Source organism: Haemaphysalis longicornis, unplaced genomic scaffold, assembly GCF_048455015.1.
Source record: "Haemaphysalis longicornis isolate Haplotype H1 unplaced genomic scaffold, Haemaphysalis longicornis Haplotype H1 scaffold_14, whole genome shotgun sequence".
Taxonomy (NCBI): Eukaryota; Metazoa; Arthropoda; class Arachnida; order Ixodida; family Ixodidae; genus Haemaphysalis; species Haemaphysalis longicornis.
This window is the reverse complement of record NW_027526245.1, coordinates 3,483,208-3,555,296: the sequence shown is the minus strand read 5'-3', so window position 1 is coordinate 3,555,296 and position 72,089 is coordinate 3,483,208. Positions and strand designations below refer to the sequence as shown.

Here is a 72,089-nt window from a genome sequence, read left to right as displayed (position 1 = left end):
GGCCAAGACATCCTCGATGAAGGACGTAAAGGTCTCCATGGGATGTTGCACGCGCTCATTGAGTTTTTTCTTGGCAGCTTCAGCGCGCGTGGAGGATGTGCCGAAAATTCGACGCAAGTCAGTGGTAAATTTGTCCCAATCGGTGAAATCTTCGCGATGATTAAAAAACCAAGTTTTAGCCACCTTGGTCAGACGGAAGGGCACCTCCGCTAGCTTGTAAGAGTCATCCCATCGATTGAAACCACTCACGCGGTTGTAGGAGTCGAGCCACTCTTCGACGTCGTCACCGCGGAGGCCAGCGAAAGATGGAGGATCGCGCTGGGGGCTGGTGATAGTAAAGGTAGGCTGGATCGGGGCTGCAGCGTTGCTGCCCGAGCGGCTGCTCTCGTGCTGCATGGTGCTGGTGGGCAGTAGCAAACGACGACCTGATCGTAGCTCCAGTGGTGCGGAAGCGAAAGGTAGACTGCGGGATCAAAGCACCTTCCACCACTTGAGAGGCTCTGGGAGTCGCCACGCGGGAGTCTTTATTCGTGCGGTCACAGCGCCAGGAAGGCCCAGCAAGAAAGGCGATGTCGATGACACTGCCGCCACCGAGAAGAAGATGATGCGATGATAATAGGATGCACACCCAGGAAAGGGCGATTGTCCACTTGCTAAAATATAACCTGTACAGCTTCTCACAATACCCACACATTAGTCGTTATATTCAACGTGTATTTACCTACTTTTGTTGCTGGTGTTTATTTCACGTTATGTATTGTCACGTTGCCAAAGAGGACGCAGTTTTCTTCAAGAAAAAATTCCCCCGCATTTCCCCGAGGGGGAGAATGTGAAAGTGCGAATGCACGGTTGTCGGCCCGCTTGCGGCGCTTGCGCTCGGCCCCCGCAGCCCACCGCCTCGCCGCCTTCTCTTCCATCTCTTCCATCGGGTTTGTAGTATCACGTGTACACCACGCAGTTATCAAGCCGCTATAACGCCGCTGAGTCGCCAACGCACGCCGCTGACGACGTAGTTTGAATGCGTTAAAGATATAAGGCGCGTCACTAACATTGATATCACCGTCGCGTCCGTGGCTTGGTCGGTAGAGCGTCGCGCTGCGGCCGCAAAGTCCTCGGATCGAAACCTGGCGCCGGATGCTGTTTCTTTTTTAAATATAGAGGAGCACTGCGGACGCCGCCGCCGCCGCCGACGCCGCCGCCGGCGGTGGATGGTTTGGGGTCGCTTATAAAGTGCATTCGCACTTAAAACAAGTTTTTTGGGGCGAACTTGTGCTCCCCTAACAACTCAAATAATACACGGGTGGCGAAGCAGCAGTCAGCAAAGTGACGTACGCAAGCGAGCGTCGGCGATCGAATGCCGCGGCGTCTGCTCTGCAGGCTTTTATCTTTCGGCGCAAGTGATTCTGGAACCGTCGATTCACATCCAGAACATTGTAGATCACAGAAGTCTATTCTGGGCTAGTGACGTCAGGTCGAAACAGTCTGCTTATCTGAATGCGAAGCCCGTGCGGCATAAAAGTAGAGAATGCAAGACGCGCTCTGCTTGGAACGCAGACAACGCAGCCGGGAGTGGCCCGGCAGTAAAAACAAACAATAAATAAACAAACCCATACATGGTTCGCGGCATTACCCCCCTCTAATAGTGCATCGACCCGATGCTAAAGTAAAAGACAGTCCGAACAAACAACAAAAAATCGGTCATCTTGCACAGCAAGATTTCAAGCGAACCACGTGGACGGCTTCGGGCCGCGTCCGTCGTCGTGATGTTCCGGAATCGCCATCAGGGATCACCTCGTAGGTAAGTTGGCCGACACGTCGTAGAATCTGGTAGGCTCCGAAATACCGTCGCAGAAGCTTCTCACTTAATCCGCGCCGACGGATGGGAGTCCATACCCACACACGATCACCAGGGTGGTACTCGGCGTCTCGGCGTCAGAGGTTGTACTGCCCGGCATCCACCAGCTGCTGGTCCGTTGTACGAACTCGAGCCAGCTGCCGGGCCTCCTCCGTAGGCTGAAGGTATCCTTGGACGTCGTCGTTGAGGTCGTCGTCTTCCACGTGAGGACGCATGGCGTCGAGCATCGTAGTCAGCCGTCTTCCGTAGAAAAGCTCGAACGGCGTCATCTGCGTAGTTTCCTGGATGGCCGTGGTGCACGCAAAGGTGACATACGGGAGCACTTCGCCCCATGTCTTATGTTCAACGTCGACGCACATAGCATATCCGCGATTGTCTTGTTCAGGCTTTCCGTTAGTCCGTTCGTTTGGGGGTCGTACGCCGTCGTTCTTAGGTGATCCGTGTTGCTGTAGCGTAATATCCCTTGCATCAGCTCCGCAGTAAAGGCCGTTCCGCGGTCCGCGATTAGGACTTCCGGGGCTCCATGTCGCAGCACCACTTGGCTTATGAAGAACTTTGCGACTTCTTGTGCAGTCCCCCTCGGAAGAGCGGCGGTCTCTGCGTAGCGCGTCATGTAGTCTGTCGCTACAACAATCCACTTGTTCTCTGATCGGGATGTAGGGAACGGGTCCAGAAGGTCCATTACAATCTGTTGGAAGGGCCTAGATGGGCCGGCGATCGGCTGCAGAAGTCCGGCGGGTATAGTCGGTGGCGTTTATCGTCGCTGCCAGTCACGGCAGCTCCGGACGTAGTGGGTGACGTCGGATGCAAGGTCAGTAGTACTTCATCTTGATTTTCCCAATTGTGCGAGCTGTGCCCAGATGTCCGGAAGACGGGTCGTTGGGGCACGTTTCCAAACTTTCGTCACGAAAATCTGCCGGGATGACAAGAAGATAATCCGCTCTCGTTCCGGGGCTAAAATTCTTCTTCACGAGGACGGAGTTTTTCAGGCCGAATGCATGTAAGTTGCGTTTGAAGGCCCTGGGCACGGCGACTTTGCATCCTTGGAGGTAGTCGATCATGATGCGTAGATCGCGGTCGGCATGCTGCTGGGCGGCCAGGTCGCTATCAGTCACGACTCCGAAGAACGCGCTATCTTCATCGGAGTGTGGTGGTGGTGGATCGACGGGGGCACGGGACAGGCAGTCGGCGTCGGAGTGTTTCCTGCCGGATTTATAGACTACTGTAACGTCGAATTCTTGCAGGCGCAAGCTCCACCTACCAAGGCGGCCAGAGGGGTCCTTCAAATTGGCGAGCCAACACAGCGCATGGTGGTCTGTCAAAGGCTTGAATGGTCTGCCATACACGTATGGGCGAAATTTTGAAGTGGCCCATATAATCGTGAGGCACTCTTTCTCAGAGGCTCAGTAGTTTCTTTCTTCCTTGGAAAGTCCACGGCTTGCATAGGCGATTACTTGCTCGCACCCGCTTTGCTTTTGTACGAGGACGGCACCCAAGCCTATATCACTGGCGTCCGTGTGCATTTCCGTTTAGGCGTTTTCGCCGAAATGCGCGAGTACAGGCGGGCTTTTCAGGCACTGTTTCTGCTTGCAGAAGGCTGTTTCTTGGGAATTTTCCCAGCTGAAAGGAGTGCTATCTTTCGTCAGGCGGGTGAGTGGCTCTGCAATGCGGGCGAAGTTTGCGACGAAGCGCCTGTAGTATGCGCATACTCCGAGAAATCTCCGCACGCCCTTCTTATATTTCGGTCTTGGGAACTTCGCTATTGCGGAACTTTTCGCCTGATCAGTCCGGATTCCCGTGGCGTTGACGACATGGCCCAAAAACTTGAGTTCCTCGTACGCGAAGCGGCACTTTTCAGGCTTCAGCGTTAACCCCGACGTACGGATGGCCTCGAGTACAGACTGAAACCGTGCAAGGTGTTTGTCGAACGTCCGTTAGAATACCACAACATCGTCGAGGTATACGAGGCAGATGTGCCACTTCAGGCCAGATAGCACCGTGTCCCTTACTCGTTGAAACGTTGCTGGCGCCGTGCACAACCCGAACGGCATCACCTTGAACTCGTATAGGCCGTCCGGGGTTATAAATGCAGTCTTCTCTCGGTCTCTCTCGTCCACTTCAATTTGCCAGTAGCCGGTCTTCCGATCCATCGATGAGAAGTACTTCGCGTAGCAGAGGTGGTCGAGGGCGTCGTCGATTCGGGGGAGGGGGTACACGTCCTTTTTGGTGATTTTGTTCAGTCACCGGTAGTCAACGCAAAACCTTAATGTGCCGTCTTTTTTCTTCCCGATTACGACCGTCGCAGCCCAGGGGCTTTTCGATGGATGTATAATGTCGTCGCTGAGCATGTCGTCGACTTGGGTCCGGATGGCTTCCCGCTCGTGTGAAGAGACGCGTTACGGCGACTGTCGGATAGGTCGGGCTCCATCTTCGGTTATTATTCGGTGCTTCGCTAGAGGTGTCTGACGTAGTTTTGAGTTCGACTGAAAACACTCTCTGTAGCGATACAGGAAATTCAATATATTTTTTCGTTCTTCTTGCGGTAACGCCGGATTCACGTCGAATGGATTTGGAAGCTTAAAGGTATTTTCGCGTGCGCGTTCAAAGTTGGCAACCGCGATCACTTCAGTTGCTTCTTGCGTTTCTTCGAGGAACGCAATTGCAGCGCCCATGTTTAAATGCTGGTATTCCTCGCTGTGAAATTAGTGACCAAAACTAGGGATTGGCGTTGCGTAAAGCGCGCAATGCCTCTTGCAACTGAAACACCCCGGCCGAGGAGCAGCGTTTGGTCACTCTAAGATAGCGTCGACGTCGGGAACAGCATCTTCACAGTAGACGGTGATCATCAAGCTTGCGCGGGGTGGCAGTGTGACATGATAATCGGTGATCCTTATAGCAGCACGGTGTTCGGGGTTCGGTTCCGGCGTCATGGAGTGATCGGAGGAAAAAGTTATGGACTTGCTCTGTAGATCAATTATTGCACCGTTGTCCGTCAAAAAGTACATTCCAAGAATTACGTCGCGGGAGCAGTTAGGCAAAATGACGAACGCCGACGGGTACGTTCTGCCGTCTATGGTGACGCGCTATGTGCACGTTCCACTTGGCGTTACGAGATGGCCTCCTGCTGTGCGAATGTGCGGACCGTCTCATCTTGTCGTAACCTTCTTCAGCGTAGACGCGAATGATCCGCTCATGACTGAGCAGTCCGCTCCCGTGTCTATGAGGGCGACTACTTCAAAGCCGTTGATGGACAGCTGAACGTCGGATGCTGCTTTCTTCGAGTTCCGGGTGCGTCGTGGCGTCGTATCTCGGCTTCTGCGTGTTGACGGTCGGGCATCGTGCGTCGTGGTCTTCGTTGTATTCTCATCGGCAGGTTCGGTCATGTCTGGTACGCGTCGAGTCGTTTTGCTGTTGTCGTGGTCGGGAGTCACTTCAGGGTTTGATTGGATCGTCGGGGTCGGGGCATGTCGTGAATCATGGTCTTCAGCGAGTCGCTGCGTCGTTGGAGGGTTTTCATTTTTCCGCCGTTGCGCAAATTTACCTCCCGACGTTGCTGCTTTTAGTTTCCCCTGCGTGGGCAGGGGGACCTTCCACGTGAGAAGTCAGCATTGCTACGGCGGCTCGGCGATTGGAATGGGTAGGGCGACGGCGAACGGTTGAAACCGGCTGTCGTCGCTCTCACGCACCTCGCCCAGGGAGAGGGCGAGGTGCGTCGACCAAGAAACCAAGCAGTCCGAGTGTCTTGTATGGGCAACGACGACAGATGTGATCGGCCTCTCCGCAGTGGTAGCACAGCGGACGATTATCGGCGGTTCGCCAAACGTCGGTCTTCCTCGGCGTCTGGTTTTGGGATGTAGACAGCGGCATGGTGGATGGCGGCGACAGTGGGGACGGCGGTACGGCGGAGCTTCTTGTTGACGGGTTGGAGCAGGGCGGGGTCGACGAACAGCCGCGGAGTAGGTCATCGCCTGTGGCTCGCTGGGTGCCTCGGAAGGCATAGAAGTGCCCAAAGCGTGTTGAACCTCTTCGCGGATGACGTCAGTCAGAGAAGGCACTTGAGGTTGCGGCGTCGTTGGAAAAAGCTTCCGAAGCTGCTCCCTGACCACTGCTCGGGTGGTCTCGCGCAGTGTGTCGGAGCTTGTAGCCCCAGCACCGATCGTCTCGGAAACTAGCGCGTTGACCGGGCGATCGTACTGCCTCAGTCGAACTTCCAGCGTCTTTTCCATCGCGGCTGCCTCAGACGCGAATTCGGCCACCGTCTTGGGAGGGTTGCAGACAAGGCAAGAAAAAAGCTCCTGCTTTACCCCTCGCATGAGAAACCTTAGTTTCTTTTCTTCTGTGATCTCCGGATCCGCACGTCGAAACAACCTCTTCATCTCCTGAACAAAGATTACTACCCCTTCGTTGGGGTGTTGCGTGCGCGTTTCTAGTAAAGTGTGGCTCGTTCATTTCGCATGACGGTGGCGAACGTTTTAAGGAACTCGCTCTTGAAGAGAGTCCAGTCAGTCAAAGAGCTTTCATGGTTCTCGAACCAAGTTCGAGCTGCATCCTCCAAATAGAAGAAGACATGCCGAAACGATTCTTCGTCATCCCACCGGTTAAAGATCCGAACAGGGTCCACTTTCTCCAACCAGTCCTCAGGACCTTCCGTGGGTGATCCACGAAATGATGGTGGTTCCCGGGGTTGCTGCAGAACTATAGGATTGGTCGATGCGTTGGTCATCGTGGATGCCTTGTTCATGGAAACGGTCTTGACATCTTCCGCCTTCAATTAATCTGGCAGTAGTCCAAACTCCGGCTCTAGGCCTTGCTGTCGGCGGCTGGAACGAGTTGGGCTTGCTTGACGACTTGAAGAGGGTTGAGGGTGCATGTACCCAGCACCTCCACCAGATGTCACGTTGACAAAGACGACGAAGTTGTCTTCAAGAAAAACAGGTTTATTGGAGCGAACGTGTGCTCCACTAACAACTCAAATAATACAAGAGCGGCGAAGCAGCAGTCAGCAAAGTGACGGACGCAAGCGAGCGTCGGAGATCGAATCCCGCGGCGTCTGCTCTGCAGGCTTTCATCTTTCGGCGCAAGTGTTTCTGGAACCGTCGATTCACATCCAGAACATTGGAGATCACAGAAGATTATTCTGGGCTAGTGACGTCATGTCGATACAGTGTGCTTATCTGAATGTGATAGCCTGTGCAGCATAAAAGTAAAGAATACAAGACGCGCTTTGCTTGGAACGCAAACACAGCCGGGCATGGCCCCGCAGTAAAAACAAACAATAAATAAACAAACTCATACATGGTTCGCGGAAGTATTACTGTTTTTGTTATAATTAAGTGTTCTCTACTTTCCTTACAAGGCTGTGCTATAAGTGTTGAGATCTCTGTTGTACGATGCCATGTGGAATTGTTGGTTGGTTATAATATGCTGTTTTTCTATTTTTCTAGTTTGCCCCCGATAACAATGCTAAATGGGTAATGTAGGTACTTGTAATAAATAAATTAAATAAATAAATGTAGTACGTATATATGTATGCATGTATGTGTACATGTAAGCATCTTTGTATATATATGTGCAGTATGTATGTATGTATGTATGTATGCATGTATAATATATGTGTGTGCGTATGTATGTATACGTGCATGTATGCATGTGTGTATGCATGTATGTATGTATGTTTGTACGTATGTACATAGGTATGTATACATGTTTGTGTTCTTATACAGGGTTATCAAAGTTATGCCGACAGGTTTTTTTAAAAATAGGCGCGCAGATGTACGCGAAGGCGATCTCTACAGTGAGGTTATGCGCCCAGGGGGACACTTAAACTGGAGGTAAATATTGATTTCGGAGGCTTAACTAACTAAAACTGATTAATGAACTTTTAAGTGGCTACATTAAGCAGGCCTGTTTGTATTGGAAAGTTAGACGCAATCGTGTTTCTACGCAGTTTCAATTGGAAGAATTATTCTAGCGCATTCGTAGTCCGAGATATCAAACGGTGAAGTTAAATTGGCGTTGGCATGATTACGCATGTAAGACAGTCTGCACCGGCGCAAAGCGCCTCCATTCTATGACGTGCTTGCTCTGTACGGTGTTTAGTTCGACAAAGGGTTGGAGGCACAGGAAAAAGTGATAACTGCCACCCATTCATTCTTGGCTGGCGTTATCGCGATCTGCAGTTCTCGGAACTGCTATCGAAACAGTGATGAAAAGGGAGGAGCTATGTGCCGGTCCTAACTACTAGCATGCGTAATCATGCGAACGCCAATTAAACTTCGCCGTTTGATATCTCGGACTACGAATGCGCTAGAAGAGTTCTGCCAATTGAAACTGCGTAGAAACCCGATTGCGTCTCACTTTCCAATACACACATACCTGGTTACTGCAGCCACTAAAAAGTTAATTAGTTTATTATAGTTAATTAACTTCCGTGTGTCTGATGTGCGAGTCAGCTGTGTACCGTCCAAGTGTGGCTTTATTACATGTAGTTTCTTGTCTGTTTGTTCACACCATTGTGTTTGCCATGTTCTACTCAGGTGTTGTCTTATGTGTGGCTTGAGGTCTGTATAGGGTAGCGCTGTAATGTCTACCGTGTTCCCGAGTGCAGCAGCAGAGGCAGTCACGTCTTCCAACTCGTTCCCAGCAATCCCAGCGTGTCCTGCGACACAGCAGAAGAGCAGCTCCTGCTTTGGCGGATACAGAGATATGACAGTGTTGAATACAGGATTAACTATGTGGTTTTTTGGGGGCTTGTGCGATGATAGTGCGCGAACAACACTCACGCAATCTGTATAGATATTGGAATTGGGAATTATATTTTCAAGAATTTGTCGTACAATGAGTAAAATTCCATGCGCTTCGTCTGAAAAACTTTTTACGTCCACGCTCATGGCTCTGGCTGCATTGACATTCGGACCATGTGCAGCGCAAGACGCCATAGGGGAGGTTTTAGAAGCCTCACTGTAAAATTCTGCACACGGGTATTTAAATTGCAAAGACAGAAAGCGCTGCAGTGTTGCAGCTCGTGGTACCCCCTTTTGTCAAGTTTCATAAAAGAGAGGTCGCAAGACACAGGACGAACTTTCTAAGGCGGTAAAATGTCTGAAAAGGATGATCTGTACACATTTAAAAACGAAGCGCTGAGACCCGAGGCTCGGTCTCTCACTCTAAGTGAAAAGGGCAGAGGAACGGATGGGCAATTTACAAACAGCAGAGATGTGGATGTATCGTCAAAGAGAGGATAAAAAGTATGGTTAGTCAGCGAAGAAATTTTAAAAGCATAAAGCATGTCCGTGTACGTCCGTTGGTTCTCACGGCACCACTTGTCACACGCGACATACAGACTCTCCACAGGGCTAGTGCGAAAAGCACCCGATGCAAGACGAAGCCCCAAGTGTAGCACTGGGTCAAGCATTCGCAACGCTGTTTGAGTCACCAACGTATACACCATATAGCCACAGTCCAAACGAGAACCTACCAAAGCAGTATAGAGCCGTAGCAGGAGTTCTTTGTCGGAACGATACGAATGGTGTGAGAGGACCTTAAGGATATTCATTGTTTTGAGACATGCATAAGTTCTTTTAAGTGGGGAATGAATGTGAGTTTGTGGTCAAACACAACACCTAAAAACGTGTGCTCCTTGTTCACAAGGAGCGACACGCCATTAGGAGTAATGTCTCGGTCCGGCTGGACCCCGCGCTTCCTGGAGAACACAACACAGAAGCTGTTTACGGGATTAATTTTAAAACCATTCTTGTCAGCCCAGCTGGAAGTTTGTTGACACCAAGTTGGACTTGACGTTCGCAGATGGACATGTTACACGATTTAAAGAATATCTGCAAGTCGTCTACATACATTGAATAAGAGATAGTAAGTGGGAGTGCCTTTCCAAGAGAGTTCATCTTTAGCATGAAGAGAGTGCAGCTCAACACGCCACCTAGCGTCGTGCCAATTTCTTGCACGTGAACCTTTGAGAGTGCAGTACCGACTCTCACTCGAAACTTTCTCTCCGACAAGTAACTAACAAGAGTGTTTAACATGTTACCAGAAACACCGAATGACTTCAGGTCACTAAGGATCCCGTAACCCCAAGCGGTGTCCTAGTCCTTCTCAAGGTCGAAAAGCACAGTTAAACAATACTGCTTATCCGCGTAGGCATCCTTGATGTACGAGTCAAGTGCGACGAGTTTATCGTTTGTCTATCGCCCCACCCTGAAGCCTGTCTGGCGGCTCTCAAGAAGACCATTGTACTCAATGAAGTACACCAGCCTGCCATTTATCATCTTCTTGAAGAGCTTGCACAGCCAGATCGTCAGGACTAAGGGATGGTAACTTGAGGGGGACTATGGGTCCTTCCCCTCTTTCAGGAAAGCTACAACTATAGCCTCCCTCCAAGAGTTTGGAATGTGCCGCGAAAGCCTTATCTCGTTATATAGGTGGAGGAGTGTGAGAAGAGTGTCTGAACGTAGGTGCTGTATCATTGTATATGTGATGTTGTCTGGGCCTGGAGCTGAGGGTTTACAAGTGCTCAGAGCTGCCCTCAGCTCATGAAGTGAACTCTCGGAGTTATAAGAGGATGCTGACTTGTTATCAAGTAAAGACTTCTTTTAGGCCGATAGTTTTTGTTTCATGAAATTTCTAGTGTAGTGTGCTGAACTGGACACGTGTTGGAAGTGTTGTGCGAGTGTGTCAGCCTGGTCTTTGAGTGTGTCCCCTGCTGTCCTCATTAGATGCAGTCTGTGTGTTCGTTGTCCCTTGAGTTTGCGTATACGTGTCCATACTTTCCGTGTGTCTGTGTAGAAGTTTATTGATGTTATGAATGTACGCCAACTCTCTCGTTTTGCCTCACGGCGCACACGTTTTCCTAATGCCTTGGCCCGTTTGAACAATAGGAGGTTTCCCGACGTGGGTTACCGACGGAGGATACCCCACGCCTTGTTCTGGGACTCTCGCGCCCGCCTTCAGTCCTCATTCCACCACGTCCTCCGCTGGTTGCCCAGGGCACTAAAGGCGTGGGGAATAGACTTTTCGGCGGCGTCGAGGACGTGCGTCATGAGAAGTTGGGTAGCTTCTTCAATTTGTAAGTGCACAGTGGATGTGTGGTGTAATTTGGATGTCTCTGTAAATGTATTCCAGTTGGCTCTTGCTTCATTGAACCTGGTCTGGGAAGATGGACTGCTTGGGCCTTTACCTATACATATTAGTGAAGTGGGGAAGTGGTCGCTGCCATATGGGTCAATGCCCACACCCCACTCGAGAAAAGGAAAGAGAACTGCGGAGCTAATAGCCAAGTCAAGATATGAGTATGTGTTGTGTCCTATGGGATGGTATTGTCACAGACTATGTTATGGCTGTCACGTGAGAGTAATTAAGCATGTTTACTGTTGAAAAGGCATGCACCAGAGGATGTTAGAAAGCTCTCTATGAGGCGACCTCGGGCCTCCGTACGAGAAGAGCCCCAAAAAGAATTGTGAGCATTAAGGTCGGCTGTGAAAATGCATGGTTCGGGATGCTGGTCAACTAGCGCCTCGAAGTCAGATCTCGAAAGTGCCAGATCAGGAGGAATATATATGGAGCATATCGTTATCAACCTATGAAATATTATTGTTCGAATTGATACAGCCTCATGGACAGTGTTCAGAGTGACAGGGTGGCATGCTCAGGATTTCCGGGAGAATATGGCGACACTGCCAGAAGAGTGTGCAGCCATCCCTGTCCTTTCTGAACACCATGTAACTATAAAGGAAATTTGTGTGATTGTAATTCAAATGTGTTTCCTGTCAACACACACTACACTTGGTTGATTCGCATGCAGGATCTCGTACAAATCGTCAGATTATTCAGAAGGCCTCTGCAGTTTCATTGAACAATATTTTCTCTTCCCATTAATAATTGTTCAGAGCTACTGGAGTGTGACTGTTTATGCAAGGTCTTTCGGGGCTTGCACTCTTGGAAGGGGTTTTCTGACCTTCTCTACTGACCTGGACGTCGCAGTCCTTCCTTTCGCTGCAATGAAAGCCGAAAGGGCTCGACGTCCATGTCGTCATCTGAAGGCAAGGGGGTGCGCGGCGGACCGGGCCCCTTGACTTGGTACCCTTTCGGGTGTTCTTTGCCTGCGCAGCCGGTGCCGAGAGCGTTGGGAGCCCCACAAATGGCACAAACAGTGAGGTGGGTGAGGGGGTCGCTGCGACGACCTCCGTCTCCATCTCCTCCGTGCACTTGCATGTGCTTCGGGCCGGTGGAGAGGAAGCAGTGGATGCAGTGGCATCCCCAACAGACGTGGTGGTCAGCACAGCGGCTGCTGGCTTCGACTGGCCTCTTTATTTCATCCTGTTGTCCCGCATTTTACGCGACACAAAGCGTGCAAGTATAGCAGGAATTTTCCCGGGTTTCGCAGGCAGCCATTGAAGGCCATCAATGCCTGTTTCCTTCACTTCTGGCAATTCAGGTTACCTGCGAACTCATTTAGTGTACTCAGCAAACTTTCGTTTGCGGCTTGCGGGATGCCATGAATTTCCAAATTCTGGCGCCGCATGTACTGCTCGAGATAATTGACTTGCCGCTGCAGGCTTTGCACCACCTGACCAGAGCTGTTTGTTTCCATCTTCTGTACCTTCTCTTTTAAGCTGTGAATATCCTGCGACTATCATAGCATTTCCTTCAGCACGTCATCGTACTGGTCCAAGAGGTGCTGAACCGGATGCTCCAATTCTTCGACCGTCTGCTTCACGATAATTATGTCATCAACTTTGCACCTAATTTCCGGTATTTCTGCGAGTTTTTTGTTAATTTCGGTCAACACAGACTCGAATTCAGCTTCTTGTTCCTGGGTTCGCCTGCTAGAAGCTTCGGGCCCTCGAGCTGCAGATACGTTGCAGGTTTTGCAATTCCAGGTTTTTTTAGCGGAATTGGCCTTAAAGGCCGCCATCGTTATGCCCGAACATGTACCGAAATGTTAGGAATAGTTACATTCCCGGCAAGTTGGTCATGCTTTTTTGTCAGAGATGTGTTCATTACAGGCCAAACACGGGTCACTGTCACTCATTTCGTTCATACCAGCAAGCACAGACCGGCTTTAGCAACAAGAGCAACATCAGCCGTGGTGGTGGCAAATGACTGAGACAGTAAGGACAGATACCAAACTACACCAACCTGCAATTAGTGATAGAATGGTTACTTGCAGGCCGCTATCTTTGCCACCATCGCCGCTGAGCAAATGCGTCCGCTCCAGCCGGTCTGCATCCTTTATCGGCGCTTCAATGAAGTCACGCCAGAACAGTGGTACGGTGAACGATAGAGTTTAATATAATTTAGAGGGGAAACTGGCGCTAGTGTCCAGGCGAACACGGCGGCGGCGCTTACGCTTCAATGGGAATGATGAGTAGCTCTGGAACCGGATTGCGTAGGATCTTAACGGCCCTATGGCTGCGCAAATTGTATTTTTTGACAAAAGAACTCTTATTGCGCGGTTCTCCGTTTGCAAATTACATGGCGAACAAGAAAGTTAGTGACCAAAAACTGCCTTTGTAGGAAATAAAACAGCGCGTTTAAACAAAAAGTAGACGCGGAGTCAAAGAGGTTTAGGAGACTACAGCAGGACGCGGACTTCTTTAAAAACTATTTGTAAAAGTTTTGGCGCTTGTAGTTTGTAATACTAAGAAAAGTATTGTGCTCATCAAAAAAAGAAACCGATTACCTTTGGAGAAGTTATTCTTGCCTGAATTAGAGACATTCATCAAGCTGCGTTCCTATCAGCCGCCGGTACTGCTGGTCTACGCTGTAGGAACCGGCGTTCACACGATAGGTGGGGCTGTTCCAACCGATTCGCAGCCGTCGTCAGCTTCGACAATACATCGCTCTGCCGAATGAGCAGCGCGGCCACTCCTAATTCGCAGACAACGTCGCCGTACAGAGCGCCGTCATTTGTGTTTTCGTGCTCGCTATGAAGCAATAAATTGATAAGCAGCCAATTGATAACCCATCCGATTTGCAACTCTGGGTTATAAAACAAATATACCCAGGGTGGCGTCAGTCCGGGTGCGACATTCGATTTAGTCCCCCCCCCCCTCCCCACCCCTTCCCTCCTATCAACTATGTCCAGGATTTGCTTTCCCGTAGGTAATGTTGACGCATACGATTCGCGGCACTAATTGTCTCCTTCCAGCGAGGCTGGTGACTCCGCGCGGAAGTTGTCCGTAGCCGGAAGACAGTGATCCGCGGATTCATTGAATTGAATGAACTTTATCAACAGAGCAAGCGCGATGTTAGGATGCCCGCCCGGTGAGAGGCGTCCTGAGTCCAGGATGCCATCGAGGTGACCTGCTCGCGTTGCCTGGTCGTTATGGCGGAGTCGGCCAGCGGCATCCATGCGGCCTCGCAGAAGCGAAAGGATAATAGTAATGGGAAGTATAGTAATCGACAATACCCGATAATAAATCGTTATAATAGGCTAAACAAGCGTTCATGACCCCTCAACTCTCTTGGAGCTTCAGAAGCTGCGGGTAAATGAAAACTTCGGGGTCCTCATGGGTGTCCGCTGCGGACAAAGAAGGCGTCTTTTGGAACCACCCATTGATTGGTGGACAGCTGCATCTTACCGGTACTCACCTACGGGGCAGAAACTTGGAGGCTCACTAAGAGGGTTTAACTTAAATTGAGAACGACTCAGCGGGCAATGGAGCGGAAAATGATAGGTGTAAAATTAAGGGACAAAAACAGAGCTGAGTGGGTCAGGGAACAAACGCGTGTTAAGGACAAATTAGTAGAGATGAAGAAGAAGAAATTGACGTGGGCAGGCCATGTAATGCGAAGGCAAGATAACCGCTGGTCATTAAGGGTAACAGAGTGGATCCCTAGAGAAGGCAAGCGTTGCAGGGGGCGGCAAAAAGTCAGATGGGCAGATGAAATCAAGAAGTTTGCTGGGATAAATTGGTCACAGTTGGCACAGGACCGGGGTTATTGGAGAATAATGAGAGAAGCCTTTTCCTGCAGTGGGCGTAGATAGGCTGGTGATGATGATTGATTGGTGGTGCTTAAATTGTTATCTACTGATTTACGGCTGCCACAAATAATAGTGCTTTGCTGGGAGGGTACCGCTTTTGTAAGCTTTTCCTATGAACTTGTGATCATCTTTTTTGGATGCTGTTTACATTACATGCTTTTATTTTCAATAAAGAAATAAATGAAAACATTTTGCTAGCGAAGGCGAGAACAAAATGTGGCTATGCGTTTATTCATGATTATGTTGAAGGAAGATTTTATAGCAATAACTTTGGGTCCAGTGGTTGAAAATTACTGGGTTTGGCCAAAATTACTTTTAGTACTTTTCAACGGTTTTAGTGGCATTGCCTTCATTCCCTGCACACTGGAGCATCTACAGAATACCGTACACTGAGTTTGTCAATATTGTGTGTATTTATGTAGATACTTGTAGTGGATACACGCAGTGCAGATATTGATGAGTGGATACATACCTGCATATAACATGGCTTTTTCTTCAAGTTTAGTCTTTTTCTTTTTTATGTTTGTACACAGGTTCCGTACATGTCCAATATTTCTCTTTTTATGTACCTGTGTACCTCATTTTGTTTTGTAACATTTATATGTATGTATCTATGAGTGTCTGTATCAATCAATCAATCAATCAATCTTTATTTTGTTCTTCGAGAGGAAGAAAGGGAGGACTGCGGAAATAAGCTGCCCACTAGCAGCTTGACAAAGCCCGCGCCCCCCGATACAGATTTGTGCAGCAGCAGTATAGTAATGAGGTGCACACATTTGGGCATAGAAAAAAGTAACAAGGGACAGTATATGACATAACACCCGATATCAATCGAAGTAGCGGAACAAAAGACCACAGAAGGCGGCAACGGCAAATAAGATACAGCATACAGAAACATGGCTGGCTACTACCGCAGAGCGCATGCGCTAGGCAATACTCCAATATCACTGCACTAAACAAAATAAAAGAATATGACCGATAATACGATAAAATACGATAATACGGTAAAATACGATAAAACTGCGATTGTAGTAAAAAATATTACAGATAATATTACAGAATATCACGCTTGACAGCCAACGTAACAGGTGGACAAACAGTTCGGAGTTGTGTGAAAATGCGATAAATACTGGAAAAACAAATAAGGGGAAAAATGTCTCAAATATGAACTGGTGTATTGCAAGAGCGCAGGAAACAGAACAGAATGCAAGCTATGGTGCTCAGAAATATAGCTAGCCGTTAAAGCAGAGCGCATGCTCTCTGCATTAAACGGAACAAGTTGCTATGTAGGCAGAAATCAATAGTGGCAGAAGATCAGACAGCCGATGTAACAGACAGGCATCAGATCCCAGTTGCATCGGATAAGAAATACGTGAAGAGGCTTCGAGTCGAGGAAGTTATAACACCAATATAAAGTGTAGATAGCTTATTTAAAAAGAATGCAATGTTACACGATTCAGACTGTGATCCATATGTCGTGCGGCAAAAGAGGGTAATCCATGGGTCATGTGTTGTCGTGTCATAAATGTAGCGGCGCTCTTCCAGTATAAATAATGCTCCATAATCAAGATTTCCGTTTCGAATAGCAGACCGGTAAGTGCAAGCGAGCCGGAAAGGATAAATCGAGGCAACTGGTAATATTTCAAACATCTTAAAATATTGGATTGTGTGAGCCCTAAATAGAACATTCGCTATTATACGGATAGCACGCTTTTGGCATACACTTAATTTGTTCATAGTAGCATTTGATGTTGTTGCCCATACCCTGTGGCCATAATTAATGGTAGATAAGAACAGTCCATTGTATATTATGCGTTTTACTGAACATGGTACGAAATGACGATCACTAGTACAGATTCTTGGGCAAGTTGGTGTGGCGATCTTGATGAATCCATAGCGCAAAAAGGACGAGGACAGAGAGAGAACACACAACACGGCGCTAACTTCCAACTAATTTTATTTCACACAAACGTACCAATATGTATCCCCAGCCTACCCGCAATCACTTCCCACCGTCACCGCCAATGCTGACGTGTTGGAGCCATGTGCAGAAACGTTGCTTCCTTATCCGACAAATTCAGTGACGGCATACTCACACAGGACAACCCCGCTTTACTATTCAAATCTGCCTCTACAATTTCTCTTACTTTTTGTTCCTTGTGTTTCGACCGTATCACACATTGCTCAAACCGTGGCACGCAGCCGCAGTCGTGGCAGTGAACAGACAAATGGCCATCCCTGTATTTGCTGACCTTCCGCCTGTGCTCGCCTAACCGGTCGTTAAGACAACGGCCGGTTTGGCCTATATAACGCTTTCCACACGAAAGGGGAACATCATACACCACACCGACTGCGCACTTAACACATGGTTTCCTATGTCCTTTTACACACCCAACCGGTGCTTTACGGAAGGGGTTAGTCAACTTGCAAATTTTGTTCAATTTGTTAGGTGCAGAAAAAACAACCTTTACGTTCACCCGATTTGCAATATTTTTGAGACGGTGAGACGTATTGTGCAGATATGGAGAATTACTGTTACTTTTTTCTTTTCACCCTCCTGTGACCTGCACTTCCCCTGTTTTAAATTCTTGAGGTTACTCTCAGCTACCGACAAAAGAATGGCCGCCGGATACCCAGCAACGATCAAGCGCTCCGTTTGCTCTTTGAAGCTACTCCCCATTGAATGGTGGCACGATTTTTCAAGAGAATTCTTAAAAGACAGGTTAATTATTCCTCTTTTTGTGAGCTTGGAGTGAGCCGAATGAAAAGGTAACAGGCCCTTGTCTGCCCTCGGGTGATATGCCCAACATACATGTCGCTCAGAGAGCGTCAGTTTAATATCAAGGAACTGTAGCACGTTGTTATCCGGAATCTCATGAGTTAACACCAAAGGACTAAAACACTCTCTAAATAGGGCTAAAAGCTTACAAACAGCCATCGGAAAATTGGCCACACTGCTGTCAAAGATTACTAAAAAATCATCAACGTATCTACAAACTTTAACAACATGAACATCATCTAAACGGCCTGCAAGACACCTGTCCAAGTGGGCAGTGATTGCGGGTATGCTGGGGATACATATTTGTACGTTTGTGTGACATAAAATTAGTTGGAAGTTAGCGCTGTGTTGTGTGTTCTCTCTCTGTCCTCGTCCTTTTTGCGCTATGGATTCATCAAGAAATGACGATGTCGATTTAATAATCCTGTAACTTTATTTATTTTCCTACAAATTCGTTCGATGTGCTGGTCCCAGCTTAGATGTTCAGTAAATATTACTCCAAGTGTTTTTATATGATTTACAATTTTAATTTCCTCGCTATCTATACTTGTATGTGTATCATTTATTATATATGCGTGTATGTATATCATTTATTAAGTTTCTTTTACAAAATATGAGCTATAGTGCGTTTTAATGCGTTCTTTTATGTTTGTATGTACTATCGACATGTTAAGGCGAGATTTATTTACTTAGGACTATTTCCTGTGCGTATGCCTTAAACTCCTGTTTCTGTTCTGCCACGGCAACCGTAAGGGGCAAACACCTCGTCAAGCTGCAGTTTTGCAGCCTTTTGTGTTTGTCCTCGCATTTCTATGTACGAAATGCTCAATAAAGTTGAAGTTGAGTTGAAGTTGAAATGCGAGCTCTGGAAAGTATTTGGTAAGCGCCGTTTCTGTTTTTGCGATAACCATTGACGCGCGTAAAGAGCCTACTAGCAGTCAAATCAACGTAATTTCTGCCAAGGGATTTCTATTAAATCAATTATCACAAGCCGAAACGGCAGCTGTAATTTAATGTCTGTATTTTCATGTACGCTTCAATATCACACCGCAGTGTTTGCTACCTTCACGGCTAAATGCGGAGACAATATTTTTTATAATGCTAGCGTGTTCACTTGTTTACTATTTGATACGCCGTTATGAGAGCCTCGTCTTCGCGATTTTACTAGCTGAAGTCAAAATTAGGTATCAATATGAGCAAGCACAACAACGCAACAGAAATATACCGCCCGCGCACGATGCGCATGCGCGGACCATGGTCTTCTGCTTAGCATGTACACAGGAGAAAAGTACACATGCCTGAAGTATAAAAGTAAAACTTACACTGCGTACACTATTAATGTCCCAAAACTTATCGTTTCACATTTCATAGGAGTTTGTTTGCCCAGTGAGGTGGGATTGTTCTCAAACCACTACGCGCGGCCCGAGCTCTGCACAGGCTATTGCGTCGCACGCGGCTCCTGTTACGCCGCACCAAACACCCTGAAACGAATCGAATGTCGTTTCGCAATCAGAAACATATGCATTTGTTTGTTTTTTAAGAATGTGGTTGTTTCTAGCGGGCTACGGGCTTTTAGGCCCGCACTGATGCTGGCGTGAATGTTGCTACGGGACCCGATCACTGTCTGGTCCGCGATTGCAGTTTTCCTTAGCGCCGGATAGTTCAAGAAGGCTTGAGAGTGGGCTAGTTGGTGTTTTAACATCTTGAAGTGAATGAGGTGCGCTGCCTGACACGAAAACGTAGAACTATGTGAATTACACAAAAACAGAAGACGTGAGGCGACCTCACCTCGTCCGTTTTTGTGTAATTCACCCAGTTCTACGTTTTCGTGTCAGGCACCTCACCTCATTCACTTCAAGATGCCGGATAGGTGTTTGCAAAGGGCGGTTGGTACTCTCGCTGTTCAACTCAGAAATTCTTTTGAAACGACGATGAAAACTGCTTCAAAAAGGGCGCGGAAACCTGCCTCGTTTCCGCAATGTATGTGTCGAATATGAAAAAAAAAATGGCTCCAATCCACGCTGTGGAGGTGGTTGGAAAGCAAAGCTGTGAACAACACCCACAACCATTGCCCATGCGACGTAACTTGAATTCACAACCGTGACTACAATGAGTGGCACAAGAGATTGTGCATGCCGTCACAGGAGTGGGGAGGGGTGTCACAAACGCAGAAGCGTCGGACACGTCCGGGCTAGAAGCGGCATGGCCTCGGTATGGTCTCTAGAAAATTTGCTAGTCTGCCGTCCGGCGTCCGCGAAGGCGGCTCCTCCGTGATGCGTGCAGCGGCGGCGCTGCAGGCAATCGGAGCACGGCCGGCCAGTGCCGGCGCAGTGGAGCAGTGCGGCGGACGGCGCTCCGCCGTGCTGCCTTTGTAGGTCTGGGCGGGTTCAGCCGATTTTAACTGTGCGTTTTTGTCCTCTCTTCGTTTGTGTCTCCACAACAAATTTGCCAAATAAATTGGTTCCTACGAATACGAATAGCTTTTTTTTTTTTTACGGAAGCATCGTTTTCGCGTATTGTGAACGATCGAGCCAAACCACGAAATCGCGTCGCTGCGCTCTATCCTCTATATTTTCTTCCGGGTAAAGGTTTTCAAACATACTAGGGTACATCGGAAACACTGTCGGCACGGCATCTTTTGCAAGATCGACACATTACGCGGAGTTTCGACTTGTTACTACTAAACCCATGAAAATATTTGTGTGGTGTGTGGGCGCTCCGCAAATTCTTTTGTGGCCCTTTGGAACTATCCTGACTTTTTTCTGTTTGCAAGTCAATTTAAACTTGAACGAGATCTGACCAATTCGAATCGTTCAGGCCCCATCGCACGTCTTCGCTGCCTCCTCATTTGGGAATATCTGTTAAATGTTATCGATGAATAAAAATATTAGGTGTGTACGCATGCATACGACGTTTTTTGGCACTTTCAGTTGACAGGCAGGAACTGGCGTAGTATCGAACCTTTTATTTCGCGCGCCTGTAAGTTTTGTGAATTCCACGATTTGGAAAATTCGCTAACTTGATTGAGGGGCATGCAAAACGTATTTTTAATAGAATCAAGCTGCCAAACAGTAACTGCGCTTGCAATATTCTTCATTGCACAGGACTTCCTTTTTTTGTTTTTCTGATCGCCGCATACTCCGGGTGAATGGCGAGACGCACGCGGAAAGCAACAAGGGAGAATTTTTGTGTTATGGCCAATCATTTCATTTGCGGCTGTTGGATATTAAGGATAACAGTTCCTGAAGTTTATTTAATCCAATGACTATATTCCTCGCTTTACCTGCCCTTCCCCCCCCCCCCCGAATCCTCACCGTCACCCACACAAAAGGGGGGCGGGGCTCGACCCGAAGTATTTAGGAACGGGTTTTTTTGGGAAAGCATTTCACTACAGCTTTTTTTCTCTGCTTCGTGAGATAGCCTGGCCCACTACATGCCGACCACCTCAAATGGATGACGTTCGGGGATAACCCAATAGTTTGCACAATTAATTAGACCAAACACTGCGTATGGCGCCGCCGGGCTTTCTTTGAACGTGACCTCATGGTCTCAACATTGTAGAAAATAATGGTTGCAGCGGCCGTAGCGAAACGGCTCCTCTCGTTGCTGCGGTTTCACACTTCGGTCTCACTCGCGAAGGCCAGCGGGGGCAAATAGGCGGGGGCAAAAAAATTTGGGCCGCGAAATTGAAGGGTCTTATAATTGTACTCTCGCAGCTTCAATTGTGAGCTGATGTACCTCGGGCAATATGATTTCACCGCTCTAACTGGCCAACTAACCCGACGCGCCCGCTCTCCGCTGCAGTAGCAGTAGCGCGCGGCACTGGCCGGCCGGCGGCCGCTCTCGCTCCGACCGCTCCGGCGCTCCGATTGCTCGCAGCGCCCTCTGCGCAGCGTTGTGCGTGCATCAGCGGCGCGGACACGCCTCCCCGTAGAGAGGCGCGGGGGCGGCTGACTAGCAAATATTTCTAGGGACCATAGCCTCGCGCCGCCGGCAGCCGGTCGCGGCGGCCATGCAGGCCATGCTTCGCCACTCGAGGTTAGCGTGCGTGAGAGAGGACGCCATGCCCGATACGGCATTGGGGAGGTCGAACGGTGTGAAAAAGATGCGTATAAGCGCGGGTAGCGAGCAGAACTCCCACTCATTCGCACTCGCGAGCACAATAAAAAGTGTCTGGAATCTGAACGGCTAGCAGGTGTTTTGTTACGCTGTGTTTGTGGCTTGTTGAACGGTGTAGGGGAAGTGTGATGGTTAAAATTTGTAGGGCCCCTTTTCTTGAGAAGTTCGTGTGGCGCCCGCCGCACGTGCTACCCGGAGGATTACTACCGTTTGCAGCCAGTGATTCATTGCTTTCACTGGGGAGGGAGAAGTTTTGGGGCCCAGAGGGAGAGGTCGACTAAGGCAGCTCTCCGTGCGCTAGGCGAGCAAACGCCTTACGAGGGAGCATTCTGTAGGGTCGACGGACGTCTGCTTTTTTTTAGGGGGAGGGGGGTGGAAGGGTGGAGGTATCACACCCACCGAAATGTTTTCTCAACTTTGGGTGAGGGGAGAGAGGGGAATGGCGGGTGGTACAACCTAGAGCCCGCTCCCACAACACTATACGCGAGGAAAAGAAAAGAGGGAGATGTAGCATGTTGATAAGTTGGTCGCCTCAAGGGTAGCGCTCCCTTTCGAGCTGCAGTTCGTCTTGACCAATTAGTGAGCGCAGGTGTCTCGGATGGAAGGGCAATTTTGCATAGCTTTAAATAAACTTTGACACATTACGGAAAGTTGAACACAAGAATGACAAGTGCGGCGTCATTACAATGCCGTTTGTTTATTTTTTTCAGGTCGGATGTCCGGTATGCGTGTGTATTTTTCGCCGTAGATTTAAAGCATTAGAGAGTTTTAGTATAGCGGGAGCTAGCGTTTAGCGCGCGCAAAATATTGTGCTTGCGCTCCGCAAACGTTTTCTACCAACCCCACTTTTAGTACTGCGCCACCAACGCTCCGGTAATAGCGTGGTCCGGCTGATGATGATCGTTGTGGACAGAAACGCTTTGTATCGGGTGGACACCGAAATGTCCAAGCCAGGTGAAAATGTTTACAAAACACGCATAAAAAAAAGAAAACGGCTGAATGCCCAAAGTCACTGAACCGTCCCCACCAGCGAGAATGCTCAATATCGTCGCTGGCGCCATCTAGGATATCAACAAATAACTATAATTTCGCAAGCCAACCAGCCCATACAAACGCCAAGGCGACTCAAGGTAAATGGCGTTATCACCCACACCGGCGGTGTTCGGTACGGCTTGGCAGAGCGATACAGCGAAGTACAGTCTAGTATTCTATGCGACCGCAGATGCCTGTCACTGTCAGCAACGCGAGATCGTCGGTGAAGGCGAGGCGCGCGCGCACAAAACCATTCCGGCCGGCAGCGGCCAGCGGGGGCAGGCCGTCTCGAGTAAACAGGTTTCGCGAGACCAGCGCCAACCGCGAGGAGCCCGCAACGCCGCAAAGTACCGCCGGCTAACTCGAGAAAATAGGCAGTTTTAGCATATCGTTACCGTGTTTGCGTTACCGTTTACCGTGTTACCAGAAGCACTGGCGACGGTGAAGCCTGTGCCGGTAAGTTACCGTTCGCGGTAACGCTCGCGCTGCGCAGTCGACTCCCGCAAACACGCTAAACGGTAACGTAAACTGGGTAACGATATGCTAAAACTGCCTAATTGCCTGCACCCGAAAAACGCAAACCCTCGTTCTGCGGACTGCGCATGCGCACTAGGGCGCGCGCAAGCAATAGCGCGTGCTAAACGCTAGCTCCCGCTATACTAAAACTCTCTATTATGCTATCCCTATGGTTTCCTGGGGAAATGTCAGAAGGCGCTGCAACGTCAGCGTTTGCGAGGCAAGTGCAAGCAAACAGCGCATCGACGACATGTGGACCTCACCGGTTGCAAATGGCTTACATTTTTTCGTAGAAGAGTGTTGTAGTAGATAACGTTTTTACCAAGATACCTTGTATTGTCCATGCAGGTGTTTTGTTCATTCAGCGTTTTTTTATTGTGTTATTCCCGTGTTCACACATATTTCGTATTTATGTAATTGCTATGCAATAAATTGACTGTGTTCAGAAAACAAAATGTCCCCGTATTACCGTTAAAACGTTTAAAGCGGAAAAAGACTAGATATTATTTCTAATGGGGTTCCTGAACACTCCCAAATGAAAAATGAAAATTCGGCCTGGGGGCTCATTAGAACTCAAAATTCAGTAATACATTCCTATGCAGCGCTTACATAAAGCTCAGAAAAACAGAAAAAATACCCCTAATGTAGGTCAACCGTACTCCCAACGCTCCCCCTGAAAACTCCCACTTTGAGGAAATAATATACTCCCAATGGTCCCCCTGAAAACTCCTCTTCTAGTGGCCGTAAAATGGAAATCCCATACGCTACTGAAGAAAGTGCGGAAGTAATGGGAGTAAGGCGATACTCCCATTGGAAGGAGTATGGAAATCTCCGACTTGGTACTGAGTTATGCGCAAGCCATTTACTCCCATTCCGGTTTATTTGTATTCCGTGTGTATGGGGTCTCCACATTTCGTTTTCCCGCCTTGCAAACCAGTCCTTAACATATCTTGGCCGTAGGACCACTTAATTCCGTGAGGTCGGGTTACCCAAGAGGTGCTGTCGAACAAGTTAGTCAAGCCGTGCGAAGGAAGCGCGCAATGGGCGCGAAGCTGAGCCTAAACAGGCCCAAAACAACCGTCGCTAAAACAGACAAAGCCAACGGAATGTTCCCGCTGCGTGAACAGCTCCGGCGCGCGGGAAACGCGGGAATTTATGTTGAGTTAAGGCCCCTAAAATTGCTAGGGTAGCGGCATTCTATTCTCTGACCCGCCGGCGTGAGCGTGTGGGGAACGCTGGGGAAATTCGCCGCGCCATCTACACTGTACTCCGTTAGTGAAAACCGGCCTTCCCTCCGCAGTCTCGTTGGGAGTTTCCTGTCCGGCACGCCACGAAAGAACTGTTCGCTGATAGAGGGAGAAAGGCTTGCTTTAAAAAAGAAGCCTTACTATTAAGATGTGAAAATAGACTGAGATGTAATTAAGCTTGGGCGAAAGGGGACTCATTATCGAGATGATGTCACAGCGCAGTACACGAGGACAGAATAATGGATTCAAGACAGGCGCTGAGAAGTTGAATGATGAAACCACCAGGGTAATATACTACATGGGACGAAAACAAAACCCCACATAAATGGCATAGAACTCTTGTGTTGGAAGCTCACATATACTGATGCTTGTTCTTGGCGAGTGATATTAAATCCTTGTTTAAGTGACCGCCTACTTGTCTTGTGTCTTTCTCTCTCACCTTCTCTTCTGGGCCATGGAATCGTGTCGGCGACAATTGATTACTGTAACACTCAACTGCGAGACCGTTACAGCCGTTTTGTCGATTTCCTTGGGAAATACATTTTTCTCATGCCAGTATGAGTGCTAGTATATGAAAATATGAAGACCGCAGGGGCATTTAATAGTGCACTTATGGTATGTGGGGCACGTGTGCCATATCAAACGCCCCACATGGACAGACGGGTTTGCTTGTTGAGTCCACACAGAAACGCCGAACCTTTCAAATGCTTCGAGCAGGTTTCAGTTACCCGGTGCGCGTGAAGTGGTAATATTACTGCATAAAAATGTATATTCGCTGCAAATATAAATTCATATTTGATCAGGCTGAGACATGCACGGGTTATAGTAGTTTAAATGTAGATTGATAGCTTTTAATTCTGCGCGAAATAATTGAAAACCAATACCTACCAATTCAAGGTCAAAGTATATGACCAGTGAAGCTTCTCTAAACATGCAACAGCGAGGTGGCACCGAATTCAGAAAAAGTTGACGAAACGCATTCTCAGGAAAGACACGTGCACTTACCCGCACCCTTCTATTTTGACTCTAATGACTGTGCAAAGTCTGAATCATATTGACTAATCTACTGTTGATACGTATCGAGTGTTGAGACGGGTATACCTCAGTTCAAGAACTGCGTGTGGCTTTGGAGGTGACTGCGTTCTCACGGTACATACACCAGGAGATTCGTTGTCCAACGCCCAGCGCTACAGAATGCCTCAATCTTCAGATACGCGACTTTTCGTTCGCATACATGAAATATACCTAGAACACTAGCCAAATAAATTTCGCCTAAAAATTGATTTTTCAAGAGGCGGCTCGCTGTCACTCTTTGGGAAGTCGCGGAAGTCGTGCATACTACCGGTACTCACCTACGGGGCAGAAACTTGGAGGCTCGGTAAGAGGGTTCAACTTAAATTGAGAACGACTCAGCGAGAAATGGAACGGAATATGATAGGTAACATGAGGGGACAAGAAGAGAACGGAGTGAGTCAGGGAACAAACGCGCATTAAGGACATATTAGTAGAAATTAAGAAGAACAAATGGGCGTGGGCAGGGCATGTAATGGAAAGGCAAGATAACAGTTGATTATTAAGGGTAACAGAGTGGAAGCCTAGAGGAGGCAAGCGTGGCAGGGGGCGGCAGAAGGTTAGATGGGCAGATGAGATCAAGAAGTTCGCGGAGATAAATTGGTCGCAGTTAGCACAAGGCCGGGATAATTGGTTTTAATGGGAGAGGCCTTTGCCTGCAGTGGGCCGAGATAGGATGATGATGTTGGTGATGATGGATCCCCCTAAAAAACCGTTTGTGTGTTATAAAGGCTCTTTTCTGTGAAGTGGAGATTTCTCCTTTTCATTGAATGTCATAGCTCGTAATTCCCGGACTTCTTTGTGTGTATCCTACTTGAATTACTTCCAAATCACTCCGTTTCGCGGATTGTATTTGGCCTTGTAACTACAACCCACATATTCGTCATCATTGGTATTGAGAACACTACAACAGTAAGCACTCATGCAAGCGCAGTGTCCTTCTTATTTCTATATCGCCGCAAATGTGTTCTGCTGTGGTAAATGGCGCGTTTATTTACTGTGCCGTTACAATAGATTCTCCCTTAACAGTGATGACAAAATGTAAAAACTCGTGTTAATGCGGGCTTGTTGGCACATGCTTAGAGTTCGCAAAGACGGCACCAAGAAAAGGCGAGAAGAGAATTTACGCTGCGTCCCAGACTTTGTCTCGTCTCGCCTTTTTTTTGTCCCGGCCTAGCGCTGTTATCGACATTTAGCAATATCTAAACACGTGATGCAGCGGCTTTTTTCTTGAGAGGGGTAAATGACGTCGGTGGTCGATATCCATTTTGAGAAAAAATTTAAGCTCCGTGCTACGGCTCGCACTTCTTGTTCTTCGGCTCTGGGCCGTTCGAATTGGGCGCACACATATCTTGAAAATGCACTGCTTGGCAGCTGGCGTTCGTGTGTGCCAGCCATTGTTCTGAAACAAAATAAAAGCAATCAAAATAGGCAGACTAGGGAGTGGTTCCAACAAACGAATAATACATCACTGCTGTAGCTGAACAAGCAAAAATTGATTAGACAGGGAGATATGGCAGCTTTTTCTTTTTAAAGTATTCCTCGAATTATTGAGTGGAGAGGCTAGCATCCGGGCAATGACTCATTGTGCCCTTTCTATTGAAAGCGTTCACTTATCATAGCTACATGAGGAGAAGGTACGAAACGGGGGAGCCGTTTCGGAAACTGCATTTCCGAAACGGCTTGCTGTTTTTTTTTTTTTTTTCAAAAGGAAAATCAAAAGCGGTTGGCAAACCTCAGTAAAAAGAACAAATAAGGAATGCACTAGTGTCAACCATGTTTCGCTTTTGTCGCAATAAAAAGCGCTTCTTGCTCGACTAAAACACGCTCACGAACCTTTTAGGGTGCAGCCCTTTGTCACCCGTCTCTGGGTTGAGCCGCTTCGCCGTCGTGACCGAGAAAACGATCGCAAGACCGAAGAGGAAAATAAAATGCGAACAATGAAAGACCGACTAGTGAAAGAAAGCAAAGGAGGAGAGTGTCGCGGAATTGGGAGTGGAGGGCGGTTCGCCGTAGTGGCGCGAGCCAGCGCTCTCCGAAAGTGTGCGGTGGGGGAGAGAGGAGGGGGCAGTGCGCCGTGCCCGCACGAGGCGCTCGACGCCGCGACCCTTGCCGAAACATGAGAGGGTAATGCGCCTGCCTATGATGTGCGTTCGCTTAAGACGCAGTTCGGGGTCCCTTCCTGAGACGCACTTCGTGCCGCCGACGCAGAGGCTCATCATCGCTGCCGTCTAGAAAACCCACCAGTGAGTGCGGCCTCAGCGCACTGGTGCTGCGCCAAATATAGGAGTATACCGCAATCGTGAGCCAATTATGTTACATTAGAAACAATTGTAATGATAAGTACCACCACTCAGTGCTTTCTCAACCATGCGGTTTGATGCCATTTCAAAGCCATTTTATGCGCTGACAAGAGAACCATGAAAATGTTTTCGGTCGACCTGTATGCATCTCAACATCACGCAGACAAAACCAGAACGACCAGTTGCTGGTATTTTAACTTAATCTTGCTCTGGCGCATCGTTTTTCCTGTAGGCCTGAGGCTATACGAGGAGAACATCGGACTTATCCTGCACACTAGACTTTTAATGCGTAGCATTCTTTGCGGGTACCCCCACAGCCAGGACCGCATAACGCCCTGCGTTTCCACAAAAATGCAGATATCGCGGAAGTTCCACCTGTAATCGCTATAATATGGTAACTGGTCGCATGAAATTTTAAAAACTAAAAAAAAAAGCGGAAAATACGAACAATCACAGAAAATGGCGAAACGTGTAACGCCCTGCACTTCGACAATGATGCAGATTTCGCGGAAGTTCAACCTTTAATCGGAACAATAGCGTAAATACAGATAATTCGTAGAACTGAATTTTGAAAAACTAAACAATTAAGAAAATATCCAATAATTAAGGAAACTGGCGAACAGTACAACGCCATGCATTTCCACTAATGCAGATTTCGTAAAAGTTTACCTGTAAATAGTTATAATACCGTAAATGGAGATAACGGGTCGAACGAAATGTTGGAAAAGTAAAAAAAAATAAGAAAAATATAACATGTTACGGAAAATAGCGAACCGTGTAACGCGCTGCATTTCCACAATGTTAAAAATTTCGGGAAAGGTCGAAATGTAATTGTTAAAATAACGAAAATGGAGATAATTTGTCGGACAAAATTTTGAAACACTAAAAAATAAGAAAAATATGAAAAATAACGGAAAATGGCAAAGCGTATAACGCATGGCATTTCCACAATAATGCAGATTTCGCGAAAGTTGTGCCTGTTATAGTTATAATAGCGTACACGGAGACAACTGGTTGAACGAAATTTTTAAAAACTAAAAAAAGAAAAAGCTCCATCCACGCTGTGAAGGTGGTTATAAAGCAAAGCTTTAAATGACACCCGCAACAGATGTTCATGCGACGTCACTTAAATTTACACACGTGGCTTTACAAAGCGTGAAACCAGTGATTCTGCCAGCCGTTCCTGGAATTCGTCGGGGCAGCGTCCTAAACGTAGCAGCAGCGTCCGCCACGGCCAGACTAGAGCCGCGGACTCTTGAACTCTAACGCCGTGAGTCGGTCGAAACAAAACGGAGAGGAGCGTCTTTCGAAGGGTGAGACAGCGGGATCTAGCCATCCTGATGTGCTTGTTTGTGGCTACACCACCGCGCGACACAAGGGCAGACACCAAAAACAATTCGGCATGTTAGCTTATTGATTCCCATTTATACCGTTTTAAACTAGTTAGTTTAGTATGCTAGAGAATTGCGAGAAAGCTGAGGGAACTTTCATAATCGCTATTGATCAGAACGAGTTGCTACTTTCGCCTCGTGTAATGCCCCTTAAAACACAACCGAATTCGTATTCAGCAATTTAGAAAACCGACTCCCGTTCGTGGCAAGCAGTGGGCAAAAGGTAGCGTTTCTCAGGCAGCCGGATGTCTGTATGTAGTTTGTACATTTTGTTGTCCCGCCCTGCAAACCAATCCTTAACGTATAGTTGACGTACGACCACTTATTTCCGTCGGGTACGGGTTACCCTGGAGGAGCTTTAGAACAAGTTAATCAAGCCATGCGATGGCATCGTGCAATGGATGCTAAGCTGCGCCAAGACAGGCCCAAAACAACCGTCCCTAGATCAGACGAAAAAGCCGTGCCACCGCCGCCACAGCGAGCAGGCACTTCCACGCAAGGAACGCTGGATAAATTCACCGCGCGATGTGCAGTGTGCTCCATGAGAGAAACCCTCCGGCCCCTCCCGCCACCCTGCCCCCCCTTCCCCCCTCCGCCGCGTTGGGAGTTTGTTGTCCCGCACGCCACGAAAGAACCGTTGGCTGGTAGAGCTAGAAAGCTGTGGTTTAACAATTGACAAAAATATTCAAAGATTACAGAAAATGACAAAACATATAGCGCATGATATTTCCACAAAAATGCAGATTTCGCTAAAGTTCTACAAATAATCATTATAATAGCGTAAACGGAGATAATTGATCGAACTAAATTTTGAAATGCTAAAAAAATAAGGTAAATATGAAAGGATTACGCAACATGGCGAACCGTGCAACGCCCTGCATTTCCACAGTAATACAGATTTCGCGAAACCTCCAAACGTGATTGTTATAACAACGTAAATGGAGATTATTAGAGGGACGAAATCTTGAAAAAGTAAAAAATAGGAAAAATATTACAATGTTATGGAAAATGGGAAAACGTATGACGCAAGCCATTCCTGCAATGATGCAGGTTTCGCAAAAGTTCTACGTGTAATCGTTATAATACAGATATAATTGGTCTAACGAAACTTGAAAAAACTAAAAAACTAAGAAAAATATAAAATATTTACGGAAAATGACGAACCCTGTAATGCCCTGCATTTCCACATTAATGAACATTTCCTCAAAGTTCTACGTATATTCGTTATAACAGCATAAACGGAGATTTATATAAACAGCATAAACAGCAAAAACGGAGCATAAAACGGTCTAACGAAATCTTGAGAAACAAAAAAAAATAAGAGAAACATGAAATAATTGCGGAAAGTGGCGAACCGTGTGGCGCACTGCATTGCCACAATAATACAGATTTCAGGAAAGTTCCATTATAATAACGTAAATAGATATAATTCGTCCAACGAAATCTAGAAAAACAAAAAAAAATAAGAAAAATGTTACAATGTTACGGAAACTGCAAAACGTATGACGCAGGGCATTAGCACAATGATGCAGATTTCGCAAAAGCTCTACCTGTCATCGTTATAATAGCATAAATAGAGATCATTGATCGAACGAAATTTTGAAAAACTAAAAATAGGAAAAATATAACATAAGAATTGAAAATGGCGAAATGTGTGCGCCCCATTTCCAGAATAATGCACATTTCGCGAAAGTTCTACATGTTATCGTTATAATAGCGTAAATGGAGATAAATGGTCAGATAAAATGTTGAAAAAAAGAAAAATATAAAGTTATAGAATATTGCAAAACGTATAGCGCATGGTATTTCCACAATAATGCAGATTTCGCAAAAGTATCACCTGTAATTGTAATAATAGCGTAAATGGAAATAATTGGTCTCACGAGATTTGGAAAACATAAAAAAAGAAATAAATAGAAATACTTAAAATGGCGAACCGTGTAACGCCCTGCATTTCCACAATATGCAGATTTCGGGAAAGTTCAACCTGCAGCCGTTATTACAGAGTGAATAGAGATAATTGGAAGAACAAAATTTTGAAAAAAATTATAAATCCCCAAAATATAGAGCAATACGAAAAGTGGCAAACCGTATAATGACCTGCATTTCCACAATAATGCTGACTGTCTGGAAGTTATACCTATAATCGGTGTATTAGCGCAAATGAGAAAATTGTTAAAATATCTTCTGAAGTACTCAAAAAATAAAAATATTTAAAAATATTGCATAAAATAGCGAACCGTGTAACGCCCGACATTTCCACAATAATGCAGATTTCCCGAAACTTCCAGACGTGATCGTTATAACAGCGTAAATGAAGATAATTGGTCAAACGAAAGTTAGAAAAAACCGAAAAATAAGAAAAGCACAAAGGCATTGAGGAAAATGGCAAACTGCATATCGCCCTGCATTTCCAAAATATTGCAGGTTTAGGGAAGGTTTCACTTCGAATGGGTATAATAGCGCAAAACATCATAATTGGTAGGACAGGCCTTAGAAAAACCTAAAAAATTGACTAAAAATTTACTTTTAAGGCAAGCGGCATATGAATATTATGCATTAGTAGATAATTCTCTGAATTTCTGCAGATTTTTCACACCCTTTTCTCCCAAACAGAGTGTAGCGTAAGCGGGAAAAATGATTTTGGGCGCCCATTACAGCAGTTTTCTTGAATCTCAACACCCCTTTCATATCTGTACACCCTTTTTGTGTTGAAAAAAGGGTTTTGAGAAACTTCAACACCCTTAGTGTTTCGTAGGGTGTTGAAAGGGTGTGGAAAATGTGTCCAGCTTTTTATTGATTAACGCCACGCATGCATGTATGATTACCCTACGAAGTACAAGACATCCCCTCATACCCTCCTCCCCACCTCGTAAGAAATGTTCAAAAGCAAAAAAGAAATTGTTTGTGTGGAATGATCGCTCGTTTCCATCTACGTTGCGCCTCATTGTCCGAGGTCTGCTTTGGCACGTGAATCATCCTATCTTAACTTTTAAAATTAAGAAGTCTATGTATCTGTGGCGAAAAGGGTGTTGACGGACTGCAGCACTTTTGGCTTTCTGTAGGGTGTTGAAAAAATAGGTGTTCAGTTGCTAAAAAACAGTGGAGCAGGGGATATACCCCCAGCTTCGCTGTTTTTTAGCAACTAGCTTCTTGCGGTATTGCGAGATGTGGCGACGTCTTTCTAGGCTTCGATAAGTTTTGTTAGGTTTTGCAATGTTCTTGCTAGGCTGGGCTAAGTGCTGAGGCTAAGTTTAGCCGGATTTTACAAGGCTGTCCCAGTGTGCCCCCACACTAACAGCGCATCCAAGCTGGGTCGACATCCAGCTGTACTGTTTCTCGGTCCTTGCACCATCAGTGAACGCTGCGCCATTTTTTGCGTTTTCGAATTCTGAAGTACTGGTACATTTAAAATGGTATATTACGAGGTGCGCATAAGCATGTGCCTTATGTGCTCGCAATCAAACAGGCTCGAATGCCGGCTTCACTGTTTAAATACTCCATGTGGCGTGCTGCACCGTTTAAAGGCAGTGCAGGTCTTTTTCATGGTATTTTTGTGCTAACGCCACCGAAACTATCTCAAGCTTACACAGCTTCAGTGCTAATAAATTATGCCATTTCAAATTGCTTTGAACATAGTGAGGTACAAAACATCCCCCCGCTTTTAGAACATGTTTAGCCCACCCGTGTAGACAGGTAGGAAATACCTCCAAAGTTGGAGGTCACCTACACCCTTTTTCTCCGTTGGCGGTCTTTTCTTACACCCTTTTTCTTTACACCTTTTCTGTTAGCTTCCAACGCCCTAATGTCTAGCTTTACACCCTTTTGGGAAAAAGGATGTAGAAAACATTAACACCCAATTGTTGAAGAGTGTTGAAATGGCGGAAATATCTGTTTGCTATTTATTAAAATTCAATGAACTATTCAACATAATAACTACCTGGCAAATAAAAAGTTTCTGCAAATCCGCATGCTGATTTCTTTCGCTCCCATTAAAATGTATAATCCCGAATTAGTAGTAAAATATCTGGTTTTCGCGACAAGCCTACCCATTCTATCGGAGGGGGGTTCCTCTGCTAGCTATAAAAGCAAGAGCAAATGTGTTTTTAAATAAGTATGTACTCGTGGTAACCATGCATGCTGTTGGTTTTCTTTCTTAATTTAATTGCGCATGTTGAATGCGTCCGTAGTCACTCTGCGCGCTCGGCCAATCCACATTGCCACGCGTAGCTGCGCTGCCCGCACCCTTATTTTAGGCTGTTCAGCAACCTTCAACCCTTTTTAGTGTGCTCACACTTACATTCTTCTTTCATCCTTACATCCTTTTTTATTCAAACACTGTTTAGAGGTGTTCGCCATGAAACTAGATTCTTACATTCTTTTCTGCGAAAAAGGGGTAAGAAAGTTTAGTGGCAGGTGCTGGCGTGCAGCTCAACCCTGCGCTTCCCAAATGGGACTTGAACACCATTTTCACTAGACGTGCTACTGACGCCCGCTTCATTCAATTCGTTTTCGGTCACAGACTTCATAGCGCTGCGGCCAGCCATAGCATCACCGTTTGTGGCTTTGAGACTAAATATATTGGCGAAAGTGACCGGTGCAGCTGGATGAAGGGGTTTGTCAGGAAAGCAGAAACGAAGGGGTGGTGGTCCCCTGGTGTCCTCATGTCCTGGTTTCCTCAGCTCCATATTCCAGATTTTGCTACATGAAGTACTATGGTTGTGATCAGAATGCAGGCATTCAACGTCAGAAGAATATGTACTTTTATGGTGAAGCACACAATCATCAGCAAAAATACATATTGAAGCAGAAATATTACTAGGCAAGCCGTTAATATATATCACGAAAAGTAACGGTCCCAGCCCAGAGCCCTGAGGTACACCTTATCACAAAGGTACCTCAGGTGGGCACATTTGTTACCTTCCATCGCATAGATAATACCGCCTTGTTTGTTTAGCTCGACCAGTCTGCCGAAAAGGGGCATTGTACCCAAGCAGCCAGTGTCGCACACAACACTGCTCAGTGGGCTCCCCAAAGTTTGCGCCATGCCGAATCCCTGATTTCTGTTTATCGGGTTCAATTTTCTAGGTAAAATAATCCTTCTTTGCTAGCTGGCACTTCACTCTTCGCCGTGCCGTACTTTCTTCACCTTTGAGTCAGGTGCAAGAAGCGTTGGGTATCATGAAATGAGTGGTAATAGCTACCTTGCTTGCCATCATGACGTTGAAAATATGTTCGGAAACGACTTTGCAGTACGCTGTTTACTTGCCTCAACAAAATGGCAAATCAGAGAAACGCTTAACCGACAACCTCTCGCCTCCGTTAGGAGCGATGCTTTTTCATATCGAAAAAACGGTAATTAAGTGTCATTGCATTTTGCTCGGCATTTTACATTTTACTCGTGTACTACTCGGGGGCCTGGACAAGTTGTTACCTCTGTCAGCTGCGACACAATCATTCAAACCACCGAGAGCCTCCGCTTGATCGCTTCAGCAGCAATCCCAACAAGAATAAAAAAAAAACGCCCCCAACAGCACAGGCAGCTTGAGGCATGCGTATTATGCCAGATACTGAAGTAGCGCTTTTATGCGGTGAAGTAGGAACACCAAGGGCGTGGCCAAAAAGCTAGTACTGGGATTGGCAATTTTATGAGTAACTGTGCGGTTACGATTTCTTCAGTTAACGTCAGGCAAGAGGCACTAAAGTTTAGCCTTATTCCAATGCATGATATGGTGCACCGGCCTTCGTTTGTTGGTAGTTACTACAAAAAAGAAATTATACTGTAGGAGTTTCAAACAAGTATAAAAGTACTACTGTAAAGGTTAGCACAGTCTCCACAATGAAATGCGAAAAAAGCATTATGCCCCGTCACGCGAAAATGCAACATAGGCCTAATCGAGCGATTACCCCAAATCTGGGTGACGGCTTAACAGAGAGTAAAAATAAAATAAAATAAAGGGTACCAACCAGCAGCAAAACCAGCATTGCAAATATTCCTCGAAGCCTTTGCTTTTACAGTCTGCTTCTTCCTTAACTAGTACATGCTGACACTTCGGCTTTTTTGGAACTGGGTAATACATTAGCGCTCCAGGCGTATTGTTTCGTGTCTCAAGACAGTCTAAAGAACCTGGTTTGCAACTGCATCCAAAGGTCAGGGTTACCAGTCCTTAGTATAAAAGAAGAGAGAGAGACAGAAAAGACAGTATAGCATCTCCCAGTCCTGAAAAATTCAAATAAAATCATAGTAGCATGATTTTCACCACGCAGAATTAAAACCTTGTAATATACAACATTACCACAGAGACCATGTAGAAAACAGAGCTGCATTGGAGTAATTATATGCGAATTTGTTGCTGCACCTCGGTTAGCGTGCTTTGCACTACCCGCGACTGCATGCAACCTGATATTTGACGAATACAGTACGTATGTGGAAGGCGTGTTATGATGGTAATATGGGAGTTATGTAGGCCTTTAAACAAGTTTTTGTTTAAAACGTAGGAAACGTTGAACTGTGTGCCATGTAGAAATGTTGCGGTTGTGCCGGTGCCTTACTATGACATCAAACCACTCATTAACGAACACTCCAAGAACTCTGAACAAAAAAACACTGGGACACAACCAGAAAGCAAACGTCATGTAGTTAAACAATATATAGGCAGCCGAATAACAGAACAACACATATCCCCGAAAGTTGAACTTCGTCGTATAACGATAGTATGTTGTAAAAGAAGTGCCTCTGCCTCTCTGGTACCACACTATCATTATCAGGAGTTCATTGGATTAAAGGAATCATCGGGAGTGGTGTCGGCGGCACGTCCTTTTGTCTATATATTTTTGGTGCCGAAACCCGGCAACACTTCAAAAACAGGGGATGTCGTTGTGCTACAGAGAGCGACGTACTCTCCATGATCTTTGAAAGAGGCGGCCAGACGCTCTCCGTGTCTGTCCGAAGCCAAATCATGCACCAGGCCTCCTTTCCTGGCGCTGGATCTAGCGGCCGAGGGGAGAGGCAGCTCGACCTCGCTGAGGTCGGCCACGGGCAGGCCTGTGCAAAAGGTGGTGGTAAAGAAAACCTTTCTCCAAGAGGCATATCTTAAAAAGAACGGGGAGTAAGTGGGCTAGTTGGTGCATGTTAAATACATGAGGACCAGCACGAACTAACGGGGCGTAGAGTAAAGAGGCACCCTATTTTAGGACCAAATATTTCCGGCCGTTCCCAAATTATCTTTTATTCACTTTTTCTCTTACATAATGGCCCTATGCTCTGCAGGGATGCAGCCCCTACGTATAGTGTGACCCGCGCATGGCGATCACAGTTAAGAGAGCGCGCGTCGAACACAGATAAGGACGTCAACCTCGACGGGTCATGTTCCCCGTGACTGCGTATGCGATGAACAGTGGGCGCGAATAAAACCCTGTGTAGTGCCATCAAACCCTGGAACATGCGCACAATCCTCAGGTCTGGCTTAAAAACGGCGCTCACGAGCGCCGAGAGGGAGTGGGACAGAACAGCCCGGCTGTAGCGGACGACCACGATGGGAGTAGCAATGCGAACACCACCGGAAGCACGACGCCCGGCCAGCTCGAACTACCCAGCGCAGGTGTTAGGCGCGCACAGTGTAGCCAGGTACAAGGACTCGGACTTTGTTGTGTGGGTTGACCGACGCGCCGTACTATTTTTCTGCACAATCGGTGCAGTGCTTTATTCAGTGCCGCGTTGTTCAACCGGCCGTTGTATTTTACGCTGCTGTTTCTACGAACGTTGTTTTTCTTTGGTTGTGCCGGAATACACCGGTGATTTTTGTTTCTTGCGTGTTAGCGTCCTTTCGTCGGCTGCGGTTATGGTCAAGAACCCCTCGCACAAGGAGGAGGTTCCTTCAACACCATTTTAACATATCCACCCTTTAACCAAAGTACCGACCCCACAACTCCCACAAAACACAGACAAACATTTTTGGCGCTCTTTAGCCTAGGAGCCCTGGGCCTTCCATCAAAATCATCAAGTGCACGCCCTGCAAACCTGCCTAATAAACGCGGTGACCGTTTCCTGCGGTGGGCGTAATCCTGCAGACTTGCAACACCAAGCTTTTTGGGTCGATCCGTTTCAGCCCGTCGCATCTCGAAAAGAAATGTGGTTTAGGAGGTCCCGAGAGTCGAACCCGGTATCTTTACGCCTTCAGACCGCCAACCTAACCACTGGGCCACCCTAAAGGCATGAGGGGTACGGGGTTTGCAGCAGCGGGGAACAATAACATTCGCAGAGCTCTTCCCGTGGTCGGAATCGAACGTGGACCTCTCGCGTTATGAAACAGACGTGTATGCGATTGAAAGCATGTAACGCGAAGGCAAGAGAACCGTTGGACAGTGTACGGTAACAGAGTGGATCCCTAGAGAATGCAAGCATGTCGCAGGGCGCCAGAAAGTTATATGGGCAGATGAGATCACAAAGTTCGCGTGGATAAACTGGTCGCAGTTATCACAGGACCGCGATCACTGGAGATCCATGGCCGAGGCCATTGCCCTGCAGTGGGTGTAGACAGGCTGATGATGATTGTTATTATTTATTGCTCGATTAGACATCATCGTATTCCGGGAGCACAGCATTTGTTTTGGATTCCAAGTGCGACCGTTGGCTTTGGGCTTGTCGGCGGGATCTAGCGCATGGTAGCGTGGTGCACTTAGGGAGAGATGTGAAAGCGTGCGCAAGGAATGATCCGGGCCTGCCAGTCATGGAGAACTTTTTGGGGCAAGTACGAAAATTTGAGGTAAAGCAGGCGGGGCTCCGACTAAGGAAGAGAGGCCACCAGCTTTACTGTTGCTCTATCCGTGCACAGCTACTGCGAGGTGCGCGAATGATTTAGCAGAAAGCAAAAAAGCTTGTAGTAATAGTAAGTCAAGTGGCACCCTTTGAAAAACAAGCTTCTTGGACGCTGGGTATGGAACCAGCAGTAGTGATACCTTAAATGGCCTATAGCCTAGCCTAAATGGCCTAGGCTGAATAGCCTAGCTTTTCCCTTCGAGCCTCTCAAAAGCTTGATCCATTCAAAAAATAAACCAGTACGTTGCATTACGCACCTATATTTAACAGAATATTTTAGATACGCCTCCTTTTGCCTACAAAACTTCCTCGTGTTACTTTATTCAATCCGTTTCCCCTAGTGGCTACTACCGCACATTCTTTATTTACAGGAATTAGTGCACCCGACCATTACACCGTCTAATTAGTTATTAGTATTGGGTTGGCGATGCAGTTTCTGCCATAACATGGTTACAAGCTCACGGAAAACAAATTGGGATGATCTGCCTTGACTTTAATCAGCGTTGTGAAAGGTTGGCTTTTAAAGTTTTGAGCAGGCAGTGAATAAAAAATGGCTGCGGCTTAGCTCAGGTATCTCTGGATGTGCCAAGTGAAAACTTGGCTTAGCGTGTTTGTCTTGGTATCACTTGGTGAACCTACGATTGAGCTGCAATAATCGCACTATTCGTCCAAAGCCGGCCTTTGTATAATTGTATAAGATATGGTCACGCTTCCCTCGTTTTCATAGACGAACGGCCAGGCGCCGTTTGCCGACGGCGGCTTAAAGCCTCCAGTGCTGGCGCAACTCTCAGAGAAGATGGCCCGACCAAACTCTCTTCATAGCTAACCTTGTATGCACGCGGTGAGTATCGTGGTCTGGCGCAAACCAGCTGCGGAGAGCGCATGCGCCAAGCCGCGAGCGTCGGCGACAGCGGCCAAGTCGGTCGTTCTTGTTTGTGCATTGGGCGAATGAGGCCGTCCGGGGAGGTCGGTCAACGGATTTGGGCCCGGCGAGTCACGTTATGCGTTTCGAAGGGCCCGACCCAGCTGCGGTCAAATAAAGGCCAACTTTACCGCGATGATGAAACCGCTCGACAGGATTAATAGAGCTTTGTGTAAAAAGCTCCTCCGCATATCTTCCCGCCTATTTTCGGCGGTGCTAACTCGGGAAGTCTCAGCTCTGCAGTCTCACCTCGGCTATGCTAGGATATACGTAGCGTGAGCTAAGGTTCAGCAATCCAATCCAATCCAGTCCCGTCCAGTCCAGTCACTGCTACTCGCGCATGCGCAGCACGGCTCTCCAGAAGCCACGCTAAAGGGCTATCAAGCGGCTCCGGCGCAGGGTCAAACTTGGCTACTGCGCAACGGAGGCGCACAGCTGGGCACGCGCCAGCGCCAGTGAATCTGCCGCGGCTATGACGTCACTCCTCTGGAATGCGCAGACCGGCGAATGCGCAGACCCAATTCTCTAAACACCCGTACTGCAATCCAATCTAATCCAATTTAATCCAATCTAATCCAATGCTCCTCACGCTTGCGCAGCATGGTCCTTCAGGGTCCACGCGAAACTGCTCAACCTCGGCCAGTGTAGCTGCAATGTCCCGATAAAGCCCAATGCGCGTGTGCCTTCGTCAGGTATTTAGGCAGTGATTATTAATCACATTCGATTTCTGGTTACCGTGTGAACAAGTGCAGCATGCTGGCAGACTTTTGTCGAGTGAAACGGGCCCATGAAGCTGCCGAACCTGTTACGCTTTTTTGCAACCCCAATACCCTCATATGAGCAGCAGTATCTAGGGGTTCGCCATTCAATACAGGCATATTGGTATTTGCGACAACCAGCGTCGGCCCCTACAATTGGCGACTGACATGTAGGTGGCCTTTGTAGGGGACAGATTTAACCCAAAAATTGAGCATGAAATAATGCCCAAGGCGGTCTGTAGACGCACTTGTTGACGGTTCAGTTCATCGTGTACAGATCACATGTGTGAAGGAACGATCTGCAAACGTATACTGTTGCAGAGCAGCTGCGCAGCTGCTCTGCACAGCCGCTGTTAACACTAGAGCACTGTACTGGGCAGCACTGAAGCTTTGACCTATTTTAACTGCAGCTACCTTCTTATGTTACTGCGTCCAGCCACAATCCGTCGAATTGAATATTTTTGTTGATTGACTGATTGTGGGGTTTAACGCACCGACGCAACGCCGGCGATGAGACGCGCCGTAGTGGAGGGCTCCGGATCAATTGTGGTCACCTGTGGATCTTTAAGAGTGCGCCTAAATCTCGTACATACGGGTGTTTTTCCTTTCCGCCTCCATCACAAAAGCGACCACCGCGGCCGGGAATCAAACCCGCGTCCTTGTGCTACGCAGCATGACGCCTTAGCCACTGAGACACCGCGGCGGGTGAATATTTTTGTCTCTGTAAGCGTTTTTTTTTTGCTGGCGCCAATTGTACTTGAAAGGATAAAAGAGAATACGAAAAGGTATGAAGGAATGCGTGTCCGCACAGACCATCCTACGACGAACAGAGCGCCAGTTGCGACGCTCGGGGCAGTCAGCACAAGTGTGCTTTAGTGGTGGGGGTGACATCCCACTCTAAAGGCGCCATACCTGTGCGAAACGCTCTTGTTTTTTAAGCCGTGCTCCATTTGTGTATATAGAAGACAGATAACGAGAATAAACTTTAATCTCGTTATAAAATTTTGAGGATAAACTTTCCACCTTCACCAGAAAAATAACCGCGTCATTGTTGTAGCGACCAAGATTTTTGGGGCGTTATACGCTACTGATGAAAAAATAAAAAAATCACAGGAGGAATTGCATGGTACCAAACCTAGTCTTATGCGAAATTGTTCTTATTTTTGTTCTGAGTTTTAATGCATGAAAGCCGGGTGCAAATAGCATGGGCGAAAAAATTGAAAACACGAGAGCGGTGGCGATGAGGCGCTGAGAATTTCAGGGGTGGGCTGACATTATTCCAACAGAACCGAGTCCTTAAATTTATCGGAGCTGTGGCAGTAGGGCATCGCTAATAGATGACAAAAATGCCCTAATAATGCACAAGCAGCGGCTTTGCGAAGACAGCAATGCGCAGTGTGGTCACTACGTGGATCGTTTAATTAGCCATTCGTTTTAGGAACGAGAGGAGCCGCGTGTACGGAAAAAGTCACTTTTCAAGGATTTTTTTTTTCAACGATTTTAGTAAACATTTTTCGGTACATACACTTTGCACGTAGTTATTAGTACAGAAGGAGGTCCCAAAGTAAAACTGTCGGGGGGACCTACTTTGGCGTTAAGTAGCAGTAAGAGAACGAAAGCTTCTACTTACCAAAATCGTCACATACTTGATGCGTCAGATATTTTGCCATCATGGTATTAGCACAACACACACCTCTAAATGTGGAATAACACCTTGTAGGTGTAATGCCGCGAAGAAGGACTGACGGCGGAACAGCGTGAATATCTCAGCTGCCTTGTAGGTCTCTCTAAATTTCCGAAAAATACTGGCATTTTTATTCTAACGTAATATCAAAGAATTCCGCTGAAAAATCTTTGACTTTGCATTCCACTTACCTGCAAGAGGAGAAATGAAGATGAGGTATACATAAAATGGCGGCATAGTTCACGTTTATGCGGTGGTACGCATACACGCTAGATGTATCAGGGCTCTCTTGGTTGATCAAAACAATTTTCTAGCATGGTACAAATGCGAACTATTTTCTATTGTGTTTGCACATAGAGCCCTTGCTTTTGTATCATACGTTGGTGACGAGTTCAGGGAGGGGTGCATTTTACGTGCTTCGTTTTTTTTTTTTGCTGCTATGTTTTCTATCACGTATTTGTCGGCAGCAGCTGCTGCTGGTTTGTTTGTTCTCTGACGGGCTTTTCTGACGGGTTCTTCAATTCGAGTTTAAATGTGTCCATAGCAGTAAGTGGATTTGTATATTCCCATTTCCATGATATTAGATCTTTCCGGATTGGTTTATTTCCTGGCAAGAGCCTTTATTAGGTTCTCTGGTTCTCTGGTAATTGAAGAACTACAAAATTGTGACCCAATATTTATTTTTTTTATAAACGTTTATTTTCGCTGCGTAATATTGAGGGAGCAGAGCATAAAACGCCTGCATTGATGGTTATTGTCGGGGTACCTGATGTACCCAGACATCAGGTGGACATCAGGTGGATAACTCATGTACCCGGACATTTGATGGATGACTGAGGACTTGTTATTAATTCCTTCGAAAATGCATATACCGCCGACGTATGGACTGAGAGATCACTAAGAATGCCTGAGCACATAAATCCACAACTTAGCGATCACAAAGCTCCGCACGATTTCTTTCTTGGACATTAGCAGCCGTAACACAGCGTTTCGTGCATGCTCCTCACACAGCATGCCAACCGTGCTTTGCGCTCTAACCCCGTCATTACTCACTGCCGCTTGCTAGAGCAGTGGCATTGACGAATTCCGCTTCCTTTGGAGACAACCAGTGGCTTAATTTCATCGGGGATATTGCGCTTGCTTTTTTCAGGCTTCAACCCGGCACTGCCGTCACACTTCCTTTTACAACACCCACTAGCGACGATTCGGCGCAAAGGAAAGTCAGACAAGGACCGTGTCAGACAGGGCCAGCAGTGTGGAGGCAGCGCCACTGTATCCTAACAAGCCACCGACTCGGAGCTCGGCCTGACGTATATCTATCTACATGCAGCCTGTGGCTCTCGGTTCACCTGCCACTTCGCGTCCACAAAATGAGGAAAACATTTTTCCCAACGCACCCCACACCTTGCCCTCGCAAAGATCAGCGAGGTTACACCAACAGAAGCGAGAAAAGAATTGCAGTTTGACAATTTTATGTTTGGCAAGATACGAAAAAGTGAATGGTAATAGCGTATTGCTTGTGTCGGCAAAAAATTTTAAAGAAACTCAGGTAGGGAAGGATGATGAGGAGGGAATGTTCCTGAGACCTAGTCAGGAAAAATTGTGGTCGTTGGCCAGAGTTAGGTATTTGTTGTCCTCAAATTCTTTGATTTGGTGGCCAGGAAGACCACCGGTAATTGTCGGTTGCAGCCGTCTCGGTCAACGATTGCTTTCATGGAATATAGGTAGCAAGTGAGCCCCTGTGAGATGAGGCCATTTACCTGCTGTTTGTAATTTTTAATTGACATCGCTCAACCCGTTTCACTCCACCTACGCGCACAAGCAATGCCTCTTCTACATTTTCTTCCAAACAGCACTTTTTTCCGATAGTCACTCGTGGCTATTATCCAACGCCTCTGTTATGGAATGCCATTCCGCTAGACATTCAACACACTTCAGGAGCTAGGAGCAGTCTCTGATTCCGCAAAGAGCTGCTGTGATTGGGAAGTCCCCCTTGAAAAAACTGGTCAGGTCCTCCTGTGACCACCCATAATTATATCTTTCCAATGCATCTAACTGCAATGCTGCCTTCACTGTTTTAAAGACGATAGTCTATGTTGGGCTTATTAAACTTGTGAATTTTGGTCTCTCTCTTCCTCGATTCAGTCGTCCGACCACAGTTCACAGAATTCTTGAGAGACAAGTTCAGAGGCGAAACATTTTAAATCTAATAATTCTAAAAAATATGCCCGTATCTGTCAATGTTGTTCAGTAAAACGGTAATATTAAACGTATTTAGGAATGGAATGGAATGGATGACTTTATTATAGGAGGAGGCCAATAGGGCCTGTTGTGGGACATGGGCAAAAGGGTAGCGGAAGGTGGTTCATACAAAGTCTTTTCACTGCACTGTGAGCGTTCACTTAGTACGGTATGCACAGTTGAAGTTGTGCCAAGGATACTCTAATACTAAAACCATCTTCATGGTATCCAAAAGCAGCCCTTCAGGAGCCACAAAAAGTGTGTTTGGGGAGACATCTAGAGAGTGGGCGAACGATCCGCAATCATACTAGTTTAAGCAGACCTGTTTTGAGACCACATTTTGTAATTTTCTGTAAAATGTGGGGGTTCTTTCTGACATGTTGGGCATGTTCTTCGGAGGTCGTCGGGTGTACTTGTGTTGTAAGGAACTGGTTGCCGTCAGTTGAGTAAGCTAAACAAGCCCAGATACGGTGGGAAAGGTTCGGTGTGTTGTTGCTGCTGGAGTAGGGGCACCGAGGACTAGCAACGTGCGTATGCATTGTCCATTTGGAGGTGACGTCCGGAGTGTAGGCCGAGTCAGCGTAGGCTTTATTGGGGAAAATTTCTCCCGTTCTTGGCAAGGAGTGCAGAGGAGCAAGAAAACCAGGTGGTGAGGCGTCGGCAAGCCGTTGCCGGCTGAGGTTCTTAATTCGACGGTATTTTTGTTGCCAGTCCATCCCGCATGCCTGTTGGGGCTCAGGTCTTTCCTGGATGGACGGGGAAACCATGGGAGGATTGTGTAAACACTCCCGGGCAGCATTATGCGCGGAATGGTTTTCGTCCGCTCCATGTGTGTGAGCAAGCGTCCAGACCAGGCGTATCCTGAACCCTTCGTGAATGAGGTCTCGAATATTGTAAAGAATGTTGGTGGCCATAGAATGGAAAAAAAATATCAACACTCGGTGTTTGCATTGTTTATTACGTAAAAGTGTATGGGCTCGATTTTTGCGGGAACAAAAATAAATACGCGCTGGAAATAATGTTTTAACAACAAGTTACCAACAAGGCTGGAGCCCCAGCCTCACACTCGTGGGTCGAGCGCTTAGTCCTAACACAACCAACAGTTGGAGGGCCAGCAGTGTGAACGCTGCTAAGTGAATTCCGCGAACCCCAATGCATGGACCGAGGTAGTAGCAGACCAGCGGGGCAGGTGGGCGGATGCGATAGGAAAGGCAGTCACGTGGCAGCGGAGGCAGAATTCTATAGATTTTCGGCGACATTTGCGGGGACGCGAGCGGTTACACGGCGAATTTTGGCTAGTGCAATGTAACATTTGTTTCGTGCATAAGTTTTAAATGCCTATAGAGAAGACATATCGAATTATTTGAACGTACTGGAGAGCCTTTTCCTGTGGTTGCTCTTAACGATAATTTTACTGCAACATGTTCTTTTGCGGCGATATCTTCACAAAATGTGTAGAACTGCATGTCCAGGCGTTTTGTCGGAAGCACCTGCTTTAAAAGACCACTAGCCCACCGAAAGGGTCACGTTTCATTTGCGTTCGTTACGTACTCACAATTAAGTGCGAATGCACTTCTTAAGCCAGCCTGAATCGTCCGCCGCCGTCATCCGCATAGCAACAGCCGCGGGTGCGCGCGCTCCTCGTCTTCCCTAGCAACGGGGGGAGATGGACGCGCGCTACTCTCCTCCTCCTCTCTCCGCTCAGTGACTGCGGGTGTTGGGCGCCTCCTCTCCACTTCGGGCGGGAGAGCTCTCGCTCGCGTAGCGGGCGCTCCGCGTTCCGACGCGTGAGGGCACTCGTGTAGCCCTCGCCGTAACGGCGGGCGCTACTCTCAACCTCCTCTCTCCGCTCACTGACTGCGGGTGTTGGGCGCCTCCTCTCCACTCCAACATCACGATATCCACCGTAATCGCGCAATCAACAACCGTGCATTCGCACTTACACACTCTCCCCCTCGGGGAAGTGCGAGGGAATTTTTTTTTCACCTTAAATGGGCCATGAAAGGCTTTTTGAGCGCACTCAATGAGCAAGCCAAATAGTTAGCTTGGGTAGTTAACGTCACATGTGTTAGTATATCATTGTTAAGGGCATTCAAAAGCTCACAATTTTTGTTTCTAAGTTTGTTGCCGCGTTCTCAACCTTTCCTGCGTCCTCATTCTGCGTGTTTTTAGGCTGCGCCATCTTCCCACGCGTATGCCATTGATTCTGCAATGCGCGTCACCAAGCAGAAATCTTGCAATGGAAGGGCTTTTCTGCCACTTCCGGCGAACAGAAGCGTGGTCTGCACAGCGTCTGCGGGTCGCGGTGGCGCCTTCGGTTAATTAGGGTCTCCTGCAGCAGGCATAACGCTAAGGTATTCGTCCATATCATCCTTTTAAGGGCGAAGCACCGTAGGGCCTCGCTCTGTCCGTGGCTTGTCCCTTGGAGCCCGTGTTCACAGTGTTTCGCATCCGCTAGGAGCATTGGATTCGATTAAATTGAATTGGATTTGGATTGGTTGAATTGGATTGAATTAAATTGAATTGCATCGGATTGGACTGGATTGGATTGGAATTGTATATACTCTACACACGCGTTGACGGGTGATTTACGGTAAGAGCGATCACCAGTGCTTTGCCCACTCGTCATGATTCACTTCCTAAATAAGCGTGATTTTTTTAGTCTCATCATCATCATCACCAGCCTATCTACGCCCACTGCAGGGAAAGGCCTCTCTCATTATTCTCCAATAACCCCGGTCCTGTGCCAACTGTGACCAATGTATCCCGGCAAACTTCTTGATTTCATCTGCCCATCTTACTTTTTGCCGCCCCCCTGCAACGCTTGCCTTCTCTAGGGATCCACTCTGTTACCCTTAATGACCAGCGGTTATCTTGCCTTCGCATTACATGGCCTGCCCACGTCCATTTCTTCCTCTTAATCTCTACTAATATGTCCTTAACACGCGTTTGTTCCCTGACCCACTCAGCTCTGTTCTAGTCCCTTAATTTTACACCTACCATTTTCCGCTCGATTGCCCGCTGAGTCGTTCTCAATTTAAGTTGAACCCTCTTAGTGAGCTTCCAGGTTTCTGCCCCGTAGGTGAGTACCAGTAAGATGCAGCTGTCATACACTTTCTTCTTCAGCGACAATGGTAGGCTGCTATTCATTATCTGAGAATGTCTGCCATATGCACCCCACCCCATTCTTATCCTTGTATTTATCTCTGCCTCATGGTTGGGATCTGGGGTCACAACTTGGCCTAAGTAGATATATTGGCTTACCAGTTCCACTGCCTCGCCACCTACCTCAAACCTCTGTGCTGTGCCGAGGTTATTGGCCATTACTTTAGTTTTCTGCATATTAATTTTCAGGCCCACGGTTCTACTATGTTCGTCCAGTGCGGAAGGCATGCTTTGCAATTCGTCCCCCGAGTTACTTAGCAAGGCAACGTCATCAGCAAATCTGAGGTTACTGAGGTATTCTCCACTGCCCCTTACTCCCACCTGTTCCCAATCCAACGTTCTGAATACTTCTTGTAAGCATGCTGTGAATAACATTGGAGAGATTGTGTATCCTTGTCTGCACCATTCCTTATAGGTATTTTACAGCTCTCCTTATGGAGGATGATGCTAGCTGTGGACCCATTATAGATATCATCTAGTATTCTTACATAATGCTCATCTGCCCCCTGGTTCTGTAATGCCTGAATGACTGCTAGGGTTTCGACCGAGTCAAATGCTTTTTCATAATCTATGAAGGCTATATATAGGGGTTCAGTATACTCCGCGCACTTCTATATCATCTGATTTATCGTGCAAGTATGGTAAATTGTTGAATAGCCTTTACGAAACCCTGCATATCCTTTAGGTTGACTTAAATCTAAGGTTGCAGAACTTTTTTTTGGCGATTATCTTGGCAAGTACCTTGCAGAGCACTCACACTAAGCTGATCGGCCTGTAATTTTTCAAGTGCTTCATGTCGTCTTTCTTATGGATTAGGATGATGTTCGCGTTCTTCCAAGATTCCGGTACACTTGCGGTCATTAGGCATTGCGTATACAGGTTTTCCAGTTTTTCAAGTACAATTTCTCCACCATTCTTCAAAAGGTCTGCTGTTATATGATCCTCACCAGGTGCTTTGCCCCCTTTCATTTCTTTCTAGGCCTTCCTTACTTCTTCGGTCGTTGCTGGTGGGATGCCTATCTCCTCTGAGCTACTGCCTCGTTCGGCATTATCCTGGATGTCCCGGCTACTGTACTCCTCGGCCACTGTGACTATTTTATCCCTATTTGTGATAACATTGCCTCGCTTATCTTTAAGTGCATGAATCTGATTTTTTCACGCGCCAAGACGCCTCTTCACTGCTTTCAGGCTACCTCCTTTCTTTACAGCGTATTCGATCTTCTCCATATTATACTTCCGTATGTCAGCTGTCTTAGGCTTATTGATTAACTTCGAAAGCTCCGCTGGTTCTATTCTGTCAGCTTCGGTAGAGATTGTCATGGTTAGCCGTTTCCTAATTAGATCTTTTGTCTCCTGTGAAGGTTTACCAGTATCCTGTCTAGTCATGGTTCCCCCGGCTTCTACTGCAGACTCCCTGATAATGAGTGTAAGGTTGTCGCTAGCTTCCTGTGTCGTAAGCTCGGCTTCATCGTTAGGAGCTTAATATCGGTTCTGCAGCGCGATCCTTGATTCTTCTGCTTTATCTCTTACTGTTAGCTCATTTATCGGCTTCTTTCGTACTAGCTTGTTGTGGTCCTTCCTCAAATCTAGCCTAATTCGAGATCTTACCATACGGTGGTCACTACACCTTACCCTTCCTAGCACTTCCACATCCTGCACGACGCCAGGGTTATCTCATAATATGACGTCTATTTCATTTTTATTCTCCCCATTCGGGCTCCTCCTGGTCCACTTCCGACTCTCCCGTTTACAGAAGAAAGTATTCATTGTGCGTAGGCTATCCCGTTATGCAAACTCAACTAGTAGAACCCCCCTGCTATTTCTACAGCCCAGACCATAGTTCCCAACTGCCTTGTCTCCAGCTTTATTCTTGCCTACTTTAGCATTGAGGTCCCCCATAACTGCGGTATACTGTGTTTTTACTTAAGCCATTGACGATTCCACATCTTCATTGAGGCGTTCCACTACTTGGTCATCGTGGCTGGGTGTGGGCGCGCGTAGCCCTGCACCACCTTGAGCTTGTACCTCTTATTGAGCCTAATTACAAGACCTGCTGTTCTTTCGTTAATTCTATAGTGTTCTTCTATGTGTCCAGCTATGCTTTTATTGACTAGAAATCCCACTCCCAGTTCTCGTCGGTCCTCTAGACCCCGGTAACATAGAACGTGTCCATTTTTCAGCACCGTAAATGCTTCGCCTGCCCTCCTAGCCTCGCTAAGCCCTATTACATCCCATTTAATGCCCTCTAATTCCTCGAACAACACCTCTAGACTCGCTTCGATAGATAAGGTCCGCGCGTTAAACGTTGCCAGGTTCAGATTCCATGGGCGGCCTGTCCGGATCCAGGGATTCTTAGCACCCTCTGCTGCGTCACAGGTTTGATCACCGCCGCGGTCAGTTGCTTCGCAGCCGCTGGGGACTGTGGGCCGAGGGTTAATTGGCGTATTCATGGGAGGTTGTGGCCGTTACTACACCAAGGTGGCCAATCCTGCTCTGGTGAGGGAGTGCATTACCGGCAACGGTCGCCGGGGACAGGCCGCACCCCAAGCCCCTTTGTGCAATTCCATCAATACGGGAATTTTTTTTTTAATCCGGCTTGAATTGTCCGGTACCGGGATTCGAGCCACGGTCCTTCTGGACGGGAGGCGGATGCTCTACCTCTACGCCATCGCTGCTGTTACTCTATCACCACGCTTACTCTATTACCACGCTTACTCTATTACTCTATTACCACGCTTCTAGTTAAGGCGCGTTGGCTATGCCGACACAAAAATGTCACGACGCCGACGCCTACTTTCGCGTTGCCAGGCTGCCTTCTCACACAACACCAACACGTCGGCCGATCGCAAGTTCGCGTACTGTGACTGGCTTGCTGACCGAAGACGCCGACAATACCGGTCGGCTGAACGGTCGTAGGGAATCGATCGAGAAGCAAAAACTGCGCCCCGATAACATTCGTGCTGTATTAAATGCGGCTCTGTTCTGTTAGTTCTCACAGTGTAGTAAACGTCGTAAGGCTCATGACGTTCATACAGCCCAAAGCATGCGATCCGTATTTCGGTTTACGACGCTTCGGCCGTCCACTTCGGTGACCATTTGTTTTCCCGGAGTTGCGTGTGCGTCCACCAAGGCTTGTGGAAAAGATAAGCTCAGTTAACATCAGAAGAGGAGTTACGAACGTTTTCTAGGTGATAAGTATTCAATACAAACCAAAGGTTTTGAGCGTAAAGCATGAAACAAAATCACGCAGAGCACGATTCGCGCAGGAAGAAATCTCTGTCACAGCCGAAACGCAGCGGTTGCTGCAGGTCAGCTACAGTGGAGGCTTTATGAGAGCTTACTGTCCAACTGTTCTTCAAAAAAATGTTCAGTTAACCAGACAGGAATCCTTGAAATGGGGTAGAAAACGCCACTGAAAGGGTGGGTCTCATTGTAGTACACAGATCATTTCCCAGCAATCTCGCCTATTTTGTGGCCCAATGGGATACTGCTTCGCGCTCGCGTAATGAAAGTCTGGGTTCAAATCCGGGCAAGCTGTTGCTTTTTCTTTTTTTCTGCCTTCTACCGGACGGGGCTACGAATGGTATTCGCGAATCCAAAACAAGACTTTTTAGTTGAATTGCGGAACAACCATTTCAAACGTCAATGCATCGTTTAAGTCCTAGACGCGATTTGGTGAATTTTATACTCGTAATTTCTACATATAAACATCCAATTGTACATTTAGAGGAGGAAATACTCACCTGTGTACTTTGAAAAATTGGTATGTTTTTATATAGAGTAAACAGTTTCCTCCCATTCACTTAAACAAGGCAGAAGGTAAGCTTTGCCAGCGGGGGGAAGGGGTTAATATAGTACCGCGACCGGCTACCAAACCCTCCACATATCGCTGCTGGCAGCAGCGCAAGCCCGGGCCTGGCTTGGGCTTTAGGGCCGGCCCTTGTCCATGCAGTACACTAATGTATAACGCAAGCATTCCAAAGAGAATTCCCACATAGTGAGAGTAACCACCGTGGGTTTCAGCCAGTTCATAAACCAATAACACAATATCACACGGACGAGTATGATGTCAGAGTCATTCATACGCACACCGATAACACGTCCCACACCTTCTCTAAACATTGACCAACAGACGCGAACACACATTATCATCCTTGGCTCCTTAAATTCTTTGAATCGGATGCACACAAAGAAATACCAAAGAAATCGATTCTACAGTGCCGGGCTTCCTCTGGGACATGGATGCTAGCCGCCGTGCCGGTGAATGTGCCTACCCCGGGCTGGAAGAGGGCCTTGAACATGATCAGGACGCTCGTGACATCTTCCACCGCATCTACTGCTTCCTGGTACTCCGGTAGCCGCACGCCCAACATCTGCATCCAGTTCCGGCCCAGCAGCGTCGGTGACGACCCCTTGGTCAGGTTAAGGTGCAGGGTTGCCTCCCTGTCGCCAAGGCGAATGCTGACCTGGGCTTGACCCTCGACCTGGGCGAGATGTCCAGAGTAGCTGTGCAGCATGACGCCTGACGCCTCGACCGACACGTGAGGGAAGGTACGCTTGAAGACTTTTCCGGCCAAGATCCACACGCTGGCTCTTGGGTCTAGTTCCGTTGATATGGATTGCCCGCCAACTTCGATGGACAGCATGTACGGTGGCACCGACGACTGAAATACGTCCGTGGGCCACATGTCAAAGATGTGCGGGTCTTCAGTCACGACGTGAAGCCTAGCCGTTGAGGAACCCGAAGCTGCTGTCGCACGTCCACGCCGCCTACCCTTGCGCCGGCTCGCTTGGCCGTGGGCTTGCGGGCAACATGTTCTCAACCCAGGCTGCTGCTTGTGCCCGTTCGCCGTCCGCTGTCGGCACGCCCGAGCAATGTGCTCAGCTTTCCCACACGCAAAGCACTCCGCTTGTGCGAACTGGCCCTGTGAGGGGGGGGGGGGGGAGGGGGGTAGTCACCACCGCAACGACTGCACCTGCCGTGCCGTATCATCTTGTTCACTGCTGCTCTCGTTGACGGTGAGCCGGCGGCACGTAATGTCTTGCCTTCGTCCTTGTACGCAGCATCCATCGCCAGCGTTGATTTCACGGCGTCGTCCGGCGAAGACTCGGGACGCTCCAGGAGTCGTGTCTGCATGGCGGGGTCCTTTATGCCGCAGACAAAACGGTCCCGGAGCAGCGAGTCGAGCTGGTGAGGCACAGCCGCCCGTTAACCCTTGCAGCACTGCAACGAACTACCCGAGAGTCTCTCCGTCTCGGCAGCTCCGGTTGTTGAGCGTAAGCGCTCCATTAACGCGTACGGGGCCGGGCTGAAGTGCTAGCGTAGCGTCGCGAGCAGCTCACCCAGTGACTTGTCATGCGGCGTGGCTGGCTTGAGGAGGTCAGGAAAATGTTGCGCTAGCCAGGAAAACGTAGCGCTGTTTTGCTTCGGGTGTGTCGTTCGCCCCAAAAACACTCCGACTTGTTCCTCGTAGACAGACCAGAACCCTCGACTGGCTCGAGCCTCCCATAGAGCGGCATGGCGGTAGTGACGCCCGGCGTGGGGGTGGTGCATCGGCGGTCTCGGTGGCTTCGATCGGTCCGCGGGCTTCTTCCCTCGTCGCCAGTGTAACGATTTGGCTCGAATTCGTGAACGTGGGACGTTCGGGGTAGCTTCGAGCTGATAGACGACCCGCAGCGAGGTGGTGGTGACGGTGACTGACCGCGAGGTGCTGTGCTCGTCGGTGTTTATTGGCCAGCCGTGCACAATGTTTCCCTCCGAGCCTGGCTGTGCCACCAAACAGCGGCCAACGAAGATTAGGGTCAGGGGGCGCCACATACTTGTCACAGCGATACCTGCTCATAAATACATAAGAAGAGATATGGAAAAAGCTCCTGCGAATCTGCAAATATATTTGCACGATTCATCAAATCTTATTCCCGAACTTTTGAACCCTCCTCCACTTGAATTCAATTTGAAGATATCATTTAAAGCGATTTTGGCATGTGGATGCATCGCAGTATCCTCCACTCAGCTGAGTCGACGAAACACATTGAGCGGAGGACAGTCTCAGAATACGCCCCTGATAGGTACTCTTACATTTGAGGCTAAATTAGAAAAATCCGAAAATCCGGCTCAACCTTCTTTGCAAAGCAACAATCAGGCTCCAGTAAGCCTTCCCTGCATTGTCCGTCTATAATGGGATTGAACATCTCAGCTCCTGAAACAGACTCCGTCTTGAGCATGTCTTTGCAACAAAAATAAAATATTAGCAGATATAGAGCATTGAGTTCGTAGTTTAAATCGACTGAACGGTTCACCCATGTTTTCAAAATTTGAACGTTCCTCACTTACATTTTTTTAATTTCATTTATTCCCACCTTAAAGACCCGAAGGCACTACATAAGGGGGGGATACGAGGTATCATTTTTTGCTAAACCATGAACACAAACAGCAAAACAAAAGCAAAAAAACCACAGTGGCACAAACATTGTTCCAATAGACATAAAGGCAAAAAGCAGGGCTCCGAAAAGTAATCTACAAGGGCATATGTTAGCTCCATTCACTCAGATTGCGACATGTGAGCGTTACGTTTAGTTCGGAAGGTTTGGCGGTTGCCGCACGTGAATATGTTATCTGGCAGGTTGTTCCATAGGGTTATTCTATTGGGCCGTTGATTGGTGCTATAGGGTGGCTGTAGGCAATGCTGGATGACGTTTTGTGTGATGGTTGTAAGAGCGCATGCCGTGATTGTGGGTGATAGAAAAAAGCGTGGATAAGCCAGAACCAATTGACTATTCGACGAGATTCAAGTGACGGCAGGTTCAAGGATTCTTTTAGTGCGGTGATGCTGATATCGTTAGAGTACTGGGAGCAAATAAAACGGGGGGCGCGGTTTTGGATTCTCTCTAGATCGCTAGTAAGATATGATTGCCAGGGGTGCCAAATTGAACAATCATACTCGAGTTTCTGCCTCACAAAAGTTTGGTAAGCTAACCTTTTAATATCTGGCGAGGCTAATTTCAGGTTACGGCAGACGTATCCTAGTGTGTGTGAGGCTTCGAAGCAGATAGTTTGTATATGAGTTGCCCCTGAAAGTGACGATGACATATGTTTTCCGAGGTACTTGTATGGAGATGTAGAGCTAATTTGAAATGAATCAATCCCGTAGAGGTAATGAGCTGTGCTGCATTTGCGGGCGAACGACATTTCTTTGCATTTTGTTAGGTTTAGCTGCATCAGTGATTTGTTACACCAGGTTGCAATCATTTTTAGATCTTTTTGAAGAGCAGCGCTGTCGTCTGGATTACGGACGGGGGAGTACAAAACGCAGTCAACTGCAAAAAGTTTTAAGCTCGATGATATGTTTGTAGGCAAGTCATTAATGTAAATTAGAAAGGATGAAAATTTGGGGTAATTGATCAGTTTATATATCCCTTCTGGGCTGATTTTAATTTCTGGAATTGTTAGTTTGATTGGGCAATGATTCGGTGTCGTTGTTGTTAGCAGCGGAAAATACGGACGAAAAGTGGTTATTTAAAGCAGAAGCACAGTGAGAGGGGTCGATTGGGTCTCCATGAGTGTTAACAAGATCTATTTAATTAGATTGATGCGTAAAGGAGACGATGCGCCAGAATTTGTTAGGATTTGTTTCAAGAGCTGATAGCAGGTCATTGGAAAGGAATTTGGTTTGTGCAGCTTTTAGTTTATTTAGGCATTGTTTAGCGCATGAGCGGTAGCGTTCCCACGCGGCGGGGCATTGGCTTAAGCGAGCCTTTTTGTAGAGGCGTTTTTTTTCTATTACAGAGTAATTTTTGTTGTTTGTTAAACCATTTGCAGTTAGTATGTGATTTATTAAGAATTATAGGGATGTATCTATTTTTAAGGGGGAGCATCGTTGTTTTAAAAAGTTCTCAGTTAGCGTTGACACTGCGATGTAGGTACGTGTTTGCAAAGTTATCTAAGAAATTGGTTAGGTCGGCAATAATGGCATCAAAGTTTCCTCTCTTGTAGTCCGTGGTTATTTTCTGTGTAGGTGATTTCTTTTTCAGTGGAGTGGCTATGAAAATGTGGATTAGGTTGTAGTCACTAATGCCTGGAAGGGTATTAACATTTTTTATGTACTCCGGGCACGAGGTTAGTAGAAGGTCAAGGGTATTGTTGCCCCTGGTAGCGCACATTATGGTCTGGTGAAGATCAAAGTCGAGTACAGTATTCAAAAATTTTTGTTCGTTAGACCACGGCCTCCGCGATCGGCTGCCGGCGGCGCGCCGCCGGCAGCCCATCGCGGAGGCCGTGGTTAGACGAAGACCCATTCATAAATGAAAGCAACGGCCACCTGATTAATGAATAATTGAAGTCTCCGAATAGGAATACGGGCGCCTCGGATATTTATTTGTTACTGCAGTGAGGCACAGACGGAGTAGGTCGCAGAAATCTGGATGGCTATCGGTCGGTCTATAGCAGACGTCAAAAACAAATGTAAGGGCTCCGGTAGATATTCATGTCCAGATTAATTCTATGTTATCACTTAGAAAGAGTGAGGATGATAAGGTATTTCTAATGGCTATAAGCACACCACCGCCTCTCTTGCTTTAGCGGTCGCCGCGCAAAATTGTGAAATTCGAGATATCAGGGAACACCTCCCTATCTGTAATGCCATCATGCAACCATGTTTCGGTTAGTACTATGTCAGCACTGACATCAGTTATAAAACGGTGAATTTCGTCGCGCTTCGGTATTAGGCTTCGTACGTTAGTGAATGTGATGTTCATATCTACAAATGTTATGGGGCGGGGACGCGTGTTACATGACGTGGAATGCTTGGAAACCTGTCACGTGCTGCCATCTGATGGGATATTTGATGAGTTAGTTTCCAACGTATTGCTGAGCGAGTTACTGAATTCGTTTACGCTGTCAGTTTTCGGGTCGTAGAAATAAGATTTGTTACCGACGATTAGCTTGTCTACTCTGAGCTTGAACGCACACTTTTGTGGTCGAATAAACTTCAGCAACTTGGCACACGCAATGCGGGTGGTTGCAGCAAAGTCCTCACTCACGGCGAAGGTTGTTTCTTTTAGCTTAGTTCCACAGCTTAACATCTTTTCTTTAGTTTTGAAGTGAGTTAATTTTAATATTGGGCCTTTTTGTCAGCTGAACATTTTCCAATTCGATGAGCGCGCTGAATAGAATTTGGTTCAAACGTAATTCCGAGATGTTCGGTGCAGAATTTTATGACATTGTGCTCTGACTTATCCCATGTTTCCTTTGCTGAGTCTTCAATTCCTAGTAATAGAAGATTGCTACGGCGCAGCCGATTATTGGCGTCGGTATTAGCAGCTTTTAAAGTTTAGTTTCAATTTCATGGTTCATATTAACTGCGTCATCGGGTGCGGCGTTCAGGGATGGTTCGATTTGGGCTTATTCTAGGAGTGAGATTCGGTTTGTCAGTGTTGAAAGAACTGTTTAATTGTTAGTTTGCACTGCTTTGAGCTGGTTAATGTCTGCACAGATGGCTAGGGTGTCTTCATCGAGCTGCGTGATTGCGCCAGACATAGATTCTATCTGAGCTTTAGTAGGGCCGGGGTTGAGCGCCACATCGCCGGACAGCCATAACATTAACTCTGATAACAATTGCAAGGTGAAAGCATCATAGCACAGGCGAAGCAAGTTTCTAAACTTCAACTCGCAGGGGCACGACACCGCCATAAGAAAGTAGTTGTTGGTACTCTATTGTTTAGAACGGTTAAGGTAACCAACCAGAAATCTGTGGAGTGGCGTGATCATTCGGCGCCAAGCGGTGTCGTGCCCCGGCAGTTCGGTAAAGGTTGGGCGGTAAAGTATGATGCGCTCGTCGCACGTGTCCAGTGACGTCGATGAAGTGACGAGTGGCCAGGCGAAGTTCTTGGCGCGGGATTGTGCCAGCGGGAAGGTGACGGGTAATGGGTTCGGGCGTTGATCGAGGCTCCAAGTGGTTGCTGTCGGCGCGAGGTATCCCGGAGGTGACCAAGCGTGTCCGCCAATTCCACAGGTATCAGCAACCCAGCAAGCGAGGATCTGAAATGTCAGGAGCGGCGGACCATTCTGCGCCATGCGGTGTTTCTTTTCTTTCAATAGTTCTGTTCTTTCAATATTTTCTTTCAAACAAAAAAGGGTAAGCGTTGCTCTTGCATTCACAAGAGCAACAATTACTCTTTTTACACCGCCCGCAACGCTTTTTACAAAGCACGCAACGCAAAAGCAACGCAATTCTTTTTACTACGCCCGAAAGTTCACACCGTCTAGCAGTTCAAGTGAGGTCTTGCTTCGAAAAAGTAATCAGGCTTCTTTAACATTTGCATATACGTTGGCGTAGTATTAGGTGGTTAGAACAGATCTTAAGTTTGCTACTGGTACGATGCTACATTAGGACGAGGTAGATGCGGTTACCGGGGTGCAACACCACTCTGTCCTCTCTGCACAGGTACACCACCGTTCGTTACAGCTTAGCACCAAACGCAGAGAGGTTGTATAGACTGCTATAACGGGAATTTACCGCGTATTGTGTGCCCACTTATTTTTTGTGTTACATTCCAGCCACAAAACAATACGCACTCTTCGTTTCAAGCCAAATAATGTACGTATTTATTCAAGACATTAACGCGATGCTTCCGAATGACTACCACCATGGTACACGCGTTGTTAATCGTGACAAATACGGCCAGAAAACTTCAAAAGAGGAATCCATACTATGAGAACGTTCTTTTCCGTCCTTATTAGGAGCGTGACTCAACCTCGTCTAACCTGAGCACGAAGCGTGACGGGGAATGGGAGCACCATCCGGCTGCTGGGAAAATTGGGTATATTGGATGGCAATGTGATAATTCGTAACGTTATTTTAAATCCCGAAAACCAGATGTACCATAAATGTTTTGAGGAACTCTATGCTGAAGTTCGAATGCATCGTACATCTAATTGTCAAGATTCAGGTTTCACCAGCTCCTGACATATTTGTGAACTTGGTGAAGAGGTCTGTGTCCCTAAGGATCACCTGCGATTGGTTGTTATGCATTGAAATGCATGCATCGCAGACCAATGGCGAAAAGGAAGAACGAAACGCGAGCGCTGACTTTGAACCAAAGTCAGCAGTGGTCATGTTTATTCTTTGCGTCCTTGTTCTTCCACATTCTACACTCTTGTCCGGTCTGTGAACTTCTATATGACTGTCCAAATGCTGCCATGAAGAATTGTTTTGCATACGTACACACCGGACGATTCCTGTTCACCTGGTCCGGTTCAATATACCCCTGCTCAATGCGATTCCGTCATGCGGAAAATCATTCTACGCTAATCAAGAGCTAACCTGCTGCACACGTTTCCTTGAATTTTACATATGCCACTGGCAGTGATGTTTTAAATGTACACGATTCCACCTTCCATACATGACGAATCCTTTGTTATAATAGTAGCTGCAGCAAAAAACAGGCGGTAATAAAACGAAGTTCTCAAAAAGCCACCAATAACTATCATCCTACATCGATCTTGTGAATCTATCAGCGGTGCTTGAAAAGTAGATTTTAAATCAATTTATGCACTTCCAGTAATCCTTACTTTCAACGAAGTACCACCTTCGCTTTCGCAAGGGTGACGGCGTAAGGTTCTCGTTACTCGCTCCGAAGTCAATCTCAGCGTCAATGAATAACTGACAACTACTTGTAACTGCCACTGTAAAGTTTATGAAAACACTTTGTTATGTATTTCTTTGCTTTTGATTAGAAAATCTAAAATTCTGGCTGCCACAGATAGGTTGCGTTGCCTCTCACATGTTATCTAAAAAATCTTAAAAAGCCTTCAGCGTTACCGAAGAATGCTTTAATCCACCGTCTTTCTAACTGACGGTACCGAGGGCAATATTGCGGCTCTTGTAGGTTTACAGAACATTTACGGTAGTATTATAGGTGCCGTCGTAACATCCATTTTCACGAGTTTCATGTTCGCAAGTTTCGGATGAGGAAATCGACGAAAATCCGCGACTCCGCCACGCTTGCACAGCCAAGGGGCGGGACAAAAGTTATTTTTGTTGCAAGGTTAGCCACCCCCTTCACGTGCACGTGTGTCGACTTGTGTGGAAAATACAGTTCACAGAGAGTTTATATTCCGGTAACAAGCAAAGCATTCATTGTACAGGCATGAAAGACAAGCCAAGCATACAGCACTTTCAATTTGATTTACAAATATGGGCGTTTGTGAGCGGAGACACTTCGCATGTGGCGTACAACAAAGGAATACGTGGGTTAGAGGCTATTGTCGCACTTGCTGACGCACACACCGAAAAAATCAAGCACACGTAAACTACCGAATGCTCAACTAAAACATCCCGCTACACTTAATTACGTCCCTCTATACCTCGGGCATACCTTGCATAAACAGACGATTGTTACTCGGCCCTTCGTACGTGAACATGACGCAAGGGCTGTCCATTACGGAAATGACATCCTTAAACAAATCACCGCGAACTTCTACGTGACCCTTGAATTAGGGCGTGCACACTGGGGCTGGGTCTTCTAGCGTGCATGAATCGAAATGAAGGAGAAAGTTTTTTCGGGAGCTTCTACCATGAGGGTGACTACTTTTTATGCTGCATTTTTTTATTTGAGCCTATATTCGGCTTTCTTTTTATTTCACTCAACACGTTAGCAGGTGCGTACCGAAGATTGAAATTTATATAGTTTAGAGAACGGCTTCAATTTTTATGCATTCGTCCTACCATTCACCCCTTTGCCGGGCTGCGCTCTCGATATAATTAAATGGGTAAGTTCACGACCTGGAGTTGCTTCGCACATTGCTCTACTAAACTTCTGCTGGCTCCCAGATGTTTGGCGAACTGACAGAAGCGTTCCCAATTGCAGAGAGTGTCAGGTATGCTTCTTTGAGAATACCGTCGTGCAAACCATGCTATGTCCTGGTGAACTGCATATCCGTCCACCACCTCGGTTTTCCCTGCATTGTGTTCGTTCAGCCTTAAAGGCCAAATGAACTCAAATTTTCGACAACGTAAAAATAATGTCACCTTATAGTGCATGTAAAAAGAGTGCGAAATGCGAAATACTGCGCTTCAAACATCAACGCACGCGTCACAAACGGCTAGCGACATTGGCGTTTTCGGAACCGAAACTGAATAGAAAAGGCGGCCATTGTGGCGGCCGGGCGTGACGTACGTGAGGGAACGGAAGCGGCCACGCCAGAACCGGCGGCCGCCCAGAGCCGCCTTCAAATGCGCGTGGTATCGCCGCGTTTCGCTCTGTTATTTCCACAGAATAACTTCCACTAACGTTTTTACATGATAATGGAGTTAGGCGCAATTGCGGCATCCTGTAGAGGCGCAATTCCGGCATCCCGTTGCTATCAGTCGAGATGAAGTAGACCGCCCGACAGTAATTTTTTTCCATCATAATAACTGCCGGAGTAGCAATTTTTGCCATTGCAAGTAAAAAAGCGGACCATTATTTAAAAAGCTACTTGCCCGTACGATATCGAAAAGCAGCTTTCGTTATATAACCGACGCCCCGGCTATCACGTCGCTTTCTTTGAAGGGAACAAACCGCACGCGGGCGGCGGTCAATCACTATTGCTACTATACATTACGTACAAACAGCTTCGTGAATATCAGACCAGTATTTTTCGCCTTGCTGCACATCGAAAATCGAATTATAAAAGTGGCCTAAAACTATAAGCCAGCTTCCACAGCTAAATGATGCACTAAAGCATGAAAACAATTCCTATCTACCGCTGTTTTCTACTTTAAGCAGAGGCAGGTGCTGTTGAAAACATTTTACTTTCAAACAAACGAAATCTAACGCTCAAAGTAAATACTTCACTTTGGAATTGAACAAAAATCTAGTCTATTATTTAGGAGAGGAGCAGTTTCGTTAGTTTTCGCACTTCGCGAAGACGACGGCCGAAATTTGTGCGGATGTATTTGTTACTACGAGAAAGGCTGATTTTGGTTCACTTAGCGAGAGAGGCAAAAGTCGCACAAATGTTTATACCTGCATGTACAACAACTCTAGTTAGGTCATCAAACTTTTGGAAAAGTCTAAAAGATAGAGGTGGCGTTCGGCCAGCCGAAATATGGCCAATATTGGATGCGGAAGTGCGAGTGGTCAAGAATTATTAAATATCTTTTTTTTTTTCTGTGGTAGGTACAATAGGAATGACAAATGTAAGGCAAGTGCTTCGTGCTATTTTTTTCTTTTAGTAAACATATTATTTTCCAAAAAAAAAGAGTTTTTCTAACTCCAAGACGTCCGGAAGCGTGTGAATGGTTTGTAGGCTTCGAATCTTATTTTTTTTTGCATTACAAAATGCCGGATATTACTGCCTACGCGGGTAGTTTAAACATGTGATGGCGGCGGCGGTCACAGGCCGCTCGGAACTTGTTTCGGCGACTCTCCGCCAGGTGCAAACGTCGTCTGCTCGGAGGTACTTTAAACGGCGGTACCTAGCGCTCTCTGTGATTACGAAGCTAAGGATTTTGCCATGGTGATTTAAGAGCATAGACTACTTATTTGGACAAAGGAAAATTTGAGTGCAGTTGGCCTTTAACTAAACAAGGGCTGCCGCAATAAAAAACACCGCTTGAAAGCGGTCATTAGGGCTTTAGAAGTCCTCAAAAGCTGCAACGTGGCATTTGGTGGTGCCCCAGCTGACAGCAACATTGTTACCGACGACAGGCTGCAAGCACTTCTGTGAAGCCAACAGCTGGCAAAACAAAGAAAGGCTGTTCTGAACACAAAAGAGTTCTTGAAGCGCTCCCCTGTTATCTGCGGAATAAGCAGGAAAAAACTTTTTGACGTCTATTGCATATCAACTTAACGACTGTGTTCTTGTTCGCTTTTGTGCCATTGTACAATGCACCAATATTGCTCATTTGTTCCCTGCACTTCAGCGACTACTGCTGCCAGTCACTGAACTTTTGATGAACGCTGATGAACTTTCTGTGCATGGGAACGATGTATGTCTTTTAGGAATAGCTGTTTTCAAACACTTCCTAGAAACATGGGTCTAAACACCAAGCACTTCTTAGAAACATGCCTCTACAAATCTGAAAAAGAGTAATTATAGCCAGCGACATTCTGTAAAGATAACATAAAATAGAATTGCCCCCAGCGCGTTCATTGTATTGTACGTTGCAAATAATCAAATAATATTCCTTGAAGGTGACAGTGGCAAAACCTCGTGCATAAAAACGGCGTGGTTATTTTATGCGACTATAAAATTATGAAGTGTTGCATGTCTCGTGGTTCCCTTCGTGAGGGAAAGGTATTTGAATTTTCTAGCTAGAATACTAATGGCACCCGATGCTTGGAGACGTCGCTTCGAGGATACAGCATTTCATGAACTGGCTTCCGTGAAATATAGATGCATTCGATGATATGGCGTTGGATAAAACGGTGTTAGATGAAATGTTCCTTCAATCGTTTGAGGTTTTCTCACTGATATTTGCCTGGCGGTGCCCGGGAAGCTCATCCGGCCTACTGTGTATGCATGGCACTTTGATGGTAGATGTTCAATCAACCTATTAGCGGGAACTGACCTTTCTGCAATTTTAAGTGCGAATGCACTTTATAAGCGACCCCAAACCATCCACCGCCGGCGTCGGCGGCGGCGGCGTCGGCGTCCGCAGTGCTCCTCTATAAAGAAACAGCATCCGGCGCCAGGTTTCGATCCGCGGACTTTGCGGCCGCAGCGCGACGCTCTACCGACCAAGCCACGGACGCTTTTTTTTTTTCTTTATTGCCTGCTTTGACATTTGTACAGTACATCACACATCATGTTATGTAATGATCTGTCAACCCTACTTGGCTGACTACTTGTCTTTAAAACTTTCTAAGACACACTAAATCGTCAAGCACAGGCAACCACTCAGGGGGATCATCCTCAGCACGAAACACTTCCCGTATATACTGTACGCTTTCAATGAAATTTTCCCTGACAGGCCGGGAATTTATATCCGCATTCCTCACCGCCATTCTCGTCTTCCATATACTATGAAGGCTGAGAAGCATGATCAAATCGTACGGCACACCGCCCTCATTTTTTACAGGTAAGAACCGAATTCCACGCGGCGTTATGGGCAAGTCTTTCTTTAACGTACGTTGGAGGACGTCCCAGTGGAACACTGGGTCCCAACAGTCGATGAAGACGTGATTAATAGTTTCCGGCTTTTTGCACAGTCTGCAGTCGGTTGTCCACGGCACAAAAATACCTCTTTCTGCTAACCAAGTATCTACGGGAAGGGTTTCACTGTGTAGTTTAAAGAAAAAGGACTTCATTGCAGGCTTCACAGGCATACTTTTGACCCTCCTTAAAACATCAAGCCCTGTGCCCTCACCGTATAACGACCTATACAGTGGCACAGGTAAACAAACATCAACTAAATCTTTGTACAGGCGCTTCCTGGAAACATTACACAGGTAGTCGAAAGAAAATCGTACCTTCAAAAATTGAACAGACAGAGCCACTTCACGCAAATATCCTTTCACCCCCCTGCACACAATATCACTTGAAGACACAACAAAGTCAGGCAGCACATTTTTCAACCGCACTTGAATTACAGTGCGCAAGAAGGCGTCTTTTTGATCCCGCACAAAACAAAACCTTGCGACAACTTGTCGTAAAAATAAATGACAAAGACCAAGACCCCCCTTTTTGACTGGGCGAAAAATGTTAGAGCGACTGGTTCTTTCCCAGCTGGAAGACCAAATAAAGACCGCAAATACTCTGTGGATTTTTTGGACATTAGCACGTGACATACACAACACTTGCAGCACGTACCAAACTTTGGCTAACAAAAAAAGGTTGCAGATAGTGGCACGGGCAAACATAGAAAAATTGCGCCCTTGCCAGTTTCTGGTTTTGTCTCTCAACTTTTCGGTTTCGTTAGTCCAGTAGTCTCGGCTATCCCTATAATGATCCAGAGGCACCCCTAGATATTTTGTTGGTGCCGTGGTCCATTGTATACATTCAAAAACGGCGGGGGTTGAGCACCAGTTCCCGTGCCACAATCCCGAACATTTATCCCAGTTAATTGCAGCCCCAGATTTTTCACAAAAGGACTTAACCACCTTAACTGCTTCGCTTATGCTCTTTTGATCGCGACAGAAAACCGCTATATCATCTGCGTATGCGAGCAGTTTTACTTCAGTGTTCTGTAATGCAAACCCCCGTATTCGTTCATGCTTGATTATTTTTAAACAGAAAGGCTCGAGATACAGCGCAAAAAGAAGAGGCGATAACGGACAACCTTGCCTGACCGAACAACCAACATTTATACTTTCACTTAAATTTTTGTTAACGATTATGCTCGCCTTGCAACCGGCATACGCCATCTTTATACCATTCAAGATAACAGACCCAACATTCGTGTATTCTAAGATTCTGAAGAGTATGTCATGGGACACCCGGTCAAAAGCCTTCTCAAGGTCGAGTTGCACCATCGCCACACGACCTGAGAAGGCATCACAGCACTCTAACACACTTCTGGCGACGTGCACATTGGTAGTTATCGTGCGACGCTTAATACCGCAAGTTTGATGCGGTCCTACCAAAAACTGAATTACGTTTTGCAACCGTCTAGCTAAGACTTTCATGTAAATTTTGTAGTCAACGTTGGCTAGACTAATTGGCCTATACGCCTTTACGGACAGCAGTTTTACTGCATCTTCACACTTCGGTATCAAGATGATGTGTGTCTCCTTAAAAGACTGCGGGAGAACATGTAGTTTGTAAGCCTCTAACAATACTTCATATAAAGATACAGCTACTTCCCTTTTGAAAGCCTTGTAAAATTCCGCGCTTAACCCGTCTGGCCCGGGTGACTTACAGGTGTTCAGATCATCTATTGCATTTTCTAATTCCCACACACTAATTGGTGCTTCCATTATTTCACAAAGCTCTGGTTCTAATTTGGGCATAAGCGATAAAAATTCATCAGCAAAGCCATCGTTCATTGGAATGTGCCTGTCTAACAGCTCAGTGTAATACTCGACGAACGCTCGCTCAATCGTTTTTCTTTGGGCCGTAACACCATTTTTGTACAGTATTTACCTGATTTCGTTTTTCTGCGCGTAACGTTTTTCATCAGACAACGCACGCTTTGTAGGCATTTCACCGAACCACATCTTATCTGCTCGTGCTCGCACGATAGCTCCCCTATAACGCTCAGTATCGATGACTTCTAGTTTATTTTTTGTGTCTCTTATTTCTTGCTTAAACTCGCCGGCGTTTGCGCTTTCTTCTAACAATAGAGTCCTTAACTGTTGGCGGAGTTCTTGTTCCTTCTCTCTTTTCTGTTTATTGATAATTGTGCTTCTTTCGACTGCACCTATTTTAACTTGTTCTTTAAAAAGGTCCCACTTGACTCCCCAGCTCGTCTGTGCATCTCTGTGCATATTAGTAAACAGTTCACTTACCCTAGCTATAAAAGGTTCATCTTTAAGTACCCGGCTATTTAATTTCCACAACTTCCAATTCCATTTCGTGGCTTTCTGTTTGTTTCCCAGACAGAAAGCCACAAGGCAATGATCGCTGTAGGACAAGGCCTCGACCTTATAACTGTCACACAGTGGCACAAGTTCACTTGATATGTACACTCTATCCAGCCTCGCGTGACTGGCACCTTGAAAATGTGTAAACCAGATTGGATCTCTAGTCGTACAGAGAGCTACGTCATCCAAACAATATTTTGAAGTTATGTCCATTAAGCATTCGGCGCTTTTATCTCTAACCCGCTCGTGGGCTGCTCTGTCCTCTGCCATGCACACACAGTTGAAATCCCCAAGCAAGATAACAGCCCTTTCGCACTCAAGGTGCTTACTAATAGTTTGGAAAAAAGTCTCCCGCTCACCCTGTCTGTTCGGTGCATAAATACATATAACTCTCCATTCAATATCGCAAAATGAAAAGTCGCAATACACATAGCGGCCACTCGAATCAGCTACAACGGTCTGTTCAACAATCCCTATTGATCGCCTGATAAAAAGGGCACACCCAGCCGATTTTCCCACGGCGTGCGAGAAGCCACGGACGCGACGTGATATCAGCGTTAGTGACACGCCTTATATCTTTAACGCATTCAAACTACGTCGTCAGCGGCGTGCGTTGGCGACTCAGCGGCGTTATAGCGGCTTGATAACTGCGTGGTGTACACGTGATACTACAAACCCGATGGAAGAGATGGAAGAGAAGGCGGCGAGGCGGTGGGCTGCGGGGGCCGAGCGCAAGCGCCGCAAGCGGGCCGACAAACGTGCATTCGCACTTTCACATTCTCCCCCTCGGGGAAATGCGGGGGAATTTTTTTCAATCATTGTTGATTTCGGTCGATCAGTAGCATTGCGCTTGGGCGTATTTCTAAATCAATGCTCTGTAGCCAGTTATGCTATAATTGTGGCTATATCGACACTGTTATGAAGTCATCGCGCACACACTAGTTACGCCTTTTGCCCCGCATGCGGCACCTTGCGTATACAAGGTGACCGTATTGGCGAAAACACGGACCCAGAGTCCCATACATAAGCTCTGTAGGAGAACAGTGGCCGTTGCTGCCTGGTCAAGCACCGGCCAATGGACTCCCCAACTGTCTACTAGGCAGGGAGCTCCGGGACCTCACTGACCCTTAAAGTTAGTGAAGGAAGAATCCCAGTTTCGCGCTAATTCCTATGCCAAATGAAATATTCAAACTCCCAAACAACATTATCGGTCCCTCATAAGGGGCCGCACCAAAGTCTCCTTTCCTGTAGTTCCACCATTAGTTCTCCCTAAGCCGGCCAAGTACTCTCGCATTCTTCTCATTGAATACCTTGATGATGACCACCGAGTTGGCTCGCACTCCGTATTTTTATTTGAAAGTTTCGTGCCACACCCTTGCGAAGTCCCATATAGCAAAAAAAAACAAAGACCCGCTGAAAATTTCGTCAAGGTAAAGTCTAACACCTCGCATCAAAACCACTTTCCCAGACTGCAATGGTCACTCTGGACACCAGGGCCACACCCCACTGCGGCCTGAACAGCTCGCCGCGCGTGATTGGGGAGCCACACTCGCCAAAGGAAATGAATACCGAACTTCTGGAAGGTTTGAAAGGTCACGACGTCACAGCCGTGATAAGAATCCCAACCCGCAGAGATGACAAATAATTTCCAATCAAGCACGTCTTCCTCACCTTCAACCACTTCATACTACCCGAATAAATTACCGTAGATTTTATTCGGTGGCCAGTGAAACAAAACACCCAAAACGCGCCGTTGTTTTATGGCCCAGTGCTCTGGCCATTTAAAAACTCCTGTCAGAGCAGAATAACGTGCGCTGAGTATGCCGCAAATTACCATCCAACTGAAAGCTGTGTTGTACAAAACTTGAATTCTGGTAACTGCCAGGGACCACACTCTGCATGTTCAGAGACCTGCAAAAGATTCCAAATACAAAAGGATATCACAAATCTTTAAATACCAATAACATCACTTTTCTGGCGGCCCGAAAGAGGTTCGAAGCTCGCTCGGGGTTTAGCGGGGCTAGGTTGTTGCAGCGTTTAACGTCTGCGTGCTTAGCGTTCAACATCATCCTAATCCATAAGAAAGATGACATGAAGGACTTGAAAAATTACAGGCCGATCAGCTTACTGTCAGTCGTCTACAAGGTACTTACCAAGGTAATCGCTAACAGAATTTCTGCAACCTTAGGTTTCAGTCAACCTAAAGAACAAGCAGGGTTTCGTAAAGGCTATTCAACAATTTACCATACTTGCACAATAAATCAGATGATATAGAAGTGCGCGGAGTGTACTAAACCCCCATATATAGCCTTCATAGATTATGAGAAAGCATTTCACTCGGTCTAAACTTCAGCAGTCATTCAGGTATTACGGGACAAGCGTGTACACGAGCATTAAGTAAGAATATTAGAGGATATTTACAGTGGGCCCACAGCTACCATCATCCTCCATAAGGACAGCAGTAAAATGCCTATAAGTAAGGGCGTCTGACAAGGAGACACAGTCTCTCCGATGTTATTCACACTTTGTTTACAAGAAGTATTCAGAACATTGGATAGCGAATAGGTGGGAGTAAGGGTTAATGGAAAATACCTCAGTAACCTCAGATTTGCTGATCACGTTGCCTTGTTAAGTAACTCAGGGGAGGTATTGCAAAGCATGCTTACCGCACTGTACAAGCATCGTAGAAGCGTGGGCCTGAAAATTATAATGCAGAAAACTAAAGTAAAGGTCAATAAACTCGGGAGAGCACAGCGGTTTGAGTTAGGTGGCGAAGGCGTGGAAGTAGTCAGCGAATATATCTAGCCAAGTTGTGACCCGGATCCCAAGCATGAGGCCGAGACAATTCGAAGGATAAGAATGGGGTGGAGTGCATTCGGCAGGCATTCTTAGATAATGAATGGCAGCCTATCATTGTCCCTGAAGAAAAAAGCGTACGACAGCTGTATCTTACCAGTACTCACCTAGAGGGAAGAAACTTGGAGGCTCACTAAGAGGGTTAAACTGAAATTGAGGATGACTCAGCGCGCAATGGAACGGAAGATGATAGGTGTAACATTAAGGGACAAGATGAGGGCGGAGTGGGACAGGGAACAAAGGCGTGTTGACGACATATTAGTAGAAATTAAGAAGAAGAAATGCACGTAGGCCGGGCATGTAATGCGAAGGCAAGATAACCGTAGGTCATTAATGGTAACAGAGTGGATCGCTAGAGAAGGCAAGCGTTGCAGGGGGCGGCAGAAAGTTATATGGGCAGATTAGATCAAGCAGTTTGCGGGCATACATTGGTCGTGGTTAGCGCAGGACCGTGGCAATTAGATATAAATAGGAGAGGCCTTTGCCCTGCAGTGGGCGTCGATAGGCTGGTGATGAACGTCTGCGTGAGGGAACCGGTCCCACTCCTGCCCACTGCTAGGTTGCATAAGGCAGCCAAACCCATCATTACACCACACGGCAAGCCCTCAGCGGTTGTGGTGGCAACAAACACCGATGGGGCCGATGCCGCTCCTCCCGGCTCTGCTTCCCCGAACACCAGTACACCTGAGGGCGCCGGGGCGATCGACGTCAATGGACTCGCATGGGTGCCACCCCCGCAGCACCACCTGTGCTGTCCGTGACACTCCGGATGTCTCGGCGGTGGCATCTCAGACAAAAGGCCCGCACAAATGTGCACGTTTCAAGGCGCCCGATTTGTCGGGAACTCTTGGGACCTCCAATGACGATATGGGCGTTAAACATTACCTGCCCGCATCGCACTGCAAGGAACGAGGTGTAGCGTCTAATTTTAAGAAAAAGAAGAAAAAACGCCTTCTATAGTCACTGTCCCAAAATACAACACATAAACATACAATCTGCAGTAGCTCTTAATAGCCCATAATTGTATGAGAACAAATCATCTAATGGAACGGCAGAGGTATGACGATGTGTATGAGATACTGCATTCTAATCGCCAATGTACCATGTGTCTACAAGATACGTTTCCTTAATGGTACAGTCGAAACCTGCAATAACGAAATCGTCGGGGGAACCGGAAAAATTCGTTTTCGCGACAATTTATTGCCGCGAGTACAAGACATAAAAATAGTGATATGGCCAGCAGAACGAAAATTTATTGCCAGAAGTCGGTCAACTTACTTTGCCGTCCCTTGCCATGCAACAACTTCAGAGCTCTCCCTTCGCACTGAAAAAAGTGGTTCATTGCCACGTCCTCGTCATGTGCGACGAAGAAGGACCGAAGAGTGTCGAGGGCATCCAAACCAACCTGCGGGTTGGGTTTCTCCGCGTTCTTGTCTTCTTGGTCCCCAGTGTCGTCAGCGTCGCGCACGTTTTCGATAATGGCCTCGTTGGTCATTTCTTCGTGCACGACTACATCGTCATCGGCGTGAACGAACGCATCAACCGTGAGCTCATCTGGGATGTCGATGTCGATGGCTCGAAGTGCCCCCTAGGCGTTGGTCAGCGATAGCGGCACGGCGCTACCAGCACTCTCGCCGTCAAGTGCACCTTCGTCGATATCTTCGTCTGGTGACGCTGAAGCGCAATCCGACGTGATGCTTGCACGGTGGTGGTGAAGCCCACGTGCTTGAAGCAGTTCTCAATCAGCGAAGGGGATGTCGCAATTCATGCAGCGGCCACCATTTCAAAGGCCATGCACAAATTCACGTCGGTGGGACGCTTGTGGTGGAGGTTGAGTAGCAGTCGCTGGATCAACCTCTCTCTGTAGGCACACTTCACGCTCCGAATTACTGCTTCATCCAGCGGCTGCAGAACGGAAGTGCAGTTTGGTGGAAAGAAAACCAAGCGCACGTTCGTGAGCTCAGTCTCGTCCATGTGGTGGGCGCTGCAGTTGTCTAAAAAAAGGGCCACCGACCTGCCCGCCTTGCGCAAGTCAGCATCGAACGCCTCAACCGAGCTGGAGAAAAGAGCGCGAGACATCCACGCCTTCTTGTTAGCGGCGTACTGAACGGGCAGCGAGTTGCGGTTTCCTTTGAAGCAGCGGGGCTTCTCGCTCTGGCCAATGACTAGAAGTGGCCGCTTGTCTGTGCCGTCCATATTGCAGCACAACAACATGGTAACGCGTTGCTTGCTGTGCTTGCCCCCGTTGCATTTCTGGCCTTTCAATTACAGGGCCTTCAACGCAAGCATTTCAAAAAACAACCCCGTCTCGTCCGCGTTGTACACGTCGCAGGGCTGGTACTGGTCCAGTACTTCTCTGTTGGTCAGCAGCCATGACGACGTTGTTACAGGGTCAACGCTTGCTGCTTCTCGCGAAATCGCCTTGGCCACGATGTCGTGCCGGGCCTTAAAGCGGCCCAACCATCCAACGCTCGCTCGGAGCTGGTCGTGCTCGAGGATGCAGGCAAAGTCCAGTGCCTTCTGCTGTAGTATTTTTCCCGACAGTGGCACTCTGTTGGCACGCTGTTCACAAAACCACGCGAACACCGCTTTATCGACGTCCGGAAAGGCCACCGCGGTCACCGTCTTGTTCTGCGCACGTACGCCATTACCAAGCGCAGCGAGAATGGCATCTTTGCCGTTCGATATGGTCGAAAGCGAGCTCCACGCAATTTCATACTCGTCGGCGATGTCTTTCTTTTTTCTACCCTTTTCAACTTCAGCAATGATGGCAGCGTTATCGTGAAGCGTCAGAAACTTCCGCTTTTTGGCTGGTGGAGCCATGTTACCAAGATCCGATGTGCCGGTCGCCACACACACAACTTTCACGCAAACAGCGACACGTGACACTGGCCACACACAACGAACTCGCGTGTGGGAGGCTACGGAAGTGACGTATGACGGAAGCAACGCAGGATAGGATTGTGTCGCCCCCTAATGGTGTCGCTGCAAGGCTGCTTAACGTGATAATGATATTGTTGCCGTTCTTTTCTTTCTCCGCGATCAACGGGGAATCCGCTTCCGGCGTCAAGCTTTTCTCAGGCACCATTGTAACTTCGTCTCGATTTCGCCACCAGTCCAAGTCTTCTCTTCGTCGTTTTGATTGATTCCAACTGTTGGTGTTGCTTCAGCCTGTTGAGCTCGTCCGATGGCGCCGTCTGGTGGCGTCGCTGACTGTATCAGCATGATTGTTTGCCTTCGCCTGCTGCAGTGTGGCCAGGCATGTTGCCGGACACAGACCCCATCGCCGATTTATGTAAACAAAAATGGCGGTACCCACGCTAGCACGCCAAAAGCAGACGTTTACGAATTTTGAGTGCGCACAACACGAGTACTAGCATATTTTTGACAGTTAACCTTTGACGGGCGGATAAAATAAGGCCCGCACCGTAGTGGAAAATTCGTTAATGCGGGATCGCTGTTCAAAAACATTTCGTTGCCGCGAGATATGAAATACATGGGCTTCTATGGACGTTCGCCGGGGATCCGGAAATATTTAGTTGCCGCCGGGATTTCGTACTTGCGGGATTTTGTTATTGCGGGTTACGACGTATTCAGAAAGGACAGGGATGGCTAACACACCCCTCTGCTGGTGTGGCCGTAGTCGCCCGAAAATTTGTAGCATCATTTCAACACTCTCATTGACGCTGTAGCGATTCAAACAATAGTATTCAATGGGTTAAACACAGCACGCTTCCATTACATCCCTCCTGATACGGCCCGTTACATCACACAAGCCGTCGAGCTCAGGTGGTGAACGGCTTGTATATTAGCTGCCCGAGCCCT

The 72,089-nt window shown here is 47.1% G+C and overlaps 1 protein-coding gene and 1 long non-coding RNA gene across 2 annotated transcripts; both read right to left on the bottom strand.

Annotated features, from left to right (window-relative positions):
• Window positions 1-26,586: 26,586 nt before the first annotated feature.
• LOC144164953 (uncharacterized) lies at window positions 26,587-41,849 on the bottom strand. Its single transcript, XR_013321266.1, has 3 exons — window positions 41,687-41,849; window positions 35,281-35,479; window positions 26,587-27,021 (listed from the first exon to the last, which is right to left on the bottom strand). It is a non-coding gene; the product is annotated as an uncharacterized LOC144164953 (long non-coding RNA).
• A 20,889-nt stretch (window positions 41,850-62,738) lies between these two features.
• On the bottom strand, window positions 62,739-64,250 carry LOC144165347 (uncharacterized). The gene has a single exon (XM_077695451.1). The coding sequence runs from the start codon at window positions 64,248-64,250 to the stop codon at window positions 62,739-62,741; it is 1,512 nt and encodes a 503-aa protein (XP_077551577.1).
• Between the last annotated feature and the right edge of the window lie 7,839 nt (window positions 64,251-72,089).

Coding starts and splice junctions, on each gene's coding strand:
- LOC144165347 (XM_077695451.1), bottom strand. CDS start 64,250: ATGGCGTATGCCGGTTGCAAGGCGAGCATAATCGTTAACAAAAATTTA.